The sequence below is a fragment of the Pseudopodoces humilis genome, chromosome 6, assembly GCF_049639895.1.
Source record: "Pseudopodoces humilis isolate 2021_Gansu_Grassland_sample_001 chromosome 6, ASM4963989v1, whole genome shotgun sequence".
In the NCBI taxonomy this organism is placed as follows: Eukaryota; Metazoa; Chordata; class Aves; order Passeriformes; family Paridae; genus Pseudopodoces; species Pseudopodoces humilis.
Window position 1 is genome coordinate 14,145,417 of NC_142205.1, and position 72,089 is coordinate 14,217,505.

At 41.5% G+C, this 72,089-nt stretch overlaps 2 protein-coding genes across 2 annotated transcripts; both read right to left on the reverse strand.

The window, feature by feature from the left end:
- Positions 1–827: 827 nt before the first annotated feature.
- On the reverse strand, positions 828–3,207 carry NKX3-2 (NK3 homeobox 2). The gene is made up of 2 exons (XM_088056633.1): positions 2,811–3,207; positions 828–2,386 (listed from the first exon to the last, which is right to left on the reverse strand). Exons 1-2 carry the CDS (start codon positions 3,205–3,207, stop codon positions 1,908–1,910), a joined length of 876 nt encoding a protein of 291 aa, XP_087912759.1. The 3' UTR covers positions 828–1,907.
- A 17,679-nt stretch (positions 3,208–20,886) lies between these two features.
- Positions 20,887–57,424, reverse strand: BOD1L1 (biorientation of chromosomes in cell division 1 like 1). The gene is made up of 25 exons (XM_014261453.2): positions 57,230–57,424; positions 56,698–56,822; positions 55,259–55,449; positions 53,498–54,100; positions 52,895–53,038; positions 51,398–51,567; positions 50,384–50,507; positions 49,913–50,057; positions 49,191–49,266; positions 42,200–48,320; positions 40,262–40,323; positions 38,784–38,853; positions 36,255–36,298; positions 35,284–35,371; positions 34,156–34,235; positions 33,435–33,519; positions 32,346–32,419; positions 30,952–31,027; positions 30,837–30,871; positions 28,878–28,923; positions 25,974–26,008; positions 25,784–25,868; positions 25,193–25,346; positions 23,376–23,519; positions 20,887–22,218 (listed from the first exon to the last, which is right to left on the reverse strand). The coding sequence occupies exons 1-25, from the start codon at positions 57,422–57,424 to the stop codon at positions 22,110–22,112; spliced, it is 9,081 nt and encodes a 3,026-aa protein (XP_014116928.2). The 3' UTR covers positions 20,887–22,109.
- Between the last annotated feature and the right edge of the window lie 14,665 nt (positions 57,425–72,089).

Sequence of the window (72,089 nt, forward strand, 5' to 3'; positions counted from 1 at the left end):
CCCCCGGGTGAAGCTGCCCATCCCACGACAGCCTGCCCTCCCCTTCGGCCGACACGCCCGAGGACTGCAGCTGACGGCGGGGAAGAGCCGCCAGCACCGCGCCGAGGGCCCGGGCTCGCAGCAGAGGCTTGGAGAAGATTCAGTGCAAGGAGGGAGGCCGCCCCAAGTGGCTATCGCGGCTGTGTCGCGGCCTGGGCAGTTTCGTCGAGGTCGCCGGCCCCCTCTTGCAACCCAATCCTGTGCCCGTGCCCCCGGTCTCTCTGCCACATTCTAGCAGAGAGAAAACAATCCACCGACCCACGCACTTTCCCCAGGATCCGCCAAGGTTTTAAACAAACACGGCCGGGATAGAGGGGGGCGCAGCCTGCACGGTGAGGCCGCCATCGACCGGGAAAAGCATTTCGAGGTCCTAGTGGCTCCTCCGACTGCGCTGCGTCCTCACCGCTACCAGCACCCGTAAATTCAGCCAGTGATCCCGGCTCTCCGGCACACGGGGATCACTCCATCCGGGAAAAGCGTTACCAAAGAAGGGACTAAGGCGCCCGGACAGAGCTCCTGGGTCCCCTCCGCCTCCCACAGAGGGAACGGACATCAGCGCTGACCGGTGCAGCCGGGTAAGGCGGCCCAGATCTCCACCAGGCCCCACGATCCTCACCGTGCAAGTGGGAAACGGAGGGATGTGGTCTGAGCTGTGAGGTCTGCTGCAGGGAAAAAATATCACTGGAGAAATCCATGTCTGCTCTCAGGAACGACACAAGCAGCAGAGGTAAGTGTTAAACTAAAGTTTATAAATTAAAAAAACAACAACAAAACAAGTACAGCGGGTAGCTTACAAACATTCACAATTCATTTGAAGTAAATAATCTAGTTGAGTGCACAGTGCCATTAAAAGAGAAATGGAGGGGGGAAAAAATAGAAGGGGAAAAAAAAAGCAATGAGCTACCTTGGAAGAAAGAGACCGTAATTACATTGCTGAGCAGATCAGAAATCCCCACCCCTGGAGGAGAGCTCTGCAGAAAAACTGTAAAAGGCACTGATGGTATTAAAGTTTCCTGTTACATCGATTTTTTAAAAAGCCTGACTAGAAATATTCACATTGAATATAAAAATAACAACAACTTTAATACATCTGGAAAGTGCGAAAAATCCATAACTCCTCCCTCCCCGAACACGGAAAGATCTCAGGAAAAAAAGAAAACAAGAAGTCAGGAGTTTCAATATAAGCCTCACCCTTTTGTGACATATTTATCCTTTGCCAGGGATCATGGAGCACAGGAATAACATGGGCTACAAGAGCAGGGGGACCTGAAAGAGGCTTCCATACATTCAGCACCATACAAGGCACACTAAGTTTGCAACAAGTTGGAAGACCAAGGACTCAGACGACAAATCTTCCTTACAATCCACTGAGGGAGTCCTTGATCTCTGCTTTTGAGCTGCATTTGGTTTTGTGGGTTGTACTTTTTTTTCCTCTCCTTTGTTTTCTCTCTCATTTTCTCCACACAAGATCGAGTCTCTACCAGTCCGAAGCAAAATAAAACAAACAAACAAAAAGTCTACACCAGATACACTGACAACATGGATACCATGAACAAGTTGTGCTGAATCACGAGAGTCCTCGGCTGGTGGAATGGGGACGGGGTGAGGGTCAGGGTGGGGGTGGCCGAGAAGTCCTGTGTTGAAAGAGGAGAGGGTGAGAAACCGTCCAAAAATATTAATAATAAAAATAACAATAAAATAATAATAAATACTGTCCGAGGCACTGAGAGCTGCAGCTGAGGCTCTGGACTTGAGAAGCTGAACGGATGGACTGATGGATGGGGGGGTGGCAGAGGGAAGATGGGTTTCCTGGCTGCCAGTGTGTATGCTGGGGGTGTCGGGGCCAGGGGGGTGTGTATGTGTGCCTCTCACTGGGTGCCGGCGGCTGCGGCGCAGGTGGACAGAGCCCACCCGGGAAGGCAGTAGTAGGGGTAGTAGTAGGATGGCTGGAGGGAGAGCAGCGAGGGCGGCCGCAGCACCTCGCCAGGGTGGTACTGTCTCTGGTCGTCGCGCACCAGCACCTTGACGGCCACCTTCTTGGCGGCGGGGGCGGCTGCCAGGAGGTCGGCGGCCATCTGCCGCCGCTTGGTCTTGTAGCGCCGGTTCTGAAACCAGATCTTCACCTGCGTCTCGGTGAGCTTCAGCGAGGCGGCCAGGTCGGCCCGCTCGGGCCCCGACAAGTATCGCTGGTGGTTGAAGCGCCGCTCCAGCTCGAAGACCTGCGCGTGGGAAAAGGCTGCGCGAGAGCGCTTCTTCCGCGGTTTCGGAGCCGCCGCCGCCTCCTCCTCCACCGGCAGCAGATTCCCGCACTTGCCCGCTCCGTCCTCTTCCTCCGGGGGGCTGCGATCTGCGGGCAGGGCGAGAGCATGGCGGTCAGGGCAGGCAGGCACCGGGATAGCGGCGCACGGGCGGCCAGGCGCGCTCCGTGCGGCCAGTCCGCAGCGACGGGGCGAGCGGAGAGCCCGCCAAGCCGCTGCCCGTCCCGTCGCCGGGACAGCCGCCGCCGGCAGCTGGGGCTTCTCGCTCGCCTTTAAGCGTCGGGCGCCCTGGCGGGCTGCGGGATCAGCCTGGCCAAAGGCCCTCCCCGATCCGCCCTCCCTCGCCCCGCGGGACGCGTTTCGGGCTTTTTCCCCCACCCGGCACAAACGAGCCTGTCGCACAACCGCGGGGAGCCGGTGGAAAGCCGCGATCATCTCCCGTTCCCAGCCCTCCGGAGCCCTCCCGCCCTCCTCGCGCGGGTGCGGAGGAGCCGCCATCGGGGCCGCCCCTACCTGAGACGGCGGCCGACATCTCGCTGTCGCTGAGGCCGGCGGTGTCCCGCTCCGCCGCCTCCGGGGGCTGCGCCTCCTCCTCCGCCGGCCGCCCCCCGCCCGTGGCTTCTGCGGGGCGGGCGCTGCCACCGGCACCCTCCTCCTCGGAGCGCCGCTCGCCCTCGGGGTCCTCGCTGAGCGCGGAGTCCGAGTCCCAGCCCGCCGGCGTTCGCAGGGCCGGGGCGCGGGCGGCGGGCGCGGGGAGCGGCGGGTCCTCGGCGGGGCCGCACAGCCGCCCGCCGCCGGCCCCCCCGGGGGGCGGCGCCCGCCCCGCCGCGTGGCGGGCGCGCTCCTCCTTCTTGTTGAGGATGGCTTGGATGGAAAAAGGCGTCAGGGCGTTGCCGCCGCGGACGGACATGGCCCGGCGACGGGCAAGCCCCACGGACGAGCAGCGGACCGCGCCGCGCCTTCAGCTGGGCGACCGCATCGCCGGCCGCCGCCGCGCCGGTGCCGGGCCCTGTTCTGCCGCCGGGGGGGCGAGCGCCAGCGGGACCAGCCTCTCTGCGCCACTGCCGGCCCGCCCGCCCATAGGGCCGGGGCCACCGGGGCCACCGCGCTGCACCGGGCGCCGCCGCGGGTCCCTGGCGGCACGGGCGCTGCCTCCGCCCCGCTCTGTCCCGCCCCCGCCCGCCCTCCGCTTTTTCTGCCGGCGGCGCTGCCATCCCTCACGGCCGCCTGACAGCGCCGGCCCCGCGCCTTCCCATTGGGCAGCCCCCGCGCGGCCCGCCCGCCCATTGGCTCCCGCCGCGGGACGAAGAGGCTCCGCGGGACGCGCGCCGGGGCGCGCCTCCTCTTAACCCCTTGCGGCCCGCGGGGCGCTCGCGCCGGCCCCGGCCGAGGAGACCCTCGAAGGGACGGTCCCTCTCCATGGCAGAAAGCGGCGGCTTCCACCTGGAGAGTGCGGGATCGTAGTTCAGATGTGTTTCGGGTGTTTCCTCCTCGCCGCGCCTCAGCAGAGCGCTGCAGCCTGGAGCCGGGGAAAGGTCCGGTCCCGACGGGAACAGTCGCGGGGACGGGACCAACGCCACGGTCTGGCGTGCATTGCTGCGTGCCGCTGGGGAACAGCATCGGAACTCTCATTTTTTGAGTCTGTTGGGGGCCGTGCCGGTGCGGGGCTGTACGTGCGGCGGGGTGAGCGCCCAAGCCCCCGGCCGCCCGCGCTGTCGGGGTAAACGCAAATCAGCCTCGACCGGTTTTGAAAAATGCGCTTTTCACCATTGCGTTTGCTCAAAAACATGGTCGGGTTTATATTAAGTGCGGTCTTCTGTCCATGGGGCTTATAAAGCCCGTATTAGGAAAGCAATTTCTCGCAGATTAAACTCTTTTCCCTAAACGACGCTTTCCCTAAAAGAAAACGGCCCTACACAGGAAGGCTTTGGAAACTATTACTCGCATGTGAATTGCATATATGCGACTCGCTGTCAAAACCACAATATGCCCCCAAGCATCATGCTTTTCTCTTTTTCAAATATTACTGGTATTACTGGGAGCTAACAAAAATACCGGTAAGGGTATCCAGCAGTTACGCGAGAAACGAAACGCTTGTGCTTCACGAACATGGATGTTTTGTGCTGGGAGAACGTGGCAACATAAGGAGATAAAGCATATATGAAAGATAACCGCAAACCCTCTTTTCTCCATGAACTACATTCCCTGTGTGTCACCGAGCTTCTCCACAGGCGTGCGGCCACTGCCAACACCTCCCTCCTTGATCTCACAGAGATGAACGTCTGTTTGCAGTAGACTACAAAGCGACAATAATTGATTATCAACGACTCTGACACGAATTAAATGTTTTCAATCATATTTTTTACCTCTAAAATAAATCAATAAAATAAATAATCACTCTTTCATACACAGCACGAAGCTGGAGAGCACCTCTGCATGACTAAGCGGGTACTGTCTTTATCTTTCTGAATAGACCCAGATCATTTTAATAACCTTCCTTGGACTCATCTTTTATCTAAGTTTTCCCTAGAAAAACCATCACTTTGCCACCGTAGACTTCGGTGTCACAATACACTAAGAAAATATCCAAAAGGGAATTTTTTAGAGTTGGAGGTAAAAAAGAAGCATCTAGGAAGCTGCTAGAAATCCACTTATGAGAAGATATATAGGGGGCAAGGAAGGGTGCCTTGTAAGAGTATTTTAAAGGCTGCTTAACGGCCAAGAGATGAAATTTGGGATGTCAGAAGAGATGAGTGGCCTCAGACGCGGGGACAGAGGAAGGGCTCCGCTTTTCCAAGGGGACAGGCTGGAGGTGCTGGTCGTGGGAGTCGTGGTTTGGGTTGACGGCCGGAAGGGGGCTCGGAGCACGGCGGAGACGGGGAGCTCCGGACAGGGAGCCTCTTTTGTCGGGCTCTGCTCAGGTGCGGCCGAGAGCGAGGAAAGCGGGCGGCTGCTGGGGGCCGGCGAGCAGCGGCGAGGAGGACGAGACTCTCCCGGTGCAGCCTCCCGCCGTGCTCCGGCACAGCGACTTCCAGCACACGAAGACCCCGATTTACAGAATTTCGTACCCAAGCTGTTGAAAATACCTGCTCATGGTTGATAGTGGCTGTAATTCTTTGCTAATTTACTCAGCACCCCCACACATACACCTCATTTTCTCTTTTTCTTTCTTATTTTTTTTTTTCTCCTCCGCCACTCGGGCGATCTCTGCACCCTCTTTTTGATCAGAAAACCTCTGTTTGGCGGAGGAAATGCCTGGGGAAGAGGCCGAGAGGAGAGTGAGCGGCAGCGGGGGTAAGGCGCAGAGGAGCGGCGGCGGGAGGCCGGGCAGGGCCGGCGTGCCGAGGCCGTGGCTGCCGGGGGCCAGCTGGGTGGTCCCGGCTCGCCCGGCCCCCATCCCCGCCGAGGAGACGGGCAGCGGGAGGGAGGGCTGGGGGAGAGCGGCGGCCGGGCAGTGCACGGCGCTGGCCTCCCTGGCGCAGGGCTGGCAGCCGCTCCGGGCCGCCCCCGGGGCTGCAGCGGAGGGCACGGGCTGCTCGGCCACGGCGTGCGGGGGCCGCAGGGGGAAACCGAGTACAAACTCTCTTCGCTGAAAAGGCTCGGAGTGGACATGATGAGCGCGGTCGGGAGGCAGGGCAGCGCCTGGAACGGGGACGTCTGAGGGGGCACGATTCCCACCTTGCCTCCACCCTTGACAAGGGCTCCGCACCTCCCATTCCTCGCCGTCTGGACGCAGCCACAAGCCCTAATACACCGTGATGTGCCATAACACACGGATCCGCCGTTTCACAGACGTGTATTACATTTCAGCGGGGGAAAGCCCAAACCCGCCGTGCCCCACAGCTGCCTCTCCCCGCGCCCACTGGAGCGCCCCGGCTCCCTGTCCCGGGTCCGGCCGCTCCGCTCTCCCGCTCGCAGCGGCGGAGCCGTCCCGGCGCTGCCGGTGGCCGGGCTGCCCCACCTAGAGGCGGCCTGGCCTCACTGCCCGGCCCTCGGGGCTGCTCTCGGTCCCGCACTGCCCGGCTGCCCGTGGCAGCGGGGCTCGGGCGGTCAGGGCAAGAACGTGCCGAGACACGGGTGCCTCGCACAGCTCCGCTGCCCGGAGTCCAGGGACAAACCACGGCGTGAGCTGCACGGCGGGAGGGGAGCCTGCCTGGCTGCAGCGTGAGGTGGCTTCTCTCAGCCACCTGAGCAGTTCTGTTTGCCAGGTGAGAGAGAGGCAGCCCTTCCACAGAAGCACTGCGTCTGACATGTGGGGCGATGAAATGGGGAAAGGTATGCTCTGCACACGGGCAGCTTGTGAAAGCCGTTTTATCACATGTGAAAGCACAAGGAAATGTGGCTGCAAAACCTTAGAAAAGCCTTTTTAAAGAGCACAGACTTTCTACATAATATGTAACGTTGTATAAAAAGACCCAGATGATCCCCTGTGTGGGAGTACATTGCACTGGGAAAAGGAAACGTTATAACTTTTCCTTCAGGGTAGGATTTGCCCAGTATAGGAAAATAATTAGTGGTGTAATCTCCATGTGCCAGTTCTGGGGCACAGCCAAGCTAGCACAGTACCACTTCTGCCTTCCAAACTCTTCTCAGTTCTGAGGCAGGCCAAAGAGTTTCATGGCCAGGGGCTACCACACACTGTAGCCCTCTTGGCAGCACCTCCCAGCGCCTGCATGGTGGTAGGTATTACTTTTGCCATACCTTATTGGAGGAGATTTTTTTTCTAGACACATGCTGTCTCCCCAAACTAGTTTGCCTCCTGGTATACTCAGAACGATGCAAATCCTTGCTGAGTCTCCTGCTGGGTCTTCCAGGGACTTAGGTGGAAGATGGCAGTGGTGCAAACAGTGCTTCCTTCTATAAGGAATTTTTATCCCTTGTTGGTAATGGGGAAGATTTCTTTCATGGCTTTTACCTCAGCTGTGCTGCTCTCTGGCTGTGCAACAAAGGCATGTAAACATATCCTGGACAACTTCCTGGTTTTGCAGGAAAATCTTAGGTCATGTGCTTTTGAACAGGTTTTTACTATTTCTTGAATAATAATTTATTTCCAACAAATGTAACTGTAACTACACAATAGGTGAGAGCTGTACGTCTCTAAATCACATTACTGTCAAGATTTCTCCGTGTATTTCATGAAGGACCTCATAAAAGTAACTGCTACAGTCTTCAAATTGCTTTTTGCAGTTGACATCAGGACCTTGTGTTGCTGCTGAGATGTCAGCTGTAAGATGTTTCCAGACTTGAGTGAGAGAAGAATATACTTTCTACAATTAAGAGAAAAATTTGAATGATTTTTAGAATTCAACTGAATATGTGCAAATATAATGCTGACAATGAGAACTTTATTCTCACTAATGTGATAACTTTTTAGCAAATTAGCTGAGTAGGTTTTAATAGCTGCTTTATGATCCCCTTCATTCCTTATATGGGGAAAAGCCCATGTTCTTTAGGGCTGGGAGGCTCAAACAAAAACACTCCTGCAGGAGTTTACAACCAAACCAAAAAGAATGCTTGAATTTTTCTGGTTGTGTATATACACAATTCCTCTCAGTTTTATTGCTCAGAGATGATGTTTCTGGGAAAATCAACCCAAATCTCCTTCTTGTTACTTCATCTTTACACTAACAAGTGAAGGCTTGGCATGCAGAGTACCAAGCATGAAAATAAACCTACCAACATTTCATTTTACTGCACGGCAGTTTCTCCTGAATTATCCCTCCTTTCAAGACCTTGAAAAGGAAAATACATATGGGCTGTCTAACCACAATATGCTCTCAGGAAGGAGTGAAGCTGCATGGTTGTCTCTGATGCTTGGTGCCAGGAGGCAACAAGTTCTGTACACACTGAGAGCCTTGTCCCACAATTGCCTTCAGGCACCACTTTTTGAAGTAGATCTACTACTTTTTGAAATAGTACTTTTTGAAGTAGATCTTCTCTTTGACTCTCTCCTTATTTCTATGCTAGGTTTCCTACTAAAGATGTAAATGGCTATATATTCCTTATTTTCTGATGTAGTTGTCTGTAGGAGAGCAATACAACCTGGATGAGATTAGCTTGTTTTACTAACAAAAACCAAACACACATATGCAAATGGCCAGGTGTTTCTCACAGTCATTAAGTAAAGCTTTTGTAGACCCTGTATTTAGCTTTCGATCTGTTTTATTTGTAGTGCCTGATAGAAAACTTGAAGTAGAAACGGATCAAAATACTTATATCCTGTATGTGTTAGTCATCCATACAGTATCTCTACTTTTTCTGATTTTTTCCTTATTATTTAGTAGAACATTTTAATGACTATTCACCATATTACAGTAGATGAATTTGCTGTGTGCAAGTCTCTAGGCTTTTAAGAACTCTACCACAGATTAATCATTTGATGTTTATTTGGTAAAACATCATATGAAGTCCAGGTTTCCTTCACCACTGCTCTTCCACTTGTATAGAAATAATAGCTTCTCCTATGTTTTGTTTGAAGTAGTTGAGCTCACTTTTCACGTATGATGGACTAACTTGGTAACTAAATCAATGACTGCATTGGAGTAACATTTAAATATTTTTATTGCTTCTGGTGCTTAGGTAAATCAAGTGAGCCTCTCAGGGTACTGGCATTGTTTACATTTCTAAAGTGATTTTACCTCTTTGTCTAAGAGTCACCTCTTTATTGATAGCAAGTCAATAGTAATTTTATATTAATATTTCTCTCTCTTTATTATTCATATCAGGAGTAGACACCCGCCAAAGCTAAAATCTGTGAGCACATGGGATGTATCAGTTATAAATTTACACAGGTCACCGATTACTCAAAAATTTCAGAATTTGAGATCAAGGACTTGTTTGTCTCACATCCTCCTCACACTGAATAGGAAGCCTAAACCATGGAGGTAGGATGTGGTATTTCTGTGTGTGTTTTGGGCAGCCTCCTGCATGTAGTGCTGGCCATTGGGATGCTGCTTTGAGGAGCAGACCTGACTCCGGAGCTCCTGTACTGACTCTAGCGTCTCAAACATGGTGTGTTGTGGAGATGAGACTTATGGAGTATCCATCCTGCTGTGGACCCAGGCCTATGTGACTTCCTCTGCTGGAAGGGCAATCAGAGGTGTAAGAGCACCAGCAGCTGCACCGAGTGATGGCTCTGGGCCCAGGAGTGCCCCTTGTGCTGCCCAGCAGAGAAGAAAGCCAGGCAGATTTTTTGGACCAAGAGTCTCACTCCGTGTGAGACTCTGTCCTTTGAAGGGACCCCCCTCTCTGGGGGCATTGTGACGGCTCTGGTGGAGAGAAGACCCCCAGCTCTACACACTGTGTGACTGTGGTCTGTGCCTGCAGCTGCCTTGCGAGCTCACAGCCTTGGCTTTGCCTGTGGTGGAGCAGCCAAGCCAAGCAGCTTGAGCATGGAGACCTTGGATCCAGGGCTGAGTTTATGAAGTTAGAGCAATTAGCAGGTTCACTGTGTGAGTTGTTTCCGCTGGCAATGATTTTGTATGTACAGTGACTATATGTTTCATCCAAACACAGCTTTTACATTAAATCACTAATTCTTTTGGCTTGCTGAGAATAAAAATACTTACATAAACTTCACAAATAAATCAGTGACTCTGTTTTGTTCAGTACACCTGCAGATTTAATTGGCTGCCTGAAAATTACAAACCAGAAAATCAAACGTGACACAAGTTGTCTGCAGGCAATACAGGTATTGTTCATATTTTCTGAGTTTCTTAAAGGAAAGAGACTTTGAGAATGTTGGTTGTGGGTGACTACAAATAAGCACCCTGTCTTTTCCTTATGATGCTAAATTCTGTCCCTTCGTAATTTCTTTCTTCATTAGTTTTTTTTTTTGTTTTTTTGTTTTTTTTTTTGCCTAATTTTAGATATTCTAAGTTTTAGGTTGTCTCCTGAATAGGTTCTTAGGGTATTCCTGTCATAGAGGTATCTATTTCTAGAATTTTTTCTAGACATGGTTTTGGATTTACCTAATAGAAAATAAAAAATTTAGAGCAGGTGAGAGATGACAAATAAAAACATGTAATAAGACTAAAGCAGTTTGTACCCTACCCATTACATGAGCGAGTGTAAATGAGAAGGTTGGAAAAGTACCCAGTACTAAAGGATTCCTGTGACTTAGTGGAAAACTCTTGTGATGAGAGATGGACAGAAATGTAGGTGGACAAAACATCAGTTATAGATTCTTTGGAAAACCAAGAAAAGCCTTTTATTTTTCCAGGTTTTTCACAACTAAAGGATGCAGACATATGCCTGCCAGTGAAACGGAGTAGAGGAGTGCTGTCTGGAAGGAAAATTTCCAAGATGGCAAACTGTGATATCCTGCACTCTGGATGAGGTTATTTTTGGCAGGACAAATGAGAGCTTTCTGGTCTCCCTGCTTTGGAAGGAGGGTACTCTGTGGTGTGACCTTCTGGTGCTTTATAGCATAATCTGTATTTCATGAGAGCTGATTAACATGCTTTTATCCATGTACTCTTAGGTTTCAAACCCTGTACAGGACCATAGTAAACTGCTGCCTGTAGGAAGCATTAAAACACAGGCTTTGGTCAAAAATGTTGCTATCTACTCTCCTTTCATACCTCTGGAGGACTTCAGATGTGTCTCTATTTCTTTCACACACTGTACACTTTGTGCAACACCTCTCTGTCAAAGATTGTTTTGCACCAGATATGTTCCCTCATCAGGAAATACAATTCAGTAAAATGAATTGTTATGATTTATAGCTTCAAAAAGATGTCTGCAGTATAGTCTTCTGCAAAATAAGTGACAAAGCTGTTGTAGTCCAAGATGTTTGCACTGTTGTGGTGGTTTGGTCTGGCTGACTGAACATTCCAAACACAGATGGTACATATGTCTATGGATCAGTCTTGGATACCCATACCTCTGACTTTACCCATAGTTATCATGCAGGGAACAGAAATCCCCCACAGGCAAAGGACCTTCATGTACAATAATACTTCTTTCACAGGCTTGAAGTGAATTGATCTTAGTGTCTCCTCACCATCTAACTGCAACAAACCTCTGCAAGCATAAAGACCTGAATGTTGACCCTGAGCTGTTGGCAGGCTCTGGAAGAGCAGCAGCATGCTGGAGGGCAGAATGCACATCCTGCAGTCTGTGGAGGGTATGGAAGAACTTCCACCTTCCAACCCCAAATGCCTTGCTCCTTGGCCTGCATATAGCCAGGTGCACCACTACAGCTCCTGGGCTCCTTTCCTCATGGTGACTTCAGAGGCAGTCCCAGGCAGCTCAGGCACCTGCTTTGATATAAGGTAATGGCTGCTTTTACAGAGGCTATTTTAAATATCAGAACACCTGGATAATGAGATAGTGAGATCCTTTCAGTGAGAAGGAGGCAAGTCTAGCAGCTGTGGAACTGAAAAGACAAATCAATGTCATGGCAGGGATCTGTGCATTGTTTTGTTCCAACAGCCCCAGCCCTTTGGACATGGTATGTGGTAGTGGTACTTGTGAGCATGGCACTGCCATACTCTTGCTTTGAATAAACTGCTTTTCAGAAAGTCTTGATTCTGAGACTCATGATAAGACAAATTTATGGATATAATGGGTTGTTACTGGCTGTAACTCGCTTAGATACGTATCCCTTGTCATGTGCCCCAGCTTCTGGCCCCCAGCTGACAGAAAAATCCTGTGCTTTTTCTCCGAGAGGCAGAGAGTGTTCAAAAATTTCCTTGAAGAACAGGCTTTATTTTCCCAACTTCTGGCTCAGCTGCTTTTTAATATTGAGTCTGTCCCAGTTCTTGTTTCCTGCATCCTGGAAGTCCAAAACTTCTCCAGACACATCAGAGTTAACAGAAAGAAATGAGGAATAAGGATGGCTAAGGAATAGGGGATTATGATTGCTTTATTTGATATTTGCACAACTTCTCTCACCATATAGACCCGCAGAAGCTAGTACAGGTAGAGCTACTCTGGGTAAAGTCTAACCTGGTTCAATGTCAGTATATCCATGTACTTCTTTCATCCACTCAAGCTCTTGGTCATGCCAAGAAGACTGAGAGGGGGTAGGAATGGAGCTGAAGAAAGGACTTTTTAAGAAATAAAGGAAGGACAAGAGCAGAGGGAGAGGTCATATTATATGTGATTCAAGGTTATACAACAAACTGATGAGGGGAAGGGAAAGGGAAAGGGAAAGGACAAGTGGAAAGGGAGAACTGAGGTCTGAGAGGGATCCTGTGAGAGAATTGAAGTGCATGGACGGGAACAAATGGACATTGGGCAGTGAAAGACAGGTCAAATGAGAAGTGAGGATGGTGGGAATTAGACTGGAAAAGTGCTAGGAAGAGGGGGCTGGAGAATGAGAGAAATGAGAAGGACCTAAGCAAGGAAACAGAATGGAATTGGAATGGGATGGATGGCTTCTATTAAACCACCAAATCTAACTCATTACACTTGAGAAAAAAAATGTTAAATACACTGTTCCTGAAGAAGTTTGATGTGCCTATAGACCCGTATTATATAGAATTTAATATTGCATCTGGAGACAAAACGCTGGGTGGATTTGGACTTCTGCATGGTGTGCTACCCAGCATTCTCATGGATGCAGAGCTGAAGGAAGGTGTTTTTGCTCAAAGTGGTGAATCCTGCCTGTGCTGTGCAGAGCAGCAGCTCAGGAGGAGCCGGCAGGTGGGTGGCTCGGCCTGTTCAGGAGTGGCGGCCCCAGGACCACGGCACGCCAGCCCTGCCTTGCTCCTCTGTGGAGCACGTGTGGCTCCTGTCCCACCTGGCCCAGGCTCGGGGCGCTCCAGCGGCAGGAGATGGATGCTGCCCGCGCCTGCCTGTGCGCACCGTGCCCGCAGCCTACCTGGCAGGCACCCGTTGCCATCTAGTGGCTATCGTAGGACTCTCTGTGCCTCGAAAACAGTTTTTTCCCAACCAAATTGCAACCCAGCAATTGCTTTTCTAGATAAGATTTGCACTCTTTGCCCCCCAAAACTGAGTGACTTGCTCAGAAGCACAGGGTCCGATGCTTGGAGTGGAGAGCGGGCATCCCTTTCTGTAGCAGCCAGAGTCTGGCCTTGCTTTGCAATTAGACAGGTTATTCACCTGCCTTCTAGGTGTGCATTTTACAGAAGGAGAATGCTGGAAAATCTCAAAGGCAGCCTAATGAGACCCCAGCCCTGCTGGGCTGGCTCCCTTACTGGCAAATGGGATCTCTGCAGCACCAGGATCTTCACCTCTCACTTTTGATGATTCTGGCCAGATTATTGGAATAGGCTGGAAGTGTTTTGTCAGTAGATTTTAGTATTTTCCCTCTTGCTAGATCCCAACTAGACAAAGACAAAATAGGTCTCAAAAGGTTCTGGGCAAGCACAGAGCAAATATTGGTCCAATGAGTCTGTTGCACTGGCTCTTCCCTGGTACCTGAGAATTGAAGACATGGTGCAGAAGGGCAGTTTAAGACTGATGGCCTTGAGTGAAAACAAAAGTCATTGGACTCCTTTTCCTTTTAGAGATGCCAGTCACTTTCCATTTTTTTTCCCCCTGAAAAAAAGAGATGATAAAAGCTGAGAAAATTTGGAAAGGTGAGAAAAGATGGAGAGGAATGAAGGAGTGAGGTCTGTGAAGCATGCCCCCTATTCACTGGTGTCTTTGAACAGTCCCATTATCTCAAGAGATCAAGTGGAAAAATTTAAGAAAATAATTCAGAGAACTTACTTGGAAAGGTGGAATACCTCCCTTTCCCATTTTACTATTTCCTTGGGAGGAAGACCACTATGAAGGAATGGAAGAATTTTCCTTCTCTGCCTCATCTAGTACCTCAATACAGAACATCCCTGCATCCTTTACTATGGTAGCATCTACTTGCCTTTGTGTTCACTTGTGGTGGATTATTCAGTTTTGAGCTATTGCCACTGTGGTGTATAATTATCATAGCAAATAATTACCAATTATACTTTAAGTGCTTATCACTTACACACTGAGCCTATTGTTTTCAGAAGAAAAACTTCCCCAGTTCTGGAAATAAAGCCATATGAACATCCATCATGAGGTGATAGCAGTAACTGGACAGGATTTTGTTCATGCAAGAAAAATGAATGTCACAATATGTCTGTAGCAGCAAAGCTTTGTGCATGTGTTACATGGCACAGCTGCCTTTCTTCTTTCTTGGATGCACTCGAAGAGGATCCTTGTGTCTGCTAGCTCCAGGCTAAGGCAAACCAATGTATTCCTGCAATGTATTCCTGTGACTGCAGGGCAAAAATCTGAAGCTGTTGTATGAAACCACCCCCAGCATAGGTGTTTTATAATGAAAAAATATCCCAATCTTCCTTTTTTTTTAATGCAGAATTCTGTCCTTTTTTAAATGTTTATTTCAAAACAGAAGAAACCTTTGCTTTATGCTTCTGCTTAAACTGAGGGTTTCATGCTGATCTTTTTTCTTTTTTTTTTTCCCAGTGGAAAAGAGGAAAGAAAACTGTATGAGCCACTGGAAGCTGAGAACAAATACAGCTTTGATTTTTGAAAACAGAAAGTAACAAAACTAGATAAAGCAAAATGCAGGTCTTAGCGGGGTGGGACCCTACTGTAAAGAGATACGGTAATACAGAGAACAAAAGGAAAGAATTGTAACTGAGAATTTCAGGTCAGAAAAAGAATTCTTTAAATCTAATCTTCAGCAAGAGTTGAGTGACATGGGAGTGGTTTGTTTGGAATCACTGGGTATCTGTGGGATCTGGTTAGACATCACATACTTGGAACAACCTGGAGCAATCTGCTCAGGTTTCTTCAGCCAGTCTTTTCCTCCCCCATGAGAGTGGCTATCCTGTGGCTGACTTCCAGAGGTGTTGGTGCCAAACCTTCATAAAGAAATGGATCAACTTCTCACAGCCTCCAGCCCCTTCTCTGATGGTCCTGTTCCACCCAGCATGGTCAGCAGCAGGGTGTGGAAAGGGCACAACCTCCTGGGCATTCCTTGGCTCAGTGACCCTTCATGCTTTTATCTGGTGGCTCCTCTTTTCCGTTTTCATGACAGTCTTCATCCCTAGGCCCTCCTCTGATCCGGAAAAGGAGGTGGCATCTTACTGGGAGTGAATGACAACCATTTTACTTTGATTAGAGCTTCCCCAAGAGGATATTTCCTGTCATTGAGGGCCACATGGAGTTCTAAGTTCAAAATCAGTTGAAACAAGTCTTATCATAAGTTGTTGGTTTTTTTTAAGTGTCCTTATATTGCATATTTACTTAGCCTGAAAAATCCTGAATAAATAGAGTTAAATAAGCACTATATTACTGAGCAGTTCTTAGCTCTTGTTTATATAAAAAGAGCAGAGTGAACCTATCATTGTCTGAAAGGAAAGTCACATTCCAAATCCCTGCTTGCTTTGGGCACCAAAGCGGGAATGACTATTTAATTTTAACATTTTCAAGTTTATATACTGGAACTGATGCTGGGGTATCATGAATGTGATCACAGAGCACTTTTCTTTCATGTATTCTTCTTAATTCATTCATTTTAATGTATGTTGACTTATATAAATCATTGCACAGCATGTGTGACATGTTACAATGAAATCTAGAGAAGAGAAAGACATCATTGGAGGGCTGAGCTCTCCAGTTGACAGTAGGACTGATAGCTTTGATACTCCTCTGTTATTCATTCTCAGTTACATCCTCAGTACATGGACAGAGGTACAGCCAGAGCCTGTGATGTCTGTGTGATCAGCAAAGGAGCTGTGTTTAAAAATATGGCTCAATTTTGGTCTCTTCATGGGGTTTGCAAGGGTCCAAAATATTCTGAAATATGTTGTAGAGCTTTTTCTACTTTAGCTATATTCCCACCAGCTAGTTAAGCTGGGTAAGAGCTGCACTTTGTGTAGGGCTTAGCTGGAGCCACATGTAAGCATTGTCCTTCCACAAGGAAAAGCCCCAAATGGAGCTCACCAGGACTGCAGCAGGTACTTGATCTCCAAACTGACAGGAAGATTTATGTTTTCCCAGTGGAAATGATAGTTATTTTCAGTGTATTTGGTGACATTAGGGACCAGGGCTCTGAGGCAGCTTTCCTACATTTCAGGGGACCTGAGCTTGCTGATATGAGGTGTTGATGGTGAGGGCAGAGATGCACACCTTTCAGTAGCCAGTATAATTTTTTGTCAACTCTAAACAAATACACAAAATAAAAAACATAACCTCATGCTTGGTGATGTATAATCCATCCTTCCTTCAAGAAGCCTCTTTGTTTTGTCACTAGAAAGGATAAACCCCACAAACTACCTCACTGTTCATTTATACACCAATTATTGATAGAGGGATACCATAAATCCATGGGAAAGCTAATGGTGCACCTGTTCAACATAAGGGCACTCAAATCCATGGTGCAACGGGAAGGTGATTTCACAGCCCCTCTCTGCCACATGGATGTCTTTGTGCAGGCAGCAGAATTTACCCAGTTTCATCAGCAGCTGGTTTAATAAAATGATCACATTAAAAACCAATCTGCAGTTTTGTTTTGTAGAGGTAATTTCAAGCTCCCTGATCCAGTAGTCTATGCACAACTCAACACTGGCATGGAGAAAGGCACTGGCCAAGGGGCAGAAAAGGGAAGGTGAAAAGTGCCTTGCAATCACAGCCTGACCATGCAACCCCACCCCTCTGACAGCCAGTGCCAAAAATCTATTCCTGCCCTGCTAAGTTACGGCCATTTCAAATCATATTTTTCTTTCCCAGTTGTTTGGCAAGAGTGTTATGTTCCTAGCTTTAAATACAGCTATCCAGGGACTCCCAGCAAGACATTTATTTTTATTATGTTTTTCTTTTGGGCTTTATTCACAAAGCCAGCAAGGATAACTAAAAATCTGAGATTTGAAGGAGAAAGGGGGTTTAAATGAGAAATACCCTTTCATGGAATTTTGGTGAAACATTTTGAAACAGAGACTAGAATGGAGATAGAGTTTCCTTGATGTTTAAACTTTCATGTTTTAGTAGAAAAAAACCCACCCTGTTTGAAACAGGCCCCAGATTTTTGAGAAGCTGATGGAAGTAATGGAGTGTGACATACATAGCTGGGACAAGGAATATACTGGAAGAAGCGAGCACAGTATCTTTAAGAAGTTGCCAAGACCTGCAGAAGGCTGACATGGGCAATTTCCTCCAAACTGAAGCTACAGGCAAATGAAATAGATGGAAGGTTGTTGAAATTGAAGGTATGAGTCTTCTGAGCTCTATACAAAATGAATGAGCAGGCAGTTATGAGGATACCAGAGTTACCAAGAGTTGGAAGTAGGTGTATGCTGTATGAATGTGCAGTCACCTTTGTCAAGATGGTCCCATTAAACCTTAAAACTGGAAATTTTAATGAGAAGAGAATAAAAGTATCCCAGTTACTTTCACTCTACAATATAAACAGGTACAGCTTCAAGGAAATAGAATGTGCTTTGGAAGGATCTGTAAAGGGACTCGATGCATCCCAGATTCAGGGCAGCAACTCTCTCTCTTCAGACCAGTGACAGTCAGCGTTGCAGAGGTGCCACTACCTCTTCCAAAGGCAAGGGAGTACTGAAAGTCTGTGGTGGCAAATGATCTTTTCCTAATGCAGAGCTTGACACAGGTATCAGACTTAGGCCACTTTTAGGTGTAGACACCCAAGCTGGTGCTGGACTTGCATCACGGTGGACATCTGCTGATTGTCACTGTGACCAGGAGCACCTGCTGCTCTTGGTTGCCAAGTGTTACGCGACAAATTTTTACTGAGTCCCTGAGTTTCTGGAGAGATTAAAGTGGATCAGGACCTTATGCAGCCACATCAGGGCCAGAGATTGCTCTGCGTAGGACAGTCTTGGAACACTGGTTGAGAGAGAAGGAAGAGTAGATGTGTATTTGGGATGGATGTCCCAGATTAACCCCCAGCTCCCTCAAGAGAGAAGTAGATGTGTTACTAGAGAAGCTGTTGGAATAGAAAGCTGAGGCACCCAGAGATCTGCCAATATCAGCAAAAGCCTTGCCCCAGCTGCTGAGTGCACCTACTGACTTTGAATCAGGCTCTAGAGGGAAATTTCACCAGTTGCAAGACTTACAAGCTTGCCAACCCCACCTAAAAATGAAAACTGCAAACTTGTAACTGGTGACCCTCTAGCTGGTTTAAAAACCAACCACAAAAAACCACACTTGTATGATTTAAAATCTATATAGTATTTCAAGTTGAAGACAGTTAAGAGGTGTAAATAGCCTTTAAGTAGAATGCATCAGAAATGTGGAGAGATTGTGGGAACTAGCCAACAGCCAGCTGGTAACACAGGCAGCTCAGGTATGACAAGCAGGACTCAAGGTCCTGTTCTGTAAAACTCTGTGAGAAGCTGAACTCAGTCTTCCATCAGCACATCTCTGCGCACTTGGTATTTTAATATCCAGAGAAATTGTTCCAAGAGAAGAAACAGCCACTAAAACATAAAAACCAGCCAAGCGGTTTAGAAATTTACTGAGATTGAATCCTAGCCATGTTATTGCACCAAAAGGCCCTGAACAAATCTCTCCATGAAACACTTTCCGGACATTCTGTTTAATCACTGTGCAGGATGGTATTTTTCTCCTGATCTCTCTAAATTTGCATGGGTTAGGAAAGTATCATTATTTTATACATATGTCAAGATTCAAGCTGGAGTACAAACCTAACTTCTGAAGATGGGTGTGTGTGACTGTGGCAAAAGATCACTTCCCCCTCTCCCACACTTGGCAACTGTCTTTGAAGGGCAATATGATTTGTCCCAAAATGAAAACCAGGTGAGACTTACAGGAGGAACTGTGACATAAGGAAATAAACCTAAAGTAGTTCCAGAGATGCTTGTTGTATTGTAATTGTGCATTCAGTAAACTCAAAGACTGTAAACATTTCTAGCTCTTCCTGCTTATACATGAACTCTTTAGACCTGCTTGTCTTACACTGACAATATTTAGATACTGTATCAGCAATAAATCAAATCATAGTCATCCACATAACCAGTGTCAGACTTCTTGTGCCCCAGTCTCCTCTCTACTACTCTGCCACAATGTGACTCCTGCTGCACCCCAAGGAAAACTGATTCTTCCTCTCCCTGTCTTGTGCTCAGAAGGGCTCTGGGAGACAGAAGGTACAAAAGAATTGGAAGTTGTGAACATTCAGTCATAGAATCATGAAGGTTGGAAAAGATCTCAAAGATCATGGAGTCCAGCCCCTGATCAAACGCTGCCATGTGAACTCAACCATAGCACAGTGCCATGTCCAGTCATTCCTGGAACAGCTCCAGGGATGGTGACTCCATCACCTCCCTGGGCAGCCTGTTCCAATGCCTAACCACCCTTCCAGTGAACAAACTCTTCCTTATGTCCAGCCTGAACCTCTCATGTTTAACTTAATGACAGCAGACTAGTACTGTCCCTGTAAAGTGTAATAGTAATTTAGATGACACTGAAACTACTAAGCAAAAAAATGAAAAAAATTCCCAATATGGACTGTCAGTGATGTGGCCTAGCATAAATGTCTATTTTGTTGACAAGAAAGAAGCTGGCAGCAAGCGAAATATGCATAAGCTGAAAGTTTGTGGAACTGGGAGTTTTTACCCTCTCTTTAAAAATGGCTGTCCTGCAGAAAGATACCTCCTTTAATGCTTTCATTTCACAGAATAACTTAATCAATGATCAAAGATACATTCCATAGACAAGATGTTCCTAAATGTTATTCCTAAATGTTATCCATCACTAGGGAAAAGGACAGTAGGCCAGTTCCTAGGAGCTTAGCTTTGAGAGACTGATACTGATCTTCAGAGCTCTGTTTGTCTACTGCGATATCAGTAAAAAGGACCTGACACAAGTCAGAGCTTTGTCAATCATCATAACCCATCAGAAGAGCTCTGCCTGTGAAACAGGCAAATATGAACTGTCCCAGGGCAGGACAGGACTAACAGCAGAGAGAACAAATAATAATAATGCACAGTGCAGTGGTGAGGCTTCCTCCTGAGTACTTCACTACTGAATTCAGGTGTAAGGAAACAAATGGAGCAGGTGCAGGGAAGGACTCCACCTAAATTCTGGAAAGCACCCGTGGAAAATCAAGCAATTCAGCCTCTTTAGCCTTACAGAACTAAGGCTGAGACAAAATATACAACTTTGGTCTATGCATACTGCAGGGGGCAAAGGGAAAAAAACAGAAAAAGGGAAGATTCAACTTATCCTACAACTGTGCATAAACATCAGTATCAGTAACACACAGGAATGTATCAGTCAGTACTCTAGCAAGGTATGTATGAATATGGCAGCTAAGTAGAAAATCAAAGGAACTGATTTTCAGAGCTAAGATATTTCCTTCTTTCAGGCTAATTTGCTTGGAAAAGTATTATGTGAGCACTTTTATAGTGTACTGAGACAGGCAAACAGTTACACACTTTCCCCACTTTTGGCGCATGTAAAATATAAGTGCCTGTGAATGTTTTTTAAAGACTAACCAGGTAAAACTTACAGACATGACTCCAACCAGACACATTTGTAAAGACAAGTTCTACAGTAAAACAATGAAAGGAAAATAAAATATGGCAACTCAGGTTTTTGGCAAACGTTTTATATTTTTTATATAAAAATTTCAGTAAGAAACCTAGCAGAATATCTGACCGAAACATCTGCCTTACAACAAGTTCAAAAAAAAACTCACAAAAAAAAAGAGAAATTAAGAAAAAAAAAAGTAAAATTCCAACCCCCAAAATATTTTTTAATTATAAACCAGAATATCAACAAAACACTTAAAATAATCTCAGATTGTTTGGCAATTCATCACATCATAACAAGAGACACATTTGATCATAAGAAAAGTTTAACTTTATATACAACTTCACTTGAACATTTGCTCTTACCAGAGTTAATATACATTAAAAAAAGATTCTGGCAATAAAACCAGCTTCTATTTTTAATACCTGTGTATAAAATGTAACATAAAATGCTGAAGCTCTATAGTTAGAAGTGAGATTTGATTTCAATGGGTCCCTCTTTGTTGAAAAAGATAAATACTGAAAGAACAGGTGTTTAGCTGCAAAATAAAACTTTCATTTTAGGGTGGTATTGGTTGACTGTGAATAAATCTAACCTAGTACTACTCATTTTTTGAAGTTGGTAGTAAATTTACAAGTGAAAATATAATCTAGTAAGATTACATTTTAAATGTCATACTTTGTCACAAATGTGAACAGAAAGGAGCCAAGTCCCTTTCACTATGCTAAACTACTTTGATGCATGCGAGAAAAATATTTTACCAACTGTCTGAGCATATTTCAGAGAACTTCAGATTTTAGACAGCCCTGGGGGAGCGGAGGGGAAGTTTCCTACTGACATCTGCATAGAATGTAAAATATATAATTAAAAAACCCTAAGGTATATACTAAAGTTTACAGACCAATGCTTTCCATATAATAAATAAAATGTCCATCATTGATTAAATTCATACACAGAGTAAAATACAACCTATTTTTACAAGTTTATGTACAAAGTGTATTAGTAGGCACATGGGTGCCTTATGGGCTGGAAGCATCTGCATTAGCATGTCACATTGGGAAACTCCAACTTTCCAAGTCAGTGATAAAATATATAACTACTTTGTTTTTCATTCAGATACAAAGTAAACTTATTTTTCATCTGAAATAAATGTACATAATATTCTGTATAAACAATAGTTTATAAAGCTGTTTAAAATGTAACTTAAAAGTACTGCATTGTTTAACTCAGAGCTCTGAAACAAGCACGTGCAAATCCCTTTGCTTTAAAAAAAATAGAAGCACAGATGTTTGTTTTCCTTTTGACTCTTCCAAGAACAGTACTGGCTGGTAAAGATTATCGTTTTGCTTTCTTTAACGGCGTCTCCTCTGTTTTCTGCTGGCCTTTTCTCCGTACCACTGTTGGGCTCTCCTCCCTTTTACGCTTGGCCGACTGCACCTTTACCCTGAAAAGCATATTAATCATTATTTTCACAATGGTAGAGCTTGCAAAGAAAAGAGTGGTCAGGCACAATTCTGTTCAGAGGGCTGAACGAAACCGTCCATCTCTGATGAACTGTCCATCTCTGATATATTATATATAAGCTTACTACTAAAACACACTTCTTAATAGGATATGGGGTACTAATTTTGTGTGTTGGGGAGTGCTCCATATGTAGAATTTGGGGATAGAATTCTCCTTCCTTCTCTTTCTCTGGAAAGATTTGTGGATTTATAACAGAACATAATGGACTTTATTTCCCTGTCCCCCATCTCACACAGACAGAATAGCAGCAATAGTGTCTCAGGCCTGCATACACAAGGGGGAGTAAAGGGCAGACTTCACATGCCCTTACCCTATGCATTCACACTCCCATCTATAGGCTCACCATATTTCAGCTGCAACTAACTCTGAATGGGTTTAAACTCTTGGCCCTTCATAACCACACAAAATAATGGAGCTGAGGTGAACTGTGACAGCCATCAGTGCACAATTCTCCAGGTTCAGCCTGAAGACACTGACACATTTCAGAAAGAATAACCAATACAAAACATTTTACAGGTAAACTACAAGATGCAGAGCAAATATATTACTTACTGTGCATCACATTTATTACTTATTCCCTTGGCATTCTGCACTGTGACCTCAGCTTTACCAATTAAAAAGCGTAACAGGAAAGGAGGGAAAGGGAAATATATTCAAAACTTGGTGTATGGGCTCTCAGAGCTTATCCTCTTTTTATCAGCTGATCTTAGATCTTCAAAGCATTAGAATTGTGTCATTGTATTTAACTTTAACCTGAACTACCAATGCTCTTACCCCCCACCCAAGAAAGAATCACAGCTGAAGTTAAATACTACATAAACAGCATTTTCAGATTCTCCCAAGAGGTTTCCAAGGATATAAAGTAAAAAATCTAGTCTTCCAAATGTCAAATAAAGGAAGAAAAAGAAAAAATGTAAACAGAAGAAAATCCTTTAAAAGCTTTTTATATATCACACAAGAACAGAACATAACTAGTCTGCTGTTCAGATTTTGAAGCAGTACATTACATATAAGGGAAAGACCACTGTAGTGGCTTCCAAAACAAATACTCAAAGTAGATTCAACTTTAATACTTACTGTGTCAATGGAGGAGATTTATTAATTTTTGTATCACTTGGAGATCTCTTTTTAGCTGCTAGTTTCTGTTGTTTTCTAGGAGAAACTGAATTTGGACTGCTGCCTTTAGAAGTTGCACGTGTGGTTGGCTTGCTGGGCTGTTTTCTGTAATACAAAAGAATGATGAATTTATATATAAGAAAATACTTCTACTGAGTCAATTTCTTCTTGCACTCCAAGTGCAGATAACTAAGACTGCACAGTATTTGTGACAAGTAAATCAAAGTTGCCAAAAGAAACAGTGAAAAAAACATATTTGCCTGCTTCAAGACACATTGCGATGCCAAGTTGTGCATTTTTGTATCAAATGTAGAATCAAAAGAGTGCTTTACTGACAATATCTGGTATTTACAAAAAAACCCCAAAGCAATCCATTTCAAATCTTGCTATAATTTTTGTATGCAAGTGTCTATGTTTAAAAGAACATCTCGTAGTCTGAATTCACTCATATAAGCTTTGCTATCTGCATGTTCAGAAACATGAAAAACTCATTACTGGTGATAAATTAATTAGTTTAGAAAACAGGTGACTTAAGTCAGAGAAATCCAGCAATGCTGAATAAGAAGAAGCATCTTCTTCCACAGAATTATTCCCAGATGCTACTTATAAAATGCAGACTGTATGCAGCACCTTAAGGTAGAGATGCTTTGCTGCAATGAGAGCTAGAAAGGTAGCATTAGAAATCTGAGACACAACCCCAAATCTATAAAAAAAAGTAGATTTTCCACAAGCAACCAGAATAAACCCACAAATACCTAAACCTTTTATAGCTAACAATGATGTGAGACTAAAGGAAGTCACTTTGCATTTACCAAAACGAAGCTGTTGTTTACTAAGGGGTAGTGGTAAAACATCACAGTTTTTATGTAAATGAAGAATCATGTCAGATTTAAATTAAATTCTTCAAATAAAGAATCACTTTCAGATTCAGTTCTGGAATTATCAGTTCAAAAGCACAGTGGCAACTGTGCTTCATGTACTGCCCAAAGACTAACATATAATATATACAGTATAACAAATGATATCATTAAGAGGGAAGCAGATATGGTTAATTGAAACTCCCACCACCAATATAAAAAAAACACCTGGACTCAAATTATTTTCTGAAAGACAGCAACACAAATCAAAACTTCCCAAAGCTGTTATATTTCACTGTTTCCACAATAAGATCAAGAGGATGAGCTCTGCTAAAATTCCGTATGCTGATAGAAGGCTGACCAGTGCTAAGGCAGATAAAGAATGGCTTCCTGAAAACAGAACTCTTGCTACTCACACTTGTTTTTCACAGCAAGATTGCTCTCCAAGCTTGCAGATCACCATACTAGAAATTAAATCCTCTACATTCATGTATTTAACTTGGACAGTACTTAAAGAAACAGACAGGGACAATTACATTTTCACCTTGTTCCAACACCAAATACCAAATGGTGAATTGTCAACTCTAATGTCCCATTTTACCCTTCAGAACCAAGTGTCCTTAGACTCAAATTCTGAGGCATCACCAGGATGAGAGTGCCAACAGCATCAATTCTTACCTTGTTACATATTCAAGTATGCCTTTTGAGACCCTAACGGTTTCCCTTAACCTCACCTTTTGTCTCTTCATTCTTAGACGAGTGGTACTAGAATCAGAATCAAAATTATTTGGGAAACTCTTATAAATTTAAAACAAACAGAAAAAGGCAAAAAGAGGAAGTAACAACCTCTTCCCTGCAACAAACTCCACAACTGAGAACAATGTAGAAAACAGCTTGTTATTGGAGTCTCTACACAGTTACCTTTGAGCCTCTAATCTTGTGGCTGATCTAGTTGTGGCCCCAGAATATGCATCATCATCTTCCTCACCATCCTCTTCCTCACCTTCCTCTTGCTCTTTTAGTTCATCTTCAGAAGATGTTAATTTCCGACGTTTCTTCTCTGGCTCCAGTGTTTCTGTCCATTTAAAATTTTACACATAGGCTATAATTTTCCAAAAGGCCTTGAACACTTAATTTAGAAAAGGTATTCTAGTCCTAACTCCCATTTTCAGTAAGTAATTTTCCATTTCCTTCTTATTTCAGCATTTTAAATTCACACTTGTTTGACTTAATCTTGCTAACACATTCACCACAGTTTACTTACACAGCTCCTAGCCAGAATTCATAGAAAATTCATGAGGCTTTATAGAAGCATCTGGAATGTAGCAATTCTGACATGAGATTACAGCAATTTACACATATTTACATAATATTTACACTAGCTGTAACTCAATGATTTTTCCCCAAGAAAGGAAAATTGAATAAAGCTTATCTTGTTGCTATTAGTAAACAGAAAAGCACAGCAGTATTTTCTTATTCTGTTAGAAACAGCACAGTTTCTCATGCTTTTACCCATTTCCTCTGATTGAACCAGAGAACGCCTGGGCTTTCTTCCCCTTTTACGCACAACCATTTCTGCTTTATCAGCTTCATCTTCCTGAAAAAACAAAATGGAACCATGTAAGTCAAGAACTATTTACTTTACATAGAAGACAGGCATTTTTCATTATATACTGCTTGTAAATTTACAAATCACACTTACATTTGTTGTTTCTTTCTTATTAGATATGTCTGTACCTAAAAAGAAAGGAAAGAACAAAAGTTGATCCTGAAGTTCAAATCTTTCACCAATCAATTTAAAAGTGACTTCTTGTGTACTCTCTCAACTTTGCATAAATATCACAGTAGCTCAAAAAGCATTTAAAGTCTCTAATTTAGAAAATAGCTTTGTTATATACAGAGACTGGGACAATGATTTAATTTTTTTTGTAAGTACTAGGGCTTTATATCACTGACAGTATTTATTGCATTGTTGCAGATTTGCTGTTTTCTTTTAATGGAAAAGCAGAAGTTACTTATCCTTTTTAACTACTGTCAACCAATTACAGAACCACAGAAAAATTTGGCTTAGAAAGGGCTTCTAGGTCACCTAGTCCAATCTCCTGTTCACAGCACAGCTAAATTAATTGATCTAATCATACTGCACAATACTACACACATACTTGCTCAGTCTAATTATGAAAGTCTCCAAGAACATGGTCTCTTCAGGTGATCTGTTCTAGTGCTTAACTGCACTCGTGTTAAAGCACCAAGATGACTGAGACGAAGCTCAAAAAGACATTATTTAAAACCTTTCTAGTATGCAAATGACATGACTTCCTCTGCTGAAATACTTCTTACATTCAACTCAGTAATTTTTACAGGCTAGCCTACACAAATCTGTTAAAACAGATTTTTAACTCTACATCCCATGTGTCAACTTGGCTTCTTCTCCATGGTTACCACTTCTACTATAATTCTGAGATGAGAGAGATTATTTTACAAAGCTTCTGAACTCTGTCAAACAGAATTTTCTCTAACACCACAAGGATAAAAATCCTTAGCAATAGAAAAGAGAAGCAACCTAAATAAAGGCAAGTTTTCATATCTTTTTTTCCCTGCCATAAAATTGCTAATTTCTGAAAACTAAATAAAAGAGGACACAAACTCTAACATCCTCACCAATTAAACTGAGAGAACAAACAAAAGAATGTCAATGCAAAGGATCTAAATCAGATCTCAAAGAGTAGAAACATTCTAAAACTCACACCAAACTTTTCTGGCACTCCTTTGTAAGGTTATGGGAAAAAAACTTTTACACAAAAGCAAATGAAGTAAAACATAAATATATTTAAGTATTCAAGAAATAAGTGAAATAAAGCATAGGACTGTCCACTCTACTAGGTTCTTCATACAACATAAGCACATACATAATACAACCAGCATGTATTCATTCTACTGTGTTCAAAAGAGATACTTCATAATTCTGGTACATCTTGGTAAATTTGTAGCAGAGGGGTTTTTGACTGAAAATAAGATCCATCTAGATCCATGACATGCCTTTAACAGACAACCCTCTGTAAGATATGAAAATGTAGTACTTTTGCTTAAAGATAAATATAAAAATAGTAAGACATAGTATTTAAAAATCGCACTAATTTTAAAGCAGCAACTGTTGATTAGTGCTAAGTAATTAGTTTCAAGTTCAAGTGTCAGTGTTACGGGAGGATGATACCTTCAGAAAACATATGTCTCTTAACTGCATGTGCTGTAGTGACCAGAAATAAACTCTGCATCCTGCTCCACATGTGGGTCTGTCCTTACTGCAAATCCTTATGCAAATCACCCAGAAACTATCAGAATAAGTGAACTGTACAGAGGGATTCAATTTGGTTTCCTTTTCCTTTCCTTGCCAGGGGTTCTCATCCCCTTATGCCCATGAATGCCAATACAGGATGAAAAACTTAACAGTACATTCCACTTTATATGCTCCTCTTAACATTGCTGTGATATCAAGAGCCTTCTACCCGGAAAACAGAAATGTTACATAACACACTCAAACTTTAAATACACAGTCAGGTGTCTTTCTGAATAAAAAGCAAAGCAGAATGCACTTTGATTTCATTCTCACGTTCTTGTCTATTCTCTCTGCAGTTCACAGAAGTACCACACAACAAGCTAACCCTCCAGAGACAATTCTGCAGCATATGGATTAAAGCTGACATTTTAACAAATGTGAAGAAAATAGGAAACAGTCCTTTTATGTGCAGTGCAGCCAGATTAGTCTATCTGCAGAAACCTAAGCTTTTGGAAACTCCACAAGATTTGTTTTGAAGATTTGGTTTCTCAGATTTTTTGCACATTTGTTTACAAACCATTTTTAAACCTAATTTTCAGGTCACCTGCTTCCTAAAATGAGTTTTAAAAGTTTTTTTAATGAATGGCCATAATTAAAAATAAACGTTTAAACAACCAGTGCAGTTTGGATTCTATACACAAGAAAAATGAGGAAAGAGAAATAGATATTTCACTTAATTCTGTTTTAGTTTGAAGCACTTAAAGTACATTTTTGAGTCAAGCTAAGCAACCGTGTTCCAAAGTTCTTACAGCAGCTGTGAAAAGGGAAAGAAATATCCCCCTCAAGATACCCCTGAGATCTTTAAATACATATCCACAGATCAAACAATTAACTGAACAAAATTTGAAATGTAATGTAGTAAGTGTGATTGCTAGTCACTGTATGAAAGAAAACATGCAGGAATGGGAAATAGCCACCAAGAGCCAGTCTGATAGAGTACCTACTATCCTCTGAAGCTCTGCCATGTACTTAGCTCACTCAATCATTTGGTATATTCTGCAATGCATAGTTCAGCACTGAGCAGTGCTGCTGCATCTCTGAACTAAGCTCTAATCAAGCTGCTCTATTTTGAAAAGAAAAACTTGGTAGCAATTAGGGACAAGTTTTCACTTCATCTCTTTCTTCAGATGTTTTCATTCATGAATGACACTGACTGCCAGAGATGATGTCAGGAAGAACAAGGACCCATGTGATTTTTGTGAAAACCCTTTTCTATTTCTTCCATCTTTCATTTTATATGTTGAGGCATATATTTATATGTTTTCTTACCCATTTGAGGTGTTTTCCCTCTACTTGCAAAGGTAGAAGACTGCAGCTGAAATTAAAAAAGTGGGCTTTTTTAATTTAAAGAAAATCAGAAAAATTCAGCATTGTGTTACATAATCACAGAAACTGGCTTGCATTAATTGTAGAATGAATCTGTAAATCTAGAAAACATGAACACTAATGAGGAGCACATGAAATTTGTACTGACTTTAAGAGTAGGATGCATTTTTCCATTTTGGTAACTGAAACAAATCAACCCATAAACGAATCACAGCACTTTCAGTAACCTGACACTAAAGTCATTGCAATAAAAGACACGAAAGATAAAAGTAGTTTCAGTCAAACAAACTTCTTTGTTGATAATTAAATCAGAAATATGTTTAGTACAGTCACTTTATGTAATCCCACATACAGATTTACAGAACTACAAGTCACCAGAAATTGTTTATTTACTCAGAATGCAGAAAAAGCTATATACAATTACACAATGTCCTATGATGACTGTCCAAAAACTTCAGTGCTTTCCACACTGAACGACTACACTAGGATGCTTACGGTACCTCTAAAGTAAAGGTGTTCCCAAAGCCCTGGGGAAACTGTCATGCAAAGGCATCTCACCTTAGACAGCCCCTGTCTCACATAGAGGGCAGGTATCACTCCTCCCTGAGCCAGCCTGCAGCTGACACCAACCACTCACTCATCACCAGGAAATACAAGACCTTTAAACACTTGAACCACAACAAGATGATTCTGTTCCAGTACTGAGGATGCCAAGGTACATCTATTTCTGAGGGTGATTTTAAAATTAATTTTAATCCTTAACTGGGCAAAAAACCACCCCAAAAACCAGCCAAACAAAAATCAACCCACAACACCAAAACAGAAAAATGAAATACCAAAATCTGTACCAGTTCAAACTACATTTCATTAAGTTAATATTGAAAAAAAAAATCTATTAAGACTAGGAATTCTGAAATTGAATTCAAGCCAACCTGTAAGAAGGGACAGGACTTAAAGGGCTGCCTAAAATACGAGGACAGAACAAGTAGAGACAGTAATTCCTTTTATCCATAAACTAGGTAAATTTTCAAGATCTTCAACAGCAATGCCAGCTGGTGCCTCACCAGGCAAGCAGGAAGAAAAATCTGAGTTTCAACACAACTTCATTTTTTAAAATCCCCCCTTTTCTATGCAATAATGTTGATTCTAAAACAGAGGAATTTCCTAGAGAGAAGCCTTTAACCAGAATAAATCCCGCTGGCAGTACTCCACAAACATGCCTGACCCATCACTGCCCTGTGCTGTAATCCAGCTGTATAGGAGAAGCAAAACCAATAGACCACTTTCTTAGCTGTGAATATCCTTCACAGGGGTTAGGAAATAAAACTACCACTGAGCTTTAAAAGACAGACATGTTTCATGAACTCCTAGGTTACTCACCTAGGTATGTCACCTAGAGACAGTATGTCTCTACTTGCATCAACTGTAATTTTGCAATATATATGTAATACAACTGCTTTATATAACATTTTATTTTACAGCTATGAAAGGATTCTATGTGCTATTATTACAATACATTCAGTAGAGGAAAGAAACTTTGTTTTTGAAATAAATTCACCCTTGCTTTTCAAAATTACTCTCAGCACAAACTGAAAGACACATGCACACCACCAAAAATTTACCCTGCACACAGGTGTATATATATTGCTAGCTAGTAACACTTAGATTTGTATTAAATGAACTAAGTGTGAAGCTTACAGGTAACCCATTCTGACTTAACTCTATATTTTGCTTAAAAAGCTTAGCTATATTGAGATACTACTAATAATTTTCATTTGCTTAGACTGAACTCCATTATCAAGTTTTCCATAAGATGTTTCTGAAATGCTGTTAACTGTTAAACAGATAAATGGCTCTTGAAATACTGTGTTAAATGCACCCAAACAAAATAAAGGCACTTACATTCCCAGTGCTCATATCAGCTTTTGACTCCCCACCTGAGGGAAGAAATACGAGTTCAGAACTTGAATGTCATTATTATCCTTGTTTTTCCACACAGGTATTATGAAGTACTTACCACCAGGTTGTACTGCTTCAAGAGGGTATTTACGAGGCCTTCCCCTTTTGCGTTTCACTACCACAGGCTGATTTTCCTATTAAAAACAAAGGACAAAAATATTTTACTTACTATAACTGACATTTGGCATTTGAGCAATACAATACGAAGACTGCTAACTGAATTAATAATGTGACAGTGGCAGAAGTAGTACTTTCCAGTTAAAAAATAGATGAGGCAAGTTTAATAGCAAGAGACTGCCTGTTATGAAATCAACTAATACAGGTGAAAAGAAACAAGACAACTCCCAATTATACAAAATTCTCAGTGGGTTGACTCAGGCACAAAGCATGTCTGAGAATGCAGTGCCTTCTGCTCCCATAGCCCCAAAATCTCTATCACTAGGTCTTGCAAATGCTGCTGGTTTTCCCCATATAAGAACTCCAGACTTTACATCCCATGAGCCCCTTTTCCTAGTGCCACATAGCATGGTCTACATCCTCTATGTTGAGCAAGTGCTTCAAACAGTTCATATACTAATTACCCCAATACACAGATTGCTGATATTCTTTATATAAACAAGATTTTTAGGAAAAAAAACCCAAAACAAACAAAAGCAACTTTCTTTGAAGTTTTAAGCTTTGAAAGAGAAGTTTTAAGTAAAAAATATGGTCAGATGCTCAGTTTGCGAAATCCCCAAGAGACTTTCTCTTGCATACAAGGAAAGATTAAATGCCTCATTCAGCATTTACTGAAGTTTAACAGTATTTCCCCCAGAATGGTTCTTAGAGACTCAAGCCTAGAGTGAACAAAAATAAAAATTCATTCTTAAATTTTCTTCTACTTCCAACTTTCAGGCAAAAAACCCCAAATGATGAAACCAAACACCTGAGATCAGTGCCTATTTCTAGGCATCAATTTTAATTTTAACATTTTCAGACATTTGTTTACAACCCGTACTGTAGAATATCTCAAGTACATGCCTAGAAGATAATATAAAGACTTCAAAAATTGTTGAGAAAGACTGTATTTTTTAAAGGCAAGTTGTATTTGTTGGTGACTAAACTGTCTGCATCAATTGCAAAGTTTTCAGAAAACATGATTTCTATACAATAGAACTCAATATAATTGCTTTCTAGGCATTTTGTAAGCACTACTAAGCCTAGGAAGTGAGTTAGCTCTACTGTGATAACAAGACATTGATGTCTTAAGGTCTGTGAGTTTATACTTTGTGACAGAGCTACATAAGTCCTTGGTACTTCACAGTACTAATCAAATCTTAACAACTATTTCTTAGTAGGTGAAGACAATTTTAATATTGCTGTCAACAAAATACAAAATAGTGCAGATTCACAGCACTCTGTCTTTGCAGTAAATAACTATCTCAGTGACTTAACATGAGTAAGACCACTCACCTCAGGAGAATTTTCATTTGATTCTAGACTGTGCTTTTTCTTTTCAGACATTTCCTGTTCAATGTTAAATTCATCTTCACGCATACAAAAGAAAAAAAAAGAAATTAAAAAAATATATGGTATACCTTTGCTTTATTAGGCAAAAGAAATACAGTAAAAGCAACAGCCTCCACACTGAAAATGTTATTACATATTTTAGCCCAAAATTCCCTAAAAACACCCATCAGAAATCAACACTGTTTGCCTTGTAACAAGAGTGTATTGGTCTGCCAAAATACATCTCCCTAACACCAGATGAGTTAGGTAGGTCTTCTATTTTAAGGTAAAAACGAAAGCTCATAATTGTGACACACTATAAAATGGTAGGACAAATACAAGCTGCTGTTTGATTTTGTCACATGTTCCATGAAACAGGAAGTTGAAGATGCAAGCACATTGCAGAACAGATTCAGACTTGTCAACTTGCTTGCATGAGAAACAAAACTATTAACAGGTCAAACTAACATCACGGAACATTCTCAGACTGCTCCCACAAAGACAGATGGAAGTAACATCAAAGTCACATTAATAATGGGGACACACCATATTTTATTATTTTTTTTAGTGCAATTAAGTCAATTACAACTGTGTAACTTGCACTCTTTTCTGGTTGGTTACTCTACAGAAACAAAACTGATTTGATGGTTATGTCATGGATTTTTACATAGGACCGCTCTTTCTTGTGGTCAGAGTTACGAGATGTTCTTACCACATGCTGATTCTTCTCACATGCACATTCTTAGCAATGCTGATTTTTCTATTTTCCCCACCTACCTGTTTATTTCCCATTAGCCTTCCTACCCAAGATACACACTGATGCAATAATGGAGCAAAGGGGTGCTAACAGAAGAAATATCAAAACTTTTCTCACCATTAAAGAAACTGCGATTAATGCATTATTTGATAGCAGTAATAGAGCAGAAATCAACTAGAGAATACATGCAAGTATATTTGCTGGAATCAAGTTCCCAATTTCTCTCAAAATTCATTCAAATGAATGAACATTCAGTATGGGTTCAGAAAATCTGCTATAATGGGCAGTTTAATTACCTTTTTCTTCCACAGTACATCTAGGAGGTGTTTGTGTTACATCAATTTCTTTGGAATCTCCTGCTGCATCACCTGAAATAACTTCCTACATTATTTTGAAACAAGAGAGGAAAGATGTTTTACTACACATTAAAAATCACTGCCAGTTACACTAAAAAAACCACCCCACCCCAATATATGAGTAGTTATTTTACACATCAAGATTTTATACTGTCTCTTAAAAGCTTTGATGCTGAGAAGCTTCATCACAAATCAGTGGGTGAGACAGTCCCACATATACTCCATGTGCTCCTCAAAAGAACATCTTTTTTGTCCTAATTCCTGTTCTGATTTAGCAGGAATCAGTACAAAGTCAGAACTCAGGTAAAGTGCAATATACTCCCCTAAAGATCTCAGATCAGTATGTCCATGTAGACACTGATCTGACTGGAGAGCTGGCATTGCACAATGCTCCATGAGATCCCAAACTCCTAACTATGGTGCAACTCAGTCCTTTCTGTCTTCCAAACCTCAAAGAGATTCAACACAGATCCCTGTCTTTATTATTTTTTTTAATTGTCTCTCCCACTGCAAAGTATCATCCACTAAGTTCTTTTGTATTCAAGACAACGCAAAAGTAGCTTAAATATGGAAACACCTCCCAAAATAAACTTGAAGAAATAATGACCAAGATTTTAATCTTATTTACAATTGCAGAACATAAAAGAGTTCTTGAAAATACCTTGATGTTATCAGGTTTCATTTTGGAACACTGACTTTGTTCATCCTCTTTTAGCACACCCTGAGCAATCAGCTGGTTGCCTGCAAAAGCAAGTGACAATTGAAGTGTTAAAAAAGTGTCATCTGCATTTGTCGTATTTTGGTGTCACTTTTATACCAGCTCACTGTTACTGAGATTCAAAAGTCTGAAAAGCAGCCTCTTACAAAGATATGAACAGAAAGTTACTCTAATCACGCTTTGAAAAGGGAAGACAACACAATAACAAAAGAGAATTACATGTTTCTTGTATATTACAGGTGTTTGCTTTTAAAAATAAGCTCAAAACTGAAATTTGGTAGGTAACACATCAAAAAACCAAACACCAACCTCAACTTCAACTCACTCAGAGACGGGGAAAGCAGTTAATGCTATTTGGGACACTAATGAATACATGACTTTTAATCACTCCATCAAATCAAAATTCTTAGAAGAGGAATAAAAGCTTTTATAAAAAATGCTATTATTAATGATATTAACTGTTTTTCTAAATTGTTCTAATACTGAAAAGACAAAAGTTGAATCCAGAACTTGAAGAGGTACTACACTGTCAGTCTTGTAATTACTGTATCAACAAACTGCCCAACTTATTTCAATGTTAACTGCATCTAAATTTATTTTAGAAATGTTTATGCCATTCAATGGACTAAATTCCTTCTCCCTTTTTGCTTCCAGACTAATGAAAGGCTACGCTAAAATTTATTTCTTTCCGACCTAAGAAAAGGAAGCATCCATCCCCATAAAGTCTTCTAGTGTTTAGATTTTCCTGATGATTAGCTTACTTATCTTTCACCTTAAAGGGACAAAATTAGTAATTATTTTACAGACAAAACAACAAATATTTCTTCACTTATGATGGGAAAAACGATAATGTTCTTCTGTGCACTAATCCATTTTGTTATAATATTTTATCAAATATATTAATTGTAATATTAGAAGTTGTTTTGGGAATATAAATTGCTTCAGAGCTTTGAATTTCCCCTATTCCCCTATTTTTTTCTCAAACATACCATTTTATGGCCTAACCACAGTAGAAACTGGTTTTGCCACAGAAAAACTTTGCACAAATTTGTGTACTTCTGTATCACTTACGTTTTTCTTTATCCGTTGTTTCTGAAGATTTACATTGTATTTCTCTAGATCTAACTTCTTCAGCTGTCTGGATAGCCAAGTTTTCCACCTACACACAAAACACAAAGAAAGAACTTTTTTTTTCCATTCAGTTTATAAACACGGAAGGGAGAAACTTTTCCCCACTCGCTACTTCCAAGTACAACATACATTAAAATGGAAAACAGCCGTTACAAAAGGAATTTAATCCTAGAACTCAAGTAACCTTCCTACTACAGAACAGCGGAATCAAAAAACTTCAAACTTGCAATATTTTCAGAATTTTTGACTGATATTTTTATTGAAAAAAGACTCAGAATTAAGCACCCTACTATATGTTTTAAAAGTAGCTCATCACAGTAAATCAGACTCTGGATTTGAAGGACATTCTCCTACATGCAAGAACAATAGAATTATCTCATTAGCATCAGAAATGTGGCCAGCCAGCATTTCAATATAGTAATAAATAAATTTATTACCCAAGTTTAAGCAACCACAAACACCATTTCAGCCTGCTACTTATTAAATGTCTTGGTTTTGTTCCATAAGATATACTTTACATTTCCAAGTTTGCCAGTGTTATCCCTCTTATAAGTTCTTGTGAAAGACAGCATGCTGCATTAAAATAGGTTTCTAATTGTGATCAAAACCTCCAAGAATAATCCTTATTTTTTTCCTCTACTTTCATGGAGATCAAACTTCTCTTTTCTGCCAGTTAACAGTCTTGAAATAGTCATAGACTGTGGAACAACAATACAAGATTTATTCACTGATAGATTTGAAAGAATAATTAGACATCAACCTATACAGCTGCAGAGTCTCAACAAACATAGGCGCTGCATATACAAAAACAGTATTTTCCTTTAGAGAATATTTAACGTAAATAGAAATAAATTCAAGTATGAGAAAAGCAGCACAGATTTAGAGAATAAATCTAAAAAGCAAGTACTTACATGAGAAGTTTCTCTTTCTAAAGGAATATTCCTATGCAGCACATCTATTAAAAATAATTTAAACACAATTAGAAAAGCTAAGCAAGCACAAAGTATCACAGTATCCTCTACTTCACCTCCCTGAAAGGATTCCAGTGAACCTGAAACTATGTAAAACTTACTTCCAATGTTGCAAATAAGAGACATCCAATCCTCTCTTTAACAATATACCCACACAACTAAACAAGAATATGAAGCAGCATATTTCTGAGCACAGGATAACTGAAAATCACTTTATGGTTGAAATAAGGCAATGAAGGGGCTGTCATCTTTGAAATTTATAGTGACTTTGATGGTTCAAATATAATTCTATCATTTGAATCAGAATTTCTTCCATCACAATCTTAGATACTGGATCATGGGATGAAGTAAAATGTGATTAAGCTACGTGATGCTTCTAAAGAACTAAAGTTTGTGTAATTGCGTAATTGAAGCTGACAGAATGCACATAAGGAAACCGCCCAGTTGCTAAACTCTACTATACTCTAACTCTGATGAAGTAGAGCCTCAGCCTTCCATATCACAAAAATAGGGAAAAGAATTAGGAGATCTGATGAGTGGTCTGGAGTTTTTAACGAATTCCGTAACTTTCAATGCACAAAGAGAATTATAAAGAAGCTGCTCTACTGAGTATTCTTTAAATCTGATTCACAAAAGCACCAAATTAATACCTTGATTTAAAAAAGCTGCTAAAACATTCCAAGCAACTTTCCCATCAGCTACAGCAAAAACAAACCTAAAATCAAATAAACCCACTTTTATTTTAACATACAGTTTTATCTCTTTTGTAGCTCGTTTCTTAAATCTCCATGTTTTAGCAACAATTCTTCCACAGCTATACTGCTGAGTTGCACATCTTTCAATTTTTAAAGCAGTGTCAAATGAAGAGCTAGTTCCTACCCACTCAAACAGCAATGATTTGTTTACATTCCAAAGAATCTTGGACTACTAAACTACTGTGTCTGCTGTTCATACTCATGACAGGACACACATTTGTCTTTTAAACAACTTCCTTTTACGTATGTTGAGCAGTATGTATATATGCATGCTTACATACATATAAGAGATTATTGTGGGGGAGAAAAAACCTCTCTACCAAGGTCTACAAAGCATTAGTCTTCAGTATGTCATATCCAACATGATTTACACAACAAATGGACTTTTGTTAAACATTTTACAAGAAACAAGATTATCTCAGCTAGTTCAATCTGCACATTTAACATTTTAAATACTCTCTCTCTGGGTGACTGAGTGATGGGAAGTGGCAGAGTTCTAAAGACTCTTCAAAGAAACCTCACAGTACAGAAAAACCTGTTCAAATTTTAGATCTGCTGTTCTGAAGTCTACATTCTTCTAATCAATTCTCAGGGTTTACATTTGCTTTCTTTTGAGCAGAGCATGTCTCTTACCACTCAGCTGAATACACACCACCTTATAACCAGGTATCTGAATCTGACCTGCCCTGAGAATAAAAAGAGAATTCCAAAGTTTTATGCCAATGCTCACATCTGACATTACTGCTGCTTTTGTTTTCTATTTGGTATGTCTAAAAATTTAGAAGTGAACTCAACAGTGTGTCCCATCATAGCATGTAGGCTTTCAGCTGCAACTTTCTGTTAGAGGAAATGCATCTTTAACCTCCCTGGACAATAAAAGCAGCAGTAACACTGGAACCCCTTGGGATTCATTTTAGTTCTGATATTCCAATAACTGAGGATTAGCTCTCATCTGGTAGGGTAAACATCTTTGTAATGCATCTGGAGCACAAAATCCATCAAGATAGGCACAAAGCAGGCTTTTGTTTCTGCTTTAACAGGAAAGCCAAACAATTGCAATGCATAATTTGGATGGATCTTTTTTTAGTTTTGGTCCTACCGAAGATTAGTTTAAGTACATGGAAAAGGAATTACTGAGGGCAGATCCAAGCAGACTAATTGTGGTTTCTAACTAGATGATTACCTGCTTATAACTGCTCTTCAGATTTGAGTGGATGGCCACAATTATTTTAATCTTTTGAAGGGTAGGAAGGCAAAAAACCCCAAATATTTTCTCTAATGTCTTTGTGACTTTTCATATAGTACTTATTTTCATATCCTCACAAGGCCTGTCACAGCAACCTAAAACCAGGATGGTCTGAACCCATAAGGAAGAAAGCCATTCCTTGGGGAAGTTTCTGCATTTTTCCTGCACAAATGTTTTTATTTATTGATTTTAAGTAGAATATTAGCAGTCTACCTTTTTTTAAATTTCAAATTTTAAAATCCTTTACTACTTTCAGCATATCATGTTGAAAGAAAAGTCTGACCTTCCTTTCCCACAAACCAAATTCAAGGCCCCCTGAACTCCTAGATACATTTAAAGATTTCTGAAGGCTTTTTTCAATTCCTTTGTACTTCATATATGAAAAAATCTGCAACCCTCCCATCATAAGTATATAGTCCCTTCAGTCCCTTCAACATGAAAGCAAGTTGCTATCACTATGAAAATCACCTTTTTGCAATTCTGTAGTTTGAAGATCCACACATCCCTCTTCACTTCTTGCACTTTCAGGCTGTTGTGACTAAACACAAAATCAAAAGAAACAAATATTGCAGATATTCAGAACAAGTATATCTCACTCCATTCCTTCATGTCATGATGAACACTGTCTTATCATGAACTATAAAAGTGTTCAAAAGCTTTCTGAGTAAGACATCAGTACATATATTAAGAAGGAACAGAGCTAAGTTCAACAGTACACTATTTAGATTTGACCTTAGACTTAGTACCAGATTAGCTGAAAAAAGCAGATTTCACAAATTCAAGGTGCAACACCGACTCGAAGTTCCAAATACAAGCTGCAGCCTAGAAATGTTCATCTATACAAGGAAAAAAGGGACCTGCTGTGTATAATGAGGTTCAATGATCTTCCTTCAACTTGTGTTTTGAGTGGATTTTTTAGATTTGCTTGCTTTCTTCTCTTTAAAAAAAGAAGTTGCAGATCAGCCCAACGTTACCATTGCATAAATAATGCTATATGGAGCTAAGTGTATTAAGTCAGATCTGAACATTGCAAACTCAGCTCCAGTTCCACATTATGGCTGTACTGACTCTAGAACTATGTTATACCTGTAAACAATGCAGCTGTTTGCAGGTGGAATTATCAGTAATTCCCACCAGACTGAAGCTGACTTCCACTTTCCCGAAGTCCACCCTTTCACAGATGCTTTCTGTGAAATTTGATGACTCATCACAGATGAATTTCTGAACCATGTTATCCCTCAAAAACTTATCCTCAGAGCTTGGCAAAATACATGAATGCGGTCCCGCAACTTAATAAAGAATTAGACCATGTGGAATCCTGCCTACTATGGAACACAGCCCAGGCACACAGACTCAGCTTTGGTCTTACACAAGCTATAGGTGACCATGAGCCCAAATACCCTGGATTATGCAGGGTGCTCCACTCTTCTGTGACAGCATATAATGGGCTGTAGTTATCAGAACACAACAGCAGCAAGCGTTGCTCAAACACACACGGATGTGTGAGTCGGAAGACTGGCCAGGAAGTGATGTGATGCAATGCATAGCAGGGTTTCTTTACTGGTTCAAAGGACTAAACCAAAATTTGCCAAGTCTAAGATTGGGGTGTGGGTGACTATTTTACAAGCACTATCAAGCAACATGCACACAGTATGACCAATTTTTAAAAAAACAAACTTCAATGTCTCGGTCACAGAAGGAGTAGGGCTGAAGGAGGGAATTACTCCTAACAAAGAATAACATGGACAGCCCACAATTTAAAAGCCAGCTGCTCAGAAAACTACAGCTGAATAATCTGAAAAATTACTCTTTCAAAGTTCTCCAGTTTAAATTTTTAAATCTCCATTTTTGCTGCACAAAAATCAAAAGGTACAGGAAGAAACCCTAGCAAGATATATGAATAAGCAAGAAACAGTGCAGTAAAAAATTTAAAATAACATAAATACCTTGTCAGTTCTCAAGGTACTTTCTACTTCTTCTGCCAACTTTGGTAAGGCTGCATTATTGCCTAATGGAATACAAATATATTAAAATTGTCAGATTACATTATGCATTTATCTCATGCTACAGTAGAATGTTATGTCTCAGTACTACCTCATGAATACAGCACATGAATTTAAACCTTTCCCGTGGACAGCAGAAACAACAGCCAGTCTGTTTACAGCAAACCAGCTCAATAAAACCCGAACTTGGCATCTGCAAGAACACAAGTACTGCTGTGTTTTCCTTAAGTACAAAAGGCTTGGAAAATATCGGGTATCAGGATTTACCACAGCTTACTTATGAATTCTGACTTTGGTTTTTTTTCCTTGCTTGTTTATGAATTCTAACTTTGGTTTTTTCTTCTTGCTTTTCCTTCAAAAAGAAACCATCAACAGATTTTTCAGATCAAATTCCAAACAGCAAACTACCTCCTGTATTAATAAATGCAGGGCTAAGAGTTAATATTAAGGTTATTACGTCACTTGTACAGCATTTTTGGAAACCTGTTTCAGAAGTCTGTTTAGACAGCTTTACCTAAACAAAAAGAAATAGTTACTACATGATAATTTACCAATAATGCATGTGAAGTGATTAAATTATGGTTGCAGTTCAGACAATAAGTACCATTACCATTTACAAAAGCTAAATCAATGGACAACAAGGATTGAGGCAAGCACTGAGAAAGGAATACTCCACTGTACAGCATTTTATACTTTCATGGCTTATGTGCTTCTTATATAAACAGCAAATAACATTTTTCAAGCTTACTAAACCAGCATCTTTCCAAGAAAAATTCCTAAAATGCCAAAATTTGCAGAGACAGACTTCTCAACCAAAATGTCAATAAAACTAGAGAATAAAGCCAGTCTTTGAGAAACTGGACCTAAACCCACATTATAAAGTGTTTTTTGAAATTATAGCAAAGACAGACAAGAAAAGAAAAATACTTAAAAAATAGTACTTGATCAGCATCATTCCACTTCCTGTGGCATAAATATATTTTTCTACAGTTTAATTTCCCCAAAATTTACAATCTTGACTTCATTAGAGCAGCTACACAGTTCATAAATTTAAAAAAAAATTAGTGCTTTAGCTACTTCAGAGGGTCAAAGAGATGCAAGGTCAAAAATAGTAAAATGTTCATTACACTGTATTTTAGGAACCAGCAACCATGCAGATTCACTTCAAATGTTAGTGAAAAAAATAGAACTGAATATAGAATATGATATCCTTAATGTCATATACAATCATGCACTATTTAAAATAGTCATCTACTGCTCACTTAAAATACTTATTTAGGATGACTGGCTGAGTCCTTTGTAACAAAGCAGAATCATTTCAAGTGTATTCACAAGACAAAATGAAGTGTAATACAGTGAATCTGAATGTGACCATTAAATAACGGCCCAGAGAAAATGTGCAGTTATGATTAAGGATGACCAATCTTAACCTTAAAAATCACTATGAAGTTACCTTTCTAAAATGATGAACATATGTCAAAATGAAATGCATCCTCTTTCCTAAAAAACTTTTTGAATCTCATAACATATTAATAACAAAACCCATGTGTACCTCCACAATAATTGCCCCTTGCAAATAACTTTATTTATCAGCTGACAACTTTAAGTCAATGTTTTTTAGAAATTTTTTGCACTCTACTATTTGTTTTCCAACACAAATCAGGTAATTGTGCTCAGTTGTTCATTTGTCCAGAATCACATGCTTCTTTATGTCACCAATTCTTAAGTGCATTAATAGTCATTTTGCAACTAATGAAAAAGTGAGGTATATTTGAACAGTAGAATTTTTTTCTAACTATAATGGTAAAATGAATCTGTTTATGACAACTTATAAACTGAAGAATTAAAAAAAAAATAAAAAAAAAATCAAGAAATCCTCACCTGAATTAAAGGTTGTATTACTTTTCTGAAAAGTAACTTCAATGCCAGTATCATCTGTTTTGATCAAGTTGGTTTTGTCATCACTATCATGTAGCTTTTCTACATGCAACAAAGTGAGGTCCCTTTTTTTCCCTAGTTCTGCTTCTATTGTTACATCACCATGGTTGGTGTTTGCAGCCACTTCATTAGCAGAAACTAAGGAAGGAGCCTGTGTCTTAGGCAGGGGAGTCCTTATTTCAGAAAAGTCACTTTCTAAAAGCATGTTTGAATTTAATTTGTAGTTTACATTCTTTACAGCTTCACTCTCTCCCACTGCTTCTGAAATGGTACTAGAGAGTTCCGATGTAACATCCTCATGCAGGACATCTTCAGCTTGCTCATTGTCCTCACCTGCCTCTGGGGAAGGACTCTCAGCAGTGTCTGTACTAATCTCCACACAAACAGCCTCATCAACACTCATGAGGTTCACTGCATTTTCATCTGTTTCTGTGATTTCACTGTCTACTGTGGCCTGAGATGCTGCTGATTCTGTCCTCACCCCACTCTCATGTGTCTCGTTCTCTCTATCAATAAGCAAAGAATTCCCACTTTTTTCTGGGGCTGTAGTTGAAAGGATGCATTCAATCTGGTTAGCAGTATTAAAGATTTCTTCACTTTTGCCTTTTACTTCTGTACTCTCAGCAGCAAGTTGACTTTCTTCTATGACTGTAAAGGTGAAGAGACTATCACATTCTTCCATTGTGCTCAGAGTGATCACTGCCCCCTCCTCCTCCTTATCTGCTATGTTTGAAGCAGTGTGCTGATCTTCACTGTCAGTTGCGACTCTCAGCACAGGAGCTCCACATTCTCCCACAAAAATCACAGAACCTTTGCTTTTCCCATCTGCATTGAAAGCAGTTAGTCCAAACTGTTCATCTACAGTTGCAGTGGTCTCCACCACCCTACATTCCTCTGATGCATTTGGAGAGAGAATGGCACCTTCCTCTCCGGTTACAATGAGCTGACTTTCAGCTTGCGGTGTTGCACGGATCAGGACTATCTCACATTCTTCTGTCATGCTTGTAGTGATCATAGCAGCTTCATATCTTCCTTCTGTTTCTGAAGCAGTGAGTTTGTTTTCATCTTGCATAGTTACACTAGACATAGGAGCTTCAAAACATTCTGCTGTACTTGTAGAGATCATTAGTGTTTCATTTTTTGACTCTGTGTCTGAGATACGTTGAATCACCTCTTCTGTGACTTCACTTGACATTAGGATTACTTGTTCTTCCACAACACTTGTGGAAATCATAGCACACTCATCCTTTTCCTCCTTACCACTAGCAGTTGGGTGACTTCCATCATCACCGTTATCATCTCCTCCTGTGCTGGACTCACTAGGCATGGGAACCTCATATACTTCCATATCTACAGACACCACAGCATTGTCATTTGTTTCCTCTGTTTTCACAGATGGGAGCTGACCATCATATTCAATAGCTGCACTTGACATAGGAGCCTCAAATTCCTCCACAATACTTGTGGAAATCATAGTGCACTCATCTTTCTCCTGCTTACTGCTAGAAGTATTCACACACTCTTTAAACTCTGTAGCTGTGCTGGGCATAGGCACTGTGTCTTCAGTGTCTATTACAATCATAGAGCTTTCCCCACTTTCATTTACTCTTGCAACAGCAAGTGGACCTTCTTCAGCATCTGTGGCTGAATGTAAAGGAGCATCTTCCATTGTGCTGGTAGAGATGACATCACCTTTTACTTTTACTTCTCTGTCAGCAGGAGTAAGAGAAGTCTCATCTTTCTTTGGAACTGCACTACTTATAGAGGCATCAAGTTCTCTGCTATCAAAGGAAGTCATGGCATTCTCATGCTTGTCTTCAGCACCAAACTGTGTCTTATCCTGCACTGCCATAGCACTAGTCATGGGACGCTCACATTCCTCAGCATCTGAGGGAAGCAAGGTACCTTCATGCTTTCCTGTCTGTGCAGCTAAGGCACCCTCATCCGCAGCACTTGCACTGGTCACACTGCTTTCAACAATGCCTTTATAATTTTTGCAGTCTGTGCCACAATTAGCTTCTTTCTCTGCACTTGTCATACTGTCAACAGTAAGCTTATTTGTATCTGTGCCAGCCACTCCTGACTCAGCTTCCATTTGTTCAGCAACTATGCAGATAATGGAACTTTCACCTTCTTCTGCACCTATACAAATTAGTGCACTTTCACTTTCCACTCCTGTACAAGTAGAAGCATGCTCATTTTCCTCATTTCCTCTTCCTGTACTGGTCACAATGTCCTCACCTTCTTCATCCTCTTCTTTTGAGCCTGTACTAGTCACAAAACCTTCATCATCACACAGACCTACACTGACTGTAGTGATACTGGCTTCTTCCTTTGCCCTCGTACTGTCCATTAGACTTTCACATTTTTCAGCTTCCAAACAAACTACAAATCCCTCGTTGCTGTCTTCTAGCCCTGTGCAGACTGCTGAAATTTCAGCATCATCTTCTGGGGTTATACCTGTGCTGGTCACTGCACTTTCACCATTTACAGTATCCTCAGATTTGTCACCACTACTTCCAGCTGTGGCACTGTTGTTTGTGACCACTGCAATACATGCACCAGTTACTGTGTTTTCTCCTTGGGAATCTGTACCAGTCACAGAGCAGATGATGAAGTTATGACCTCTTTCTTCTGCACCTGTGCAAGTCACAGTACCTTCATGTTCTTTTACCTGGCCAGCTGTCACACTGCCCCTAAATTCACCTAAATTATTACCACTGGTTGACCCTTCACCTGTTTCTGTCCCTGCACTAGTTACAGCTCCATCGCTCTCCATTTCACCTAAGCAGGAGACAGAACTTTCAAATTTGCCTGTATCTACACAAGTTGAGGTATTTTGCTTTTCTTCAGAGCCTGCACTAGTCACAGCATCATCTTTTTCTTCTGTCCCAGCACTATTCACACTGTCTTCAATTTCCACTTCACTTGGGTTCACTGAATCCTTACCACCTTCTTCTGCATCAACCATGGTACAGTCACCATTTTCTTCTCCTGTACTTGTTAGGAAGCTTTCACTTTCTGCTAATCCTTCGGTGACAACACTGCCACCACCTTCTTCAGCTGCTGCAACAGTACAGTCACCAATATCTGCTCCTGTGATAAAACTGCAGCCCTCACCATGTTTCACCCACGTGCCTGTTGTGAAACCCTCATCAGCTTCTATGCTTGTGCAGATTACCGTCACCTCACTTTCTTCTTCTGAGCAAGTGGTTGTAGCATCACTGTCCTTTCCAGAATGTGATGTACCCTCAGCTCTCCCTCCTTCTGTACTAGTTGCCATTGCAGTGCTCTCAGTGATCTTTTCTGTGCTAGTTCCTATCATGCTGGCTGGAGTTTTTTGCGGGCTGCTATACAATGAACTAAGTTTACTACTTCCTGCACTGGTACCTACAGCATTACTTTCATTTTTGTCTTCTATGCCAACCACATTAGTCCCTTCTTGGCCATCAGCTGTAACAGAGCCTTTGCAACTTTCCTCAGGAACTCCTTCAGGCACTAAAACAGAGGAAGACTGGATCATATCATCAGTGTCATGCACCCTGTTCTTTTCCACACTATCCTTCATGGTGCTTCTTTCTGCCCTTGTGGAAGGATCTATATTCAAGCACTCTTTTCCTTTTCTTCTTAGGGTAAGTTCTTGTGTTGTTACCTCTCCATGATCTTCAGTTACCGAGTTTTCCTCTTTTCTTTTTAACTCTCTATATTGAGATCTTGCTGACTTTGCTGCTTCATTGTAATCTAGCCGCCTACATAACCCAGCTGTACTGTCTTCCATTGCCTGTTCATCAGGCTGGGACACCTCATTAACTTTTTCCATACTGTTTGCCATGATGGTGTTGTCACCATCATCTTTCATGACAGAACTCCGCACTGCACTATCTTGCTCCATGTATACAACCTGTGCTGTATCATTCTTCAAAAGGACAGCATCTTCCAATAAGGATGTCCCATCTGAATTGTGACATTCTTTAGACACGGTACCTAAAGAATCTGTAAAATCCAAGATATCTGTATCCATGGACTTTGCATCAGCAGCATCTTCTCTTGAGGAATGAATTGCTAAAGGAACATCATCTGAATTAGAATTTATCACAGTCTTAAAATTCTTTGGTCTTCTGCTCTCTTTTGAAGCCTGATCCTTAGTGGACATATTCTTTAAGGTTCTACCACTTGTTTCATACACAGTACTCGTTTTACAAGCCCCTTGTTTCAGTAAACAAGGTCCTTGAGCCATGGAAGCTTTTTTGGACAAAGGGTCTAAGGCACCAACTTGTTTATTAGAAGTATAATCTTGCTCAACAGTTTTTTCAGCTGCAGACAGAAACTGTGATTCATGGGCTTCAGGATCTGCCAAGCTGTGCTTTAGTTCCTTATTTGAAATAGAACGAGATCCCTTCTGTTTTACTGCACACTTGGCATCTGTGGCTTGGATAGAGTTTTGAATGTTTTTTCCATTAATGTTAGATGCTTCCTGTACTTTTGTTTTTTTCAAATCAAGTTCCATTAGCTCTTCCTCATGACCAGCATGCAAGCCATCATTATTCATAGTTGCCTTTTGAGGGGCTGGAACCTGGCTGTTTTCAGTTATGCTAGCTGATTGCTTTTCCTCCTTAAGCAAATCTTGGTTTGATATACTGCCTTTTCTATTTTCACAGGATACTCTCTTGCTTTGTTTTTTCTCCGCTGACATTGTGACATTAGATCTTTCATGCCCACTGTCCATTTCTTTAGTATCTTTATCTTCCAATTTGATGCTCTCTTCCTTCTTCTTTATTTCCTTGTTGCTGCGCTTTAAGTTTCTGCTTTTATGACCTTCAGCAGAGAACCTTCTTTCTAGTTTGGAATTACTTAAATCTTTATCACCTCTGTATTTCTCTTTTACAGCCCCTTTTACCCCAGAATGTAACTTTACTCTGTGACTAAAGTCTTTTTGTGATCCCTGAGTTGACTGTGGGCCACCGGCAAGCTGTAACTCAGCACCACTCTCCTCCAAACCTTTATCTTCATTCCTGGATTTATGTGGTTTATCTGAATCATTGTCTTCCAGGCTCTTTTCTTTGTCTAGTTTCTGTCCAGTGTCCTGTTTTGTTGATTCCTGCTCTATTTGAGATGCTTTGAACTGCTTACTGTGACTCTTCGACTTGGATTTTAACAAAATCTTGTCTTCTGCAAGGCTCTTAGATCTTCGTCTACCTTTATGAACACCGTCTTCAAGTTTTACATTACTATCAGAGTTAGTTGACTCTATTTCATGTTTATCTTCTGAGTAGCTTTCGCTCCTTCTGTGTGATGCTGAACCAGGTTGTTTTGAGGCACTTAGGGAATCCTTCTGTGTCTTAGAATCACTCAAGGACCTTTTGGTCTTGCATTCTGCTCTTGGTTTGTCTGTTGAGAGATGTCTGTCTTTCTTGTTTTCTTTCCGCAGCAATTCTTCAGCTTTTAAGGTTGATTCAGAAGGGTTTTTTCCATCCTTTCCTGTTACCGGTACTTTCCGTTCACTTCGGTGTTTACTTTTTTTTTCACCTTTGTCATCTGAGGAAACCTTTATTTGTTGATTATGTTTCTGGCCACCATCCTCTCCTTTCAAACTTCGCTCAAATGAATGAAGTTCACCATCTTCACCTGACTTGTGAATACCATCTCCTTTATATTTGTGCTTTAAAGAAATTTTATCTTCTAAAGCTGTTCTTTCCTTTTCATTCTTATCTCTGTAAGACTTGGCTTCTTTTTTGGAAGAATTTCTCATATGTTGAACTTCTGTGTCAGTATCTTTTTTGGGGTGTTTTTCATTCTTAGATATGGATTTCTGCTTCTGTGGCTCTTCAGTATTGACTTCTGCTTTATCCAGTTGTTTTTTTGGATCCCTTGTTTCACTGTCCTGCTGAGCTCCTTCAGCCTGAAGAGAAGTGGATGTTTTTCTTTTATGCTCTTTTTCTGCTTTAGAATCACTTTTGCTTTCCTCAGCTGAAGGCCCCCAGTCTGAAAGTCTTCTAAGCTGTTTAGAGATTTCATTTTTTCCGTGATTGTGCTTCAATTCTTTGGAAGAATTTTTTTCACAAGTCTACAAAAGAGATTTTTAAATATACGTAAGTACATATTACACAGTTCCTTCACTTATGTGACTGAACAGAACTGTCAAGCACAAATTCTTGAAAAAAGCCCAATACACTAAGGAATACACTTACCATTGTAATAAAAATTCATCTAAAATATAGTCAGGAAATGAAAATTGCCATTTTCATTTAAGCTGTCTGCTATAGTGGAAAAATTTAAAGCAGAAGTTATGCTTAAGCTGTCTGAACTTTATTATCTTTTTTTCATAAGGCAATTTTTCTAAAATGACTTAAAAAAGATTTTTGACCAGACAATCAAAATTTCAAGTACTCTCTAAGCTACTTTAAATAGCTGTTATGCTTCTTGGTAAAACATATTTGGTGCAACTAAAAATCTGGAACTAAACAACACACCAAAACCTAAAAATGGTACATCTAGACTTCTACTAGAACTTCCACTCACATCTTTTTTAATTTAAACAATGTTATTCATAAAATTCTCCCCATAAAATTTTTTTGTTCCTTTTGTGTTTGGAGCACAGTCAGTTTTCCTTTAACTTTCCAGTGTAAGGTTTAAACAGATCAAGCTCAAGTCTTTGCATATAAAGACACCACTCTTGTCAAAAACCCAGTATGCTTCACAGATTAGGGCTCAAACTGCATCAGCACTGAATACACAGACCATATTTCAGTGGCTACTGAAATTCAGAAAACATTACTACAATGATGTCAGATCACTAATACAACTGAAACAACTGGCAGGGAAAAACTTAACAGTGAGAACAAATGCAATTATATGCAGTTTGGTGTGGACATATGGAAGAGTACTATCAGAATTAAAAGGAAGACCGCAAGATTTATACTTAAGAAACACCTACCTCATTTGTCTTTTGCATTTCTTTAGAATCTTCTTCAGATGGCTCATTTTTCTTTCTGCAGCTATCTTCAGCATGCCTGAAACAGGTATTTGGACAATTTAACAAAGAACAATCGGTACCAGCTTAACATAACTTTGTAAACTTTCTGCTTTCAAAGCTGAACACGAGAGAAATGCCCACTAAAAATACAGAAACAGAACATGATCATCAATTTCTGACTAACCAATTTGCCCAGGCTTTTTTCTCTTGTAAATTTTACATCAGTTTCAAAAACTTGCTGAATACCAGTGCTTTTAAGCAGTATGACATTAGTACTGTTGTTGTCCCTGTAAAATGGGTAAGAGTTCTCCTTGCCCCATATTCACCTCCATGTAGACAGTTATGTACACAGGTACGTAGCTACATGAAACATCAATCTAAAGATGAAGACGACTTGCCTATTAGATGCACTAACATCTAATAAAAGCTTTTCATTTTCATGCCTTTATTACCATTCTATGAAAAACCACAAAGACTGGTACTGCAGTTTGAGCTGCAACATATTTAACCAGCTGTAATCCTTCTGCCTGAATTTCATGTTCATTAGTAACAATATTATGCAAATATTCTAAGAAAAATTTGTTTAAATGTATAAGGCTAAGTACAAAGTTGAAAAGAACCTTTCCAATCTGCAAAAATGAGTATTCAAAACATTAAGTCCTTTTGAGCAAATACATAAATACCTTGAATCTCTTTTCCTTTTTCTGCTCAGGGCCACTTTTTTTTCCAAAAATTTCTGTTCTTTAAGCACATCCTTAATGCTGGTACCAGTAGTTTTTGACTCTAGACTTTTTGATGAAGGTTCTTCTAAATGCAAGCCACTTTTTCCTAAAATAACACACAAATGATGAAATACACACCATTATATTAGTATTTCAGCTATAAACATGACAGAAAGCAGTAAGAGAGTACTAAGGTGTAGCAGAGAATAGCAGTTAGGTACTAATTGAGCTTAAGGAGTGTAATGGATATATGAAAAAGTGAAGAATTAATACTTTGCATTATAATTTTTTCTCTTATATCACTGTTGAATTATTAAGGTAAGGACACAACTACAGATCTGTATGAGCATTATTCAAAGCTGAATGTTTTATTCTATGGGGAGTAAGTGAGAGCAGAGTGGTGTGGGGTACTCACAGCTTTTCTTCTCATACCTTTAGCATTCTGATTTCCAGTTTTTAGGGACTTTGTCTTTTCTGCAGCCTTCTGTTTACGTTTTTCTTCAAGTCTCTCTCTGTTAATTCGTCTTCTAAGGAGTCTCTCTTCTTTTTCTTTGGCCTAGAGATACAAAACCAAGGACAACAATTTATCATTAGTTCAAAGGGCACTCTGACTACAAATGTAAGTTTAAACCCCATAGAAAACAGAACACTGTAGCTTAAAGGCAAACTAAAACATAAATACACCTTAGAAATCATATAAAAGTTAATGGAATCCTCTAATATTTTTGGGAAGTTAAATTAGCTGAGTTCCAGAATTTCCTTGCTGCTCAACACTGCAGACTGAAGCTATGTAACCTTCTCAAAGAATGTATGTTTTATTTGTATGTATATACAACATATACATATTTTTTATATGTCTAACTATAAATATATGTATCTGGCCAAGGGAGAAAATCTAAAAGAACTGCTACTCCCTCTTCTCTGTGCTGGCCCTTTTGCCACAGAACAGTGCACATGCTTAAATCTCTTGTTTCCATTCTCAGTGACTGCAGACTTGCTACAAACTACTGATTTCATGGTCAGCAAGGACTACATTTGTAAAGAGTTGGGGTAATGAGGTAGCCTGAAGTACTCAACACAAGCCTGATCTGCTGAAAGATCCCAGTGAAGGCAGGCTGCAAGTAGATACGGGCTACTTTTTTCATCCAAATTGTCACTGTATTTTAGGGCAAGAGGAAGAAGACAGAAAACTGTCACTGCTTTCACTGCCAGAAGCCCTCAAACTGTAACAAGCAGAGCAGAGTGCTGTGCTAGAGAGAAGATCATGCCATCCTGATGGAAACTGCAAGAAAGGGCAGCTATGGTACAAGGGAAAAAAAAAACCCTGAAGGGAGAAAAAACTGAAGACCCCCCACCTTGCACAAACCATCATCAAACCAGAAGTGGAATTTCTGCTCTAAAAAGTTTTGGAGCCAGGATGTGAGCAGTAGCAAAATCCACACTTACAATGGACTGACGGCGCTGTTCTACAGTTTTTTCATCATCAGAATCACTGAAGTATTTGGAGTATAGGAAAGGCTTGCGAACATAAGCGTGGCGCACAGGCTTGGCTTTCCCATCACTCAGCTCGTTCGCATGGGGCTTTGTCTTACTGTGACTGTTTTTCTCCTCTTCATCTAAAGAAAGGTTGGCGAGCGTAGAGATAGATTGATAAATTTGGGCAGTGCTTTCAACATAACTTGTGAGAAGGCAAAGCTACTCAAAATGTATCAACAATTATTTACTCTAAAATCATAAACAGTTAAGAAAATTAAATCCTTTTAGCATCAAAATATAACTATATTATGAAAGAATTGAAAGTGCATTGATGTATTCATGTACTTCAGCCAAAAAAATTGCATGACACAAACCTGGTAATAAACCAGGTACACTAAAACTGAGGACACACAACAAGAGGCTTACCCTTCATGCCTGTAATCCTACTGCCCCTTTACATACAGTACTTAGTAGCTTGATATGTATGAGAAATCAATGCAATTTTCACTATGTATTAAATTTTAATTCTCCCCCACACCAAAAATATCAGTACAGTATATGAGTACATGAAAACCAGCTGGCTTACTGAAATACATACAAAAACCACACAGTTGGTTAGACACATCTAAGAATTAATCAAGCAAAAATAAATCTATTTCAGTTTTATCAGGATTACTATAAATAGAGCAATACTGTACAAATTATTTGTATTCCTGAAACATACTTAAGGCTTGCTTTCATTTCATAAATATTTAGTCATAACTGAACACAATCTGTCATGTTTCAAAGCCAGAGAATTCACAAATGATTCAGTGCTTCTAAATTATATTTTTAGAACAGAAAAGGTAAGCTGTGAGCATACTAGAGTGAATTCATTCAGGTACTAAGGCATTCTCCATTATAAAGTGGAAAGTTTTATTAACTGCAGAAATCAGAATCTGAAGTCTGTACTAGACTGGGAGAACACAAGAAGGCGACACAGTCAGTGAAACGACTTGGTGTTCCTGAACTTTTAAATCTAGATCCATTCCTATTCTTTCTACTGTGGCCAAGTTCCTGAATCTTAAAGCTCTAAATCCGATCTGATCTACAAAGTCAGCTACAACCACTACCCCAGATCACAAAGCACTCCAGTGTTATACCAAGTTCATGGCAGACAAGAAGGCAAAAAACCCTGCAGAACAGAGGCATTCACCATTAAATGCTTTTGTCACCTGTGCAATATAGTAGCATAAAAAGCGATTTACAACGTTTAGAATACACCAAACTATATTATATAAATAAAAACATTCAAAAAAATAAATCCACTACTCATCTTTTGAAACTGCACAAATACTATCCAGTTCACATTCAAAGTCTCTCTCATAGATAGGTACAATACTGCAAACCCTCAAATTAATGACATAGTATGCTCAAAAGCATTACATACTCCTTTACTGCCAGTTAACAATATAATTATTTTACCACCTGATGTGATCTCCCCCTCTTCAGTACTGTCAGAAATTACAGGCTCCTCTTCGCTCTCCTCTTCAAAGGAAGAAAGGTCACTGGTATGGACAGAGCTGACTGTGATGTCACTGAGTACATCCATATCAGAATCTATTAACATATCTTGCAAAGGAAAAAGTAAAAACAAAGAGCTGTAAGGCAGCAAACTGAGTTTGTGATACGGAAACATCAATTTTGTCATTGATAACAATACTAGGTAAAGAATTAGAAAAAAGAAAACAAAATTATAACACTAAAGAAATAACCAGACTAACTCTGGTTTATTCAAAACAAAAATCACTCTGAGGTAGAACTATAAACTTTAAATGAGGACTGAAATTGCTGAGAGAACTTGCCAGATTAAGATGACAAATCACACACCAGGGGAATCAAAGGTAATCTGACTCCTAATTCAGGTACCTCAGTAAAGAGAGATGGATCAAGTCCAATTGTCACTAGCAGATCAGTTTGCCAGAACTAGCAGAAAACTTACATTCCAAATATAGTGATTCAACTCCTGAATAAACTTAAAAACCTTAATCCTTATCCATATTTGGAGGAAGGGCATTGCCCACACCATACCTTCTTTAGTGCTCTCAGCTGTTCTATGTTTATTGCTATTTTTTTCTGGAACTAACTGTTTTACTGGTTCCGACTCTTTTGCTTGCTTTTCTTCTTTTAACTTTGTAGTATCATCACTTTTCTTTGAATGATCAGACTTCTTTTCAAGCTTTTCCTTCTTGTCTTTTCTTCTTTCACTGATCTCTGGTTTCTTGTCAGATTTATCCAATAATTTGCTCTTTACATCTTCACTTTCCTGTTGACTATCTTTATGTGTAAAAGTCAAAATATTAGTATCCTTTGCTGAATTTTTTATTTCTTCACTTTGGCAGGGAAGCTCATTTAAATCTTCACACTTTGCAAGTGTTTCAGCCCCTTCTCCAGAAAGGTCACAAATTGTTTTCTCTCTGTCTGTTAAGTCCTCTGCATTTCTCTCTTTATCAGTGCTACCATCCACACTCTGCTGAGATGAGAGTTTTTTTGCAACTTTGTCATTGTTCTTGGGATTTGAGGTCTCTGTTGAAGCCCTGGCAGCATTTGCTTCTTGGTTAAGAGAAGTTATTGTTTCCAAAATGGACATTGCATCACTAGCTACATTAGCACTTGGAGTTGTAGCAGAGACACCTTAAATAGTAAAAAAGAACAGTTTTACTTCACCCTAGTTTCCGTACTTCTGTTCAGACAGAAGGTTAAACAAGCGAAATAAACAGAGTAAGCACTCTCTACAAAATATGTACAGTTAACTAAAATATTTGACTGATTTTGCCTTGAGAGATTTTGGTTAAGAAAAAGAACAGAACAAAAATCTCCAAGATGTTGCATTCCTGCAGCAAGCGCCGTTAGATTACTACAGATTCATTTTGCTCTGTGACGCACCACTGTTACTGAGGTCGGCCTAGAGAAAGTGAGGATTGTCAATGGGAAGGACATCTGAACACAGCCCTCATTCAACTTTACCAACATCCTAAGTAGGATGACAACTCCGGATCAAATACATATGTACATAATATATACATATAGAGATATATATTTATACACTGCAGGAGAAAGTCGGGTCCTCACACGTCTAGTATCTCCATAAATGTCATGGAAAATCAACTCAGCATATTGACTATATAACAACAGGACTATCAGAAATACCTTATCACTTTTCCATCATTTTAGAACCAGCTCTGAAGATGGATGACTAAGAGTTAACTGGACTAGCACTAAAAACTGCAGCTGGCTTGTTAACCCATTTTAAAAGAAGTGGGCCTCACAGGAAAAAGGCTTGGACTTAAATAAAGGTTGCAAATAGATGGAAGGCTGTGGAGTCTCTTAGAACAGGAAAGAATGGACAGTTACTTGCAGGAGGGTTTAGAAGCTGATACAGGTAATAGGACCTTAGCCATCCAAATTTTATGGCACACAGTAACTGCACAGGTAACTGTCTCTTGAGTAACTTTTTTTGCCTCTACTGATGGACAAAAAAGTTGCATCATTCTTCTCTTACAGCTATGTCTTATCTGATCCTATAATACTGAGACCAATTTTTCTCCCCATAGTAAACTGATAATCTCAAGCAGAAGTGAAAGAGTAACATGGTCATAACAGCGTGACATCTCTTTTGCTTTCCACCTTTATATATAGAGTTAGAGACAAGTGTTCAGGCATGCTGCCTGGACCTCAGCTTGCTAATACTGATACTAACAGTGTTATGGTGGAAGAAAACCTAGTCTATAATTCTGCTCTCTCAAACCCCATTCTTTTGTTAACAGACTGCTCAGAGTAATGGTAGAATACCTTGCACTGTAACAGAAGCATCTGCTTTCTCCTCACTTGGAGACGTACTGGGGCCTGCCTCCTCTTTGTGATTCAATGTGGCTAAAAATTCATGGACAGCCTTTTCCACCTGAGGTCTGAATGTGTGGTTGATCTTTGGGTCCACAACCTGAGAAATAATTCTGTCAATTCCCGATTCTAACATTCCAGACCTGAAACAAAGTTACATAAATTAGTATGAAAAATTAGTTTTCAAGAACATTTTAATGAAATATGATCATCTGTGCTCCACTGAAGCACCAATGTTTTCTGAGCATTCCCAGAGCTATGCATTTAGCCTGTGCATCACCCATAAGAAAAAGTGCTAGAGAAACAAAACAATCCAAGTACAGGGAATTAATACAATTAGCAGGCTGTTGTTACATCATTAATGTTTACACTTACAAGTGTTATCTAAGTGCAAAAACCGTATTTTGGAAAAAAAATTTAGAAGAAAACTTGTATTAACAATTATCATAGCAAAAAAGAGATGAATTATAGAAGACAGGAGGCATAAACAACTCCTAAACTACTCATCACTACCCGAAGTTACTTTCTGCCCAGTATAAGGTGGCAAGTTCTGCACCTTTATAGAATGCACTTAATCTTCAAGTAAAATAAAATAGAAAAAAACCAAACAGCTATAAAGTTTATCTCTTTAGACCCCTCTAGTCTTTTGTGGGACATATGTTACCTCTTGTCCTCATTGCTTCTTTAACAAGAAACAACAACAGCTCCCCTCCCTAGAAACCAAACAGTCCTCAGTACAAGTTATCAATGGCACCACAGCACAACTGTTTAAGTTTGTTCCCAAATCCATGGTTTGACCCAATTTAATGGCCAGACTCATGGTACTTTGAAGAAATTTTCTAATGTTTCTTATGAGTCTAAGATTTGAGAAAAAAGACTGGAGGAACATTCATGAAATAATGTAATATCAAGTTCAAGTGTCTGGCATAATTTTAACATAACAGCAGTTCTTAAAACTGCTTCTCTGTCCAGCTAGATTTTTTTCTTTCTTCTATTTTGTGACTTTAGCTTTATACTCTGCAGAGTTTAGTTTGTGAAATGCTTCTCCTTCGCTCTACACACGATAATTGCAATTTTATTAGTATCTCCCTTAAAAGAAAAAGTAAAGGTTGACTTTACCTAGGGGGTTACATCTCAAGTCAAAATCAATGTTTCCACCCCTACATAAACTTGGATCAGATCAAAGAACATCTGCAGACTAATTCTGACCAATACTAACAGTGATTTACTACCTCAAGTAATAACACATTTTAAACACTGAGATAGGAAAACAACCCAACTTCTTCAGATGTTTCGCTGAAGAAAGCAGCCCACTTCACACTCACCCAGAGCCTTTGTTACCTATCACAGTACACAAGCATGTTCAGAGAAACCCCAGAGCTACCACTTACTTGAGAACCTGCTGCCTAATGTTATTTCTCAGCTGGTTCTTGTTGAGATGAGGACTCCAGGTATGAGTTGCCAAATGATTGGAAACAAAGTTGTCAACGCGCTGTCTCAAATTCTGGTAGGCAGGCTAGAAAGCAACAGCAGAGAGGTTGGACCGGAAGGATCACGTAAGTGGTTGTTATCCTCCCGGAGTCCAGGCTGGCACAGCTGGGAGCCAAGTCGGATCCCCCCGGTGCTCCTCTGCAGGCGCAGCCTCTGCCCTGCGGCGACGGCAGCGCGTTAAACGCTGCCGCGCCAGCCCCTGCGCGATCCAGGTGTGTGTGACCGTGCGTGCACGGCCGGCCAGCCCGCGCTCCCGGCCGAACGCGGGGCTCCGGCTTCGCCCCCGGGGCCGCGAGCAGAGCCGGCCCCCCGCCGGGGCCCGGCGGCCGCCCCGCACCGCCGAGCGCGCTGCCCCGGACCGGGCCCATCCCCGACCCACCAGAGCCCGGGGCGCCAGGACCCACCCGAGTCGCCGGTCCCGCCCGCCCGCACCTTGGTGTCCACGTCGGCCAAGCAGTCGCGGCGGAATTGGTCGAAGAGCCCCTGGCTCTTGAGGTGGTTAACGATCATGGAGACCAGCTCGGGCTCGGCCGCGCCGCCCCCCGCGCCGGCCCCTGCCCCCGGCAGCGGCGGCGGCTGCTGAGGGGGCGGCGGCGGAGGCGGCGGGGGCTGGGGGTTGGTGGCCATGGGGGCGGCGGAGCGGCGGCTGCTGCCGGCGGTGCCGGCCGGGCCCCGGGACGGGGCTGCTCAGCGAGCAGCGGCGGCGCTGACCCCGGAAGCGGAAGGGGACGGCGGGAGGAAGCGGCGCGCGGCGCGGGGGGGGGCGGAGGCGCCGCCGCCGCGAGCGGCGCCATCGGCGCGGGACGAGCACTGGCGCGGCCGCGCGCAGCCGCCGCGGGCCCTGCACGGGGCGGAGGGGGCGGAGCCGCTCGCGGCCCCCGGGCCGGTGCGGCCCCGATCCGTCGGCCCGAGGGGGAACGGGGGAAGGGAGGGGAGCGGGCGGGGCGGGTCTCGGCCCCCGCCCGTCGCGCCCCCGCCCCCCCGTGCAACGCGCCCGCCGCGGGGCGCTGCGGCCACCGCGGGCGCCCCCCTCTCCCCGGCCGCCCTGCGCCGCTGCTGCGCTCCCGGCGGCGACCCGGGGCCCCGCCCTGCGGCCCGCCCCTTCCTGCGCCCGCCGCCCTCGCGGGGCGGGCGGCGCCGCGCGCTTCCTCCCTCCGGCGCGGGGCGGGGCGGGGGCGGGGGGGGGGGGGGCCGCGTGGGGGCACCGGCGGCGGACCGGGATCGGGATCGGGATCGGGATCGGGATCGCGCCGCTCCGGACTCCCGGTGTCTGTTCCTGGCTGATAACGGGCACTGCCTCTCTTCTCGGCCCGTCTGGCCTCAGGGGCCGCTTCCGCCGCACCCCTGGAGGAGGCGGCTGAAAGATGATACTTGAATTACTTGAATTTAAGCTTGCCGCTTTTACTTATCAGTGTATTCTCATGTACGCTTGTAAAAGAAATGTTTTCAGACCATTTCTTGTTTCCTGGTTAACTTGTTTGCCGGTTTTTTTCGTGTGTCAGTGTTACGGTCACAATTGTCCAATGTGCTGAGGAAAGGAAGATTCAGATTAGCTATTAGAAAACATTTTCATTATTCGAGTGTTCAGGCCTTGCAATGGGTTGCTCAGCGAGGTGGCTGAGCCACCATCCCTGGAGCTGAGGCATCCGGACCTGGCACTGTGTGATGCAATTTAACCTGCAGCCCCTGGTGTATGCGTTTAGAAAGTGCTTATGACTACAGTTGCTTTTGCAGTCTCTTTTAGGACAGTCTAATTTTAAAATATTTTTGGCATACATTTAATACAAGAAATCTCATCAAGTTTCCTAGTATCTTTTAAACAATGTAGGTAACACATATTTCTTAGTTCCAGATGCAGTTCCTAAACTTCGGGCAATACTTAAATTGCTGAAGAAATACTAAAATGTGAGACAAACGGAAAGGAGATGTATATGATATTGTGGGAACAAAAAGTTTACAAGGCTGCAGGAGGAGGCTGGACAAGTACATGAAAGTACAAGTCACAAAATTCAAGGAAGGTTCTTGTTGCCCAGAATGTGCCTGTTCTCTGGGATGCTGGGGACTGAAGGTATTTTTTTCTTTCTAGCTCTTGCTTTTTGTCCCTGAATATGAGAACAAGGCTGGGAGGACTTATTTCAGCCATTGCTGAAGTGTCAGCAAGCTGCACAACTTGTGATTTCTGATTAACATATTTTTGTCTCCAGTTTTGTCTCATTTTTGACTATCTGGGGGCATAAATGACATGATTATGCCACACCTGAAGCAGCAATTCTGTTGCTTAATAGGAATAAACTACTATGATGAATGTGAAAATGCTGTTACTTGTAGTATCATAAGTAAAAATAAAGCACTGGAAACAGCTCACTCTTTCTATTTTAGACAATGTTGCAGAAATCTTATTCTATGGATGCTTACCACAGGCATCAAGTTTAGAGTGGCCAACATGCCCAACTGATTCTAAGAGTGTTCATAAACTTAAGCACTCCTGAGGTTTCATACCATAATTGATAAAATTGGTAACTGAACTTGACAGGTTAGTTGATGTTTTCTGGTTTTTGTTTTTCAGTGAACCACTTTCTTTGTGTAGTTTTTTCCTCAAAAACTTTGTTCGTTCTATGTATGCTGATAAGGAATCTGAATTTATGAAGTACCTGAAATCCAAGAGACAGCTGGATTAAAAAAAGTAAAAAATAAGATAAAAGTCCTTTACTTTGCATGGGAGTCAAAGATTAATCTGTACAAGTTTGGTAGTGATAGGTGATGCCCTTCCTCTGATGAACTCTGTTGCAAAATTCTGTGCTCTCGTAAGATAAAGTATTGCTGTCAGTATTGAGCTTACAAAGGCGATGTCCCTCTTTAACCACCATAGTCTTTTACAGACAAGAGTAGACGGAAAGGGGAGCTCTTTAGTAACATTTTGAGTTTTCTAGTAAAAATAAAGACTTTTCACCAGGAATAACTGAAATACCTGAGCAGATTCTTAGATAGTAAAAGCTCTAAAACTGCCCGACACCAACAAGAGATCTGTCCTGGATGAATTTCTTGCTTCTTCTTCTACATATGTGGTAATATATAATAATATTTATGTGGTACATATGTCTGTGCCTTGCACCATTTGTGTTACTGCTGTGGCTCCATTCTCTGATGTTTATTATCTTTTAGCATGTAGCTTATCGGTATGTTATTTATTATAAACCCCAGAACTATGACTGCTGAATTGATTTGTTGTATGAATGTGCATTGTCTGATGCATATTTCATTTTTGTTTCTTCCTGTGCATAAACAGTATACTTTTATGATTGTCTTTAATTAGAGAAAGCCTCAGATGTTCTGATGCTTATTGTTATGGGATTCTTCTAAAAAAGGAAAAATTCTTATGCCTAGGAGCAGCACTAGTAATCATAATCAAGTCCACTATGTTTTGGAGCAGCAGAGAAATGGTGCCAGCATTGCTGAGGTTTTATGCTTCATCAATAACAGCATATGTGGCTTCAGCTAAGCTGCAACATGAAATGCTACAGTTGCAAGACTGAAATATAGCCAAGGCACAGACTGTACCTTCAGCTGTGATGTGACTGGAGCGATGTCCATATCCTTACATGGGAATAGTTGTGGTAGATAAAATGTTACTGGAATGCCATGACTGGAGGATATGTGGAGGATTCTGTCATGCTTTTTTTTCGGTATGTAAATAAGTACGTTTGTAGTGTGTGCTTGAAGTGCTCTTTCTGGCTTCGTAACCATGTTTCCTTCCAGGTGTTGGTCATGTTTTTATTTGTTCGAACATGTATTTATATTTTCTATTTGGTTGGCAAGTAGGCTCTGTGTAAAATGTGAAGCTTGGTGACTTAAGTTAATTATCTGTGGAACAGTGAATGTATTTTGCTTCAGTGGGAGGCTGCCTGTCCCAAGTGTTTTCCACAGGCAAGCCTTTGGCAATTACAGAAATGAAAATGGTGACTAGACAACGTTTTAAAGTGATGAAAGGAAAGCTTTTATTTGGAGTAGGCTGTCATGACCTTGCACTGACATCTCTAAAGCTTTTTGGACACTTCTAAAGAGATTCCTTGAGAAAAACTAAAACTACCATGAGACCCTGGTTCTCCCACTGGAACTGAGCAGAATAGTTGTTGCCAGTGATGCTTAAGTTCGATAGAGACAGACATTTGGTGGCTTCTCAAATTGGCCAGTTAAATAGATAGACTGAAGTGCTTTGTAAAAATACTAAAGTTTTCATGTTCAGTAGCTAATATAACTGGTTTTATTTGCTGGGAATATTGTCTGATTAAAGTTTGAGAAAAAGTTGTGAAGTCTTCTAAGTCACATTTCATCAAACTGTATTTTTTAATACTTTTTTATTGATATACAGAGACTAACTCATTTTACTTTATGTAGCTTAACATGGCAGAAGCACTTGAAGTTACAGATCTGAGTATAAGTTTATCTGAGTGGTTAGGATTATTTTTTCTAATTTCAGAACTTCAGTGTGACACCGGACTCGCATATAATGCTTTTTAAAGTACATTATTTTGAAGGTATAACTATGCATCTTCTCCCTGATTTTTTTGTTTTACATCTCTGTCAAGGCCAAGAAATTGAGTTTCTGGATGCCCAAGTTCTGTGCGATGAGTAGAGCCTGTTTAAAGGGTGACTTTTGAGAGCAAAAAAAGATTACATGTTACAACTTTAATACACAGTGTTACTTGATTTGTTGGGTTTTTCTTTGTTGTTGTAACCAAGAAAGGAATCTTTAAGGGGAGGTGGAGCCTTGACCTGCTGTGAGAGGAAAGCCCATCTATGTGGCCATGGCTGTTCCCTTTCATGGCAATGAGAGAAGGGACAGGCACGCTACAGCTTTCTTACCTCTTCACAAGCAAATAATGACTAATGGATGTAGTATTATTGGTATTGTTATTGGCATCTAGGCAGCTGGACATCTAATTCCTGCTAACGTGATTGATGATCTCAGCATATCTTTTTTTTTCTTTTTTTTTTTTTTTTTTTTTTCTTTTTTTTCTTTTTCTTTTTTAAATGTAGGTTCCTGCATGCTGGAGAAATACCACTTTATTTCTCCATTCTGGTGAAAAATGTTAGAATGAGTTACTGTGCTCCCTTTAATAGAGTTTTTACTTTGGTGTTTGTTTTTGACTGGAAAATACATGTTTTTTCTATTTGTGTACAGGGAGACAGAGAAAAACTTAATGGAAGCTTGTTCTCCAGAAAGAGCACAAGAGATTATACACTCTGTCTACACTCTTTCACTTTTGCCCAAATGTAATTTTAATGTTAAGGTAAAATGGTACAGCTTAAACATGAAAGCAGAGTGAGTGGATACACAAAAGCATGGCACCTTTTATATCAGCATTCTTTGCTGACTACAGCAAGGTGAAATCAAGGTGGAGGCATTGCTTAAATGGAATGCATGAAGCTTAAAGTAGAGCTGATGGACTGAATTTTGCTTTAATTTATACCTAGTGCAGTTCCATTGAAGTCAGCAGGGAGATGGATCAAAGCAGGACTTTGCTACTAAATAATAGGGTGCTCAAAATTGCCCATGCCATCATTTCTGCAACCTTGGTTGTAATCCTCAAATAAAAATGAGGGTTATTGTATCTAGTGCAAAAATAGTATTTTCTATGGAAAATTTTTAAAGTGTTATTTAGGAAAATAACAAAAAAAAAAAAAATTTGGGCTTTTGTCTTGTTCTCTTGCATTGGGGATGCCAAGGGTCTGGAGGAATAGGAATGGTGAGTCATATTTCAGCAGCATTATTTTAGGAGAGGTGGACTGGAGGGAGGGAAGGAGATGGGTCATTTTGTTGCTGTTGACCTACCTTCCATGCTTGGTTCCTGGTACTGCTGAGCATTAAGAGAACGAGGTCCAAAGTCACTGCTAGGGTGGGGGTGTGTGGAAGGGGCATGTGTGAAGGTGTCGTAGGTGAAACCCAACCCTGCTGGGTGTGGCTGCAGATTGAGTCAGTGCTCAGGTGCAGTCAAGGTGCACCCATTGCCAGTGTGCTGCAGATCCCACTGGATATCCCAGCAGCATGCCTGGCATCCTTGCCTGTCTCTCTGTTGAGAGGGGGGGCAGAGAGGAGTGTGTTACCCACCTGAGGCTGGCACCACTGTAAATTCAGGTGGAGTGTCTGAACAGGAGTTGAGATTTACTACCTACCCAGAGGAGTACCCCTAAACTATTGTACTTCAAGGACAGCCCTGGGGACTTGTTTTGAAGAATGTGGAAAATGTGAGGAAAAAAATCTTCAGTGAAACAGCAGAAATAATAATGCTGGCTCATAATCTTTCCTGCTCACCTATTGATTTGCTCAAAGATGATACGAATTTAATGTCTTAAAGATTTGTGCTTTTTTGCCAGATTTCATTAAAATTGGCCAACGGTTTCAAAAGTTATGGGGCAGGGGTTGGAGAAAGACTGACAAATAGTGAAATAATAGTTTCCTGGGGAAAAAAAATAATTGAAACCTGGATTGACTGATATATTGTGTGTGGAGATAACCAGCTCTGAATCTATTCAGAGACCAGCTGCTTTCTGAATAGGAACTGATATAGGAGTCAGACAAGGGGGAAACAATCCCAGACTCATGCTGGAGAGTGTGAGAAATGCAAGGTTTTCTATTTAATTTGTTTAACCAGAGGAGAATGGAAGGTCAAGAAAAAGTATTAACAATATTACCAATGCTAAGCCCCAACATTCACGCATCCCAATTTTGATCCTACAGTAGGAGGAGAGCATTTTTAAAATTTATTCTCAGAATGTCTTGGGGTTTTATCTTTTATTTGCTCTTAGCAAGGTTTTAAACCTTCCTGAAATGGAGAAGTGTCATGTTCGCTTCAGCAATGGGATTAGTAAAAACACATTTGTGCTCAGTAAAATGGAGCTAGTGAGGCTGTAAAGGAAGAAGACAACTTTGCAAGAGCCTTTTTTCCCGTTTTAAGGATATACTGGCTGGAAGAAGGATGAGTGGCTGAAACAGCTCTGCTGGATTCAGCTGGCTTGGCTGCAGCCCTTTCTGAGAGGAGATGGTGTGCAGCCTTTTCTGTGCTTTGGGTATCACAAACAGGTCCTTTATACAGGTCCTCCTGTGTGTCAGTGATCATCACCTGACTGGCTTTATTAACGTCTTAGAGCTTGTTTAGTAAAAGGAATTCTTAAGAGAGCAGCATTGCGCTTCAGTGGATTTAATTTGTAGTTAGAAATGTGGGTGCTTTGGTAGAGGGAAGGGAGTGCTGCTGCATTGCTGCAGGGGGACCAGGTGGTTTTTGGCTTGCTGAAAACATGTATGTCAAGTTCAGAGGCTGATAGCTGAGGTGTCTAACCTGAGAAACGACAACTCTCAATGGACCTCAGGCTGCTCTGTTACCCTCAGGTGATACATGCAGTGGGATGTTTTGCAGTGTTTATCACTGATAACAAAATATTTTAGTCCTGGCAGGGCTGCTGGCATCAAAGGAAATTATCTGAAGTGGTGACAGTTTTCTCATTCTGGGTGTTGAGAATAGATGAAAATTCATTTATTTGACTTTCCATAAGTCTGAATTCCCTTCACAGGACTGTTTTATTTCTCTTGTGAGAAAACAGTCTGAAATTTTCTAGAGTTTTGATTGTATTTACTTCTGTCCATTAATAAAAAAAGCACTAGCTTCCAACTCTTCCTCCACAGAGACAGAATGAGCAATTGCCCACATTAGACAAGGATACTTCAGTCTTCCTTTCTTGATTTCTAAAGTAAAAAGGAGCAAGAACATGAAGCTGTGTAGCCATTGAGAAAGCTAAAGAGGAAAGGAGCTTCTCATGACTACTGCCTCCAAATCAGTCTGTTAGATTGTCCCAAAATTTGTCTGTTCATATGAATAGAACAAATCTCTATATCCTGGTTTTGTGCCTCTCCTGGCATGAGCTTGGAAGATATTTTTTCAACTTTGATTACTGAGTGATTGTTAATATCAGTTTTATTTAAGAACTAATACAAAGATCTCCCTGGCAAAATTTGGATTTTTTTTTTCTATCTATTTAAAGTATCCTTCTGTACTTGCTTGTTATAGCCAAATTTTGTGATTTATCTCTTGTTGAAGAGTCTGAAGAGACAAGATGATAAAAAATACGATCACTACCCATAAACTAAAATCTTATGCAGCATAACAGAACTTTCTTTACAAGCCTGCAATAAAGTATCTTGAGAGAGAAAGGGAGTCAGGAGAAAGATACATGAACTTTCAGACTCAGTAAAAGCTGGTAATAGTGAAAGTTTGTGAATACCATTCCTGAAAAAAACAAAAAATCTGTAGCACTAGATTGTTGTGTTCTGCAGCCACAGCATCACCTCCAGAGAAGCTACAGTTACCAGGAACCAGCATGGGACACCAACAAGATGGACTTCTGCTCATGAAACCATTTATTCAGCACAGGAACAAACTCGGATCCAGAGACAGAGAGCCCCGAACAGAGGCAGGGTGATGGGTTTTGAGGGACAGAACTGGGGTGGAGTTCAAGGTCAGGTACCACTGGGAACACAAGGGAGAAAGCCCAGGGGTTCAAACCCAATCAGAACTCCTGGGCTGACACCCCATGAGGATTTGAGGTGGACCAATTCTTCCCGGGTTCACAGTGTGAGAAACGAACTTGTAAAAATTCGTAAAAATCTAAATAAATGTATATAACAATAATGATATAAAATATAAAGTACAGTATGACACACAAGCCCTTCCCAGATCTAGCCACGAATTCCCACTCAAAGGATAACGATCCTAGCCGGCGCCCATCAACAAAAGAATAGACAGGACGCGGCCCATCAAGCTGACAGGAAAAAAAACTCCTCAAACTGACAAGGACAGGCTCGGTGACCATCAACGGAGAAGAATAGGCAGGACACGAAACATCAAGCCAAAACAAACGGAGAGGCACCGACGAGATATTCATCACCGGACCCGAACACCTCGCCTTGCGGGCTACCGTTGGGGGAAGCCATCAAGTAAACAAAAGGAAAAATCCAGCCGAAATATCCATCGGCTCCAACCCGGGTCCAGCCAACCCATCCGGGTGGCCTGAACCACAAGAGCCACTCCGAATGTCTTTACATATGAGGAGTCTCGGTCCCGGCGTCCATTCGCCTCTATTCTCCAATGCCAGGAAATCATTCCATACGACAATCAAGGACTGTTGATGAATGGTGCCTGCCTGGAATTTGGCCTCAAGGCTAAAAATCCCTATAAAAACCCCGGACAGTTTACCCTCCTGCGTGGATTTGGGAACACCTATACCTTTGAGTATAGACCCCTGTCCACCCAGCGCTGCGCTGTTTGTTTTATTGTGTGATTCCCTCATTGTTTAATTTTTTATAGAAATTGTTTTATAATAAATTGTTTTTATTTAACCCAAATCTGCCTTTGCATTTATAACAGATTGGTGCCGTGACTCGGATCGGAGAAACTGCGGGGAATCTCGCTGCCCAGGACGGGTACCCCCCCTGATTTTGGCGGCCTGGTGAGTTGGGAACCCCCCGTAGTTTCGTTCCGATATCCGAACCAAATTTAGGCGGAGGTAAAAACCACAATAAAAAGGATAAATCCGGATCGGAGAGCTCGGAAGGCACGGAGCCTTCGGGAGCCGCGGCTTACTTTGCTCGTAAAACGTCTAGTGCGCACAAGGGACACCCACGCAGGAAAATAGCTGTAAGTACTGCTGGTTGAGCGGGCGATCGGGCGAGTGTGTGAGACGTGATCTGATCACGAAGCGAGTGCGGACTTCAAGGTCGCGTTTCCATCCTCCCGCGAGGGAATTGGCCGGCCGCGAAGGAAGCGATACAGAGTGAAAGTTTTTTTTTTTTCCCTCGACACACACTGGTAAAACCTGAGACCAAAGGGTGTCTCGGGAACTGATCGCAAGGTACTAAGAGGGGAAGGGACGTCTTGTCGAGCCCGAGGCTGGTAAACCCTCTTAGTAACGGACCCAGGGAGAGGTCCAGGGAAGAATCAAAAGTCCCGATTACAAGAGACCTCAGCTCAGCTCGCTGAAAGGTGAGTATCGGCAAATTTTGATTCCTAAGTACACAACGCAGAAACTGATATCGACTCACGGAGAAGTCGAAGAAAGGTAAGAATATATTTGCGAAGTATAGGGCAGAAAAAGAGTAAGCTTCAAGGAAGAAGCACAGGAGAAGATTCCTCCGATCAGGGGAGGAAATCACCAACATCCCACTGGAAAGTCCCTTGGGGTGGATGCTAAAACACTGGGAAGATTGTCCCCAGAGGAAGGGGAAATCAAAGGAGAAATTAATACATTATTGTATAGAGTTTGGGGAGGACAGGAGTTGAGAAGTCACCTCACTTGGCCAGTGTTAGGCACATTTGAAAAATGGACGTGTAACAAGTTGTTCTCGCTATGTGGAGAACAAAGTCCCCTCAGATCCTGAGGAGAGGGAATACGCCAAGCTCTGGGTAAATGCCAGAGTAGGGCTATTTCCAATAAAGCAAAAAGAAAAACGTGAGTCGAAAACTGAGTCCTGGGAACCCCTCGATCACTTACCACCCCCGTATCGAGGACCAGCGGGGACCTTCCTCTGTAGATCAAGAAATGCCCACAGCACCCTTGGGCCCCCGAGACCAACCCACTGAGATACGTGTGTCTCAGGACGGGAGACTCGGGGCCAGCAGCGATGCCGGCTAGCCCTTCCCCTTTCCCCCGCCTGTAAACACCGTAACCACAGTAACCTCCTCGGAGGTTTTTTTCTGCGCAAGGCTGGGGAACACCCTATCCATCCCTGCCGGTCCAGCCGCCACAACCGGGACCCTCCCATACAACGGAGGGGACTCCTCCCTTCAACCGGGTGGCGGCAAAATTCCCACCATTAATAACAGGGAGGCAACACACAATCACCAATTCCCCTCCCGCAAGTAGAACCCGTTTAAGAGCGAGAATGATAGATAATGAATGGGAGAGAGAGTGAAGAGGGGCACCGGTTGCTCCCTCTTAAAAGAAGTACCGACGGCCCCGGGAGTGATCGGTTTGTGAATGTCCCCCTTAACTCTGGAGATGTAAGAGCATTATTTAAAAAAGAGATGGGGCGGTTGTTAGATGACCCTCTCGGAGTGGCTGAGAAGTTAGATGAATTTTTTAGGGAGTAACATTTATACCTTTGACGATCTTATGGCAATCCTGAGATCACTGTTTAATCCGGAGGAAAGAGAAATGATTAAACAAGCCGGGATCAGAGACTGGGACAGACGCAATTCCACAGGGGATGCCAGGTAACCAGAAATGGCCTAGCGCAAGCCCGAGCTGGAATGCACAGACAGAGGAAGGCAGACGGAACATAATGGATTTAAGGAGCATGATTGTACAAGGTATAAGAGAAGCGGTCCCTAGGGGCCAGAACATTAGCAAAGTTTTCAAAGAGTGTCAAGAAAAAAAAGGAACCACCCACTGAATAGATCGAGAGATTACGGCGAAGTTTACAGATTTACTCTGAGACTGACCCGAACTCTCCTGTGGGGGAGGTTCTGTTAAAAACACAATTTGTTGCTAAATCTTGGGAAGATATTAAGAAGAAATTAGAAAAGATTGAGGGGTGGCAAGATAAAAGTCTTCAAGAGCTCCTAAGGGAAGCTCAAAAAGTGTACATGAGAAGAGAAAATGAGAAGCAGAAATCGCAAGCTAGAATTTTAGTAACAGCGGTAAAAGAAGTCCAGAAACAAGAACAGATGCAGGGTAAGTTTAAAAACACTACCCGGAAAAAAGTCGAGTTCTCACTGGGCAGGCCCCGGCCCCACGGAGAGAGCCCCCGGAATGCTACTACTGTAAAAAGGTAGGACAAACGTTCAGGCGGAATTGTAAACAAAGAATAAAAAATGAGAAAATTTTTCAAGAAGATTAAGAGTGTCAGGGGCTCTTTAATTTAGAGACCAGAACATCCAAGAAGCCCTTGATAAAATTAAAAGTGGGCCCCTAACGACAAGAAGTAAGTTTTCTTGTAGATACTGGGGCAGAGAAAAGTACCCTGCAGAAATTTGCCATACGGATGTGTGGCTAGCAGAGAAAAAGTTTTTGTAATCAGTGCAAAGGGAGACCCCTTTGAAGTACCTATAATAAAAGATGTGAAATAGAAATCTGAAAATAAAATTTGCTTAGGGAATTTGCTATTAGTAGAAGAATCATATTACAATTTCCTGGAAGGGACATGATTGTTGCTTTAAGAATTAATATCTTGATTAAAAATTCTGAATTAGTGGTGAAAATATTTAAGTTGACTCCTAAAAATGAAGAGAAAATAAACCCTGAAGTATAGCATTCAAAGAGAGAAGGGAGTTGAAACAAATAATTGATGACCTCCTAAAACGGGGATACTTTTAGAGCCTTACATGTCTCAACACAACACCCCCATCCTGGCTGTAAAAAGACGGATGATAGCGTCCGATTAGTCCAGGACCTACGAGCGGTAAACGCTAGGACCCGGACTAGATTCCCGGTGGTGGCCAACCCCTATACTTTTACTAAATAGACTCACACCAGAAGATGTGTGGTAATAGTGTGATTAATTTAAAAGATGCTTTTAGACTTGCCCTCTAGATGAAAGGAGTAGAGATTATTTTGCATTTCAGTGGGAGGACCCAGATACAAACCGTAAGCAACAGCTAAAGTTGAACGGTCCTCCCACAGGAGTTTGTAAAGTCTCCGAACCTTTTCGGACAAGCCTTAGAACAAATGTTAACCCAATTTGCTCTTGAAGACAGGACAAAGCTTTCACAGTATGTAGATGACTTGCTAATAGCTGGGCCGGCTGAAGAGAGAGTGTGAAGAAAAGCACGATTGCCTTGTTAAACTTTCTAAGAAAGAAAAAGTTTGAAAGTATCAAAATCCAAGCTGCAATTCACAGAGCCTGAAATAAAAAATAAAATACCTCAGACATTAGATATCTCAAAGAAAAAATTAGACCCGGAGAGGGTAGCAGGCATCCTTGCATTGCCTGCACCAAAAACAAAAAAGCAAATTAGACAAATTCTAGGGCTCTTAAGATATTGCAGGCAGTGAATTGAAAGTTTCAGTGAAAAAGTGAAGTTTTTGTATGAAAGATTAAACACTGACAAGCTGAAGTAGACTGAACAGAATGAGTCTAATTTCCAGAAATTAAAAACTGTTCTTATGACTGCCCCGGTACTAACTCTACCAGATACGAATAAAGAATTCCAGTTGTTTGTGAATGTGAGTAAACAAACAACACAGGGAGTCCTGACTCAAGAATGGGCAGACAAAAGAAAGCCTATAGGCTTCAAAGATCTTAGATCCAATCAGTCGGGGTTGGCCTACGTGTTTACAAGCAATTGTAACAGTGGCTCTGTTAATAAGAGAAGCAAGGAAAATAACTTTTCCTCCCCTGGTAGTTTACACTCCCCACGATGTGAAAAACATATTGCAGCAAAAAGCAGAGAAGTTGGCTGACTGATTCCAGGCTTCTAAAATATGAAGCCATCTTAATCAGCTCACCCGGTTTAGAATTGAAAACCACTGCACAAAAAATCCTGCTCAGTTTCTATTCAGAAAAATTAGTACATGATTGTTCTAAAATCGTAGAGCTGCAGACCAGATTAAGTTACATCAACGCAAACTGTGATTGTTTTCCATTTATACATTTTAAATGTGCTTGTTGTAAACAAATTTGAGTAACCCACTGTTGGAGAGAGTACAAACCTAAGAGACTGTGTACCAATTGTCTGACTAAAGAACAGGAGCTGACTAGCCGTTTCTTAATACTTGCCACCAGGGCGGGATTGTTGGAACTCGACTCTCCTGAGTGGTTCCTACTTTTTCAAAAGGGGATAAGAAGGAAACTAGACTCCAAGGCAGAGGCTTTGGAAATTGAGTGCCGAAAGACAGTAAAAGTACCGTGCAGGACAGACACGATTAAGTCGTCTCGGTGGGCTACCTTTAAAAGGAGATACGCCATAAGGACTACAAGAGCCCCTGAAGAATATCCTTGCTGCCGAGAAGATAGTAATCCCCGCCGTATATTTCTATACGGGCGAAGGGCAAGGCAGAGAGATACACCGGTAGGGAATCCTGACTGTCCTGAGTCTAGCCGTGTGCTTAGCCGAGAGAATGATTCCCGAAGTACCTCCGGGGGAGCGTCTCCTGGGGAAGTGTGAGCAGTGTCAGACTGCCACAGATACCAGACGAATAGTTAACTACTGTCCTCCGGAACGTTGTTTGTCTAACAGCACTCAGTATAATCTTTGTGAATTAAAGGGGAAGGTCCAGTGTTACCACTCAGGGGCAAGGCTTAAGAACGGGCAGTCTAAAACTCCTATGAAAAGAAAGACTGAAAATTCCCATATTCAGGTATAAGAGAGAAGTGGAAATGATTCCCCCCAATTCCAATCTGCAGTCAATGTAACAAAAACGGTCTAGATAGGAGGGAAAAGACAATCCACCTTTTTGGCATATTATGCGGTTAACCCTTTATGTTACAATAAAGCGAATTTGAAAATGTATACCATGGGAGGGAAAATATATTGGGGAAAGTAGAAATTTAAAAACATGAAAAAAAGGCTTTTTTTTAATAATGAACCGATAATCCTTAATTTGTTAAAAAGTAGTGATGACCGAGTATGTTTGCAATTCAACCAAGTATTCTGCTTCTCCAGGGATGAGGAAGGGGTGGACCCTGAAAACAAAATATTAAAACAACTAACCCTAGAGTTAAAGAGGCGAGAAGCAGAAGCTCCGGAAAAAGAAGTTAGAACAGGAGAAGCTTAACTCTCTTAGTGAACATTATGAGCAATTAGAGAAACAATACAGCAAATTGGGGGTTGCCAAACCCCAACCAGAATCTTTTCATAGAATCTAATGCAAGAAATAGCCACAGAATTAGGGTATCTAACTGTTAGATCTGTGGCAGTTTAAAATCAGCTGAAAGATAGCCTTGGAAGGGAGAGGAACTAACCCCAGAGTAACTTCTAAAAATGAGAAGGCTCTAAAATATCAAAAAACAAGACCAGAGAGAAAAGAATTCACTGATTTTAGTAGGCTATAACCCCGTGTGTAAGCACACTCACGGTGAATTCAGAAAAGCAAAACAAAAACCTAGCAACCTAAACCACCCCGCGGGCTATTGGAGTCGCTCCCGAGGGAATAACTGTGAATAGATGGAAATAATTGAACTTTACTGGTACAAAAAACTCTGGGGCCAATCCCTTCCATGAGCTAATAGAATTGAAGGAATATTGAGATGATCCGGCAAAGTTGAACAAGGGTTGGGAAGCTCCTAATAGTATACATTGAA

Coding starts and splice junctions, on each gene's coding strand:
- NKX3-2 (XM_088056633.1), bottom strand. CDS start 3,207: ATGTCCGTCCGCGGCGGCAACGCCCTGACGCCTTTTTCCATCCAAGCC. Junction 2,387..2,810: donor GATGTCGGCCGCCGTCTCAG/GTAGGGGCGGCC, acceptor CCCTGCCCGCAG/ATCGCAGCCCCCCGGAGGAA.
- BOD1L1 (XM_014261453.2), bottom strand. CDS start 57,424: ATGGCCACCAACCCCCAGCCCCCGCCGCCTCCGCCGCCGCCCCCTCAG. Junction 49,267..49,912: donor AAAAGGAAAAGAGATTCAAG/GTATTTATGTAT, acceptor TACCTGTTTCAG/GCATGCTGAAGATAGCTGCA. Junction 36,299..38,783: donor AACTACAGAATTGCAAAAAG/GTGATTTTCATA, acceptor TATTTTTAATAG/ATGTGCTGCATAGGAATATT.